General features: G+C 38.1%; 1 long non-coding RNA gene and 1 pseudogene across 1 annotated transcript; both read left to right on the top strand.

Annotated features, from left to right (window-relative positions):
- Window positions 1-9600: 9600 nt before the first annotated feature.
- On the top strand, window positions 9601-10370 carry LOC102762619 (annotated as a pseudogene).
- Window positions 10371-18715: 8345 nt separating this feature from the next.
- LOC107181689 lies at window positions 18716-29640 on the top strand. The gene is made up of 3 exons (XR_001512375.1): window positions 18716-18809; window positions 19626-19628; window positions 29631-29640. It is a non-coding gene; the product is annotated as an uncharacterized LOC107181689 (long non-coding RNA).
- Window positions 29641-57759: the final 28119 nt, after the last annotated feature.

The following is a 57759-nucleotide window of genomic DNA, read 5'->3' as shown; positions in this document are numbered from 1 at the left end:
GCAGGTCAGGCGGCCGGGGACCACCCCCCCGGGCAGTAGCTGACTCTCCCGCCCTGCTGGTCTCCCCTCCAGACGTTGCCGGCCCGCACGGCCAAGGCATCCTGGGGAGATGTATGCGCTCGTTTCTCGGTCGGCGATAACCCGTCAGAGCCACCCAACGGCTCGTTAACGTGCAGATGGCTGGGCCTGGCCCCCGAGTTTCCGCTCAAGTCGGTCCGGGGTGGGAGCCGGTCCTTTGCGTCTCTGACTCGTGCCCACGCGGTGCCGAGGCTGCCGGGGCGGGGACCGCACCTCGGAGTCGTGGCTCCCCCGCCCTTCGCTCCCTGACTGTGGGGAGAGGGTCGCACTCACTGCCAAGGTGGTGTTACCTCTTTGGAAGGTCACCTCTCTGGGGAATACCGACTGTATTTTCTGGGCGGAAGCTCCCAGTGTGAGACTGACCCCCGGCTGGCGTGTGATTCCCGGGCCCGTGGTGCTTGGGAAGGCGAGGCCGGATAGACGTGGACCCGAGAAAGCCCTCGCCTCTCATTCAGAGCCGACCTGGGCAGGTGGGTCTCGCTGCTCCCGCCCAAATTCAAAAGGGAATCAATGATACAATGACCGTTTCCTGTCTTATAGGGTTTTAGGTACTTTTTTGTTCAATTCAATTCTCTGAATATTTTTGCATGTTTTATATTTTACTGAGGGTTGTAAATCATTTTAAAGCAGTGCAAAACAAACAAACAAACGAACACCTAGGTTTCAGGGAAGATATTCGAATGAAACTATTTTTAAAAGTCACATACTGTTGAAAAAGTCTCTCTCTCTCTCTCTCTCTCTCTCTCTCTCTCTCTCTCAAAGCATATCTATGTATTTAAAGGGAACTTAATTAATTTTAACACTTTAAACATCTCCCCCGTCCTCTCAAATCTGGTTCATCAAAAAAAAAAATTTTTTTTTTTAAATTCTAGTGTGAAATATATTTTCACATTTCAATCCAGTTAGTTGAGGAAAGTTGAGAGTTAGTTGAGGAAAACTACCCAAAAAGAGACCCATTAAACTTTTCTTATTCCCAGTGGGCGGTGTTAATCATCTGGTTTGAACCTTGTAGTTTCCATTGTCAAATACTTGGGTTCTCTCAAAGGGAAGAAAGTTGGGGACTTGCATTCACTGTTTTTCAAGAGGAGATTAAACACAAAATCGATTTAATGGAGCATCTGTAATCTTAAATACAAGAAGTCAAGAGCGAAGGCTATAATAGAAAGGTTAGCTTTCCTCCATTGTTCACACAATCTAACTCATATTTTTGGAACTTAATTATCAATGAAAGCTACTGCATCAATGCAATACCGTATAGGCAAATTACAAGAACCTTTCACTTTTCCCAATTGGGTTTAAATTGCAAATCTTAACACTGAACAGTGTGCTTCTGGCACTGAATATTCAATACAGTGAAATGTGTTTTAAGTGAACCACCCAAGGGCCCAGGAACATTTGCTTAATAATGATACTTTGCAATTCTATAGGGCCTTTCAGGCAAGGATCTCAAGTGGAATGCTCTTTAACTATACCCTGCATGGGAAACCTTGGGAATATTTTAAAGTGCTCACTTAAGGCCTACTGGAAAGAATCTTTAGTATAGATTTCACAGTATGGTTTTAAGAAATGAGGTACCACAGAATTTTCAGTCTCAGGGGTATCAAATTCATGGGTGTTTGCTGGGTACTGAATATTTATTAGTTATTCTATGTAAAGCTGAAAATGTGTATTTCCCCCTATTTATTTTGAAAATTTTCAACTTTTAGAAAAGTTGAAATAATACTACAACGACACATTTAATTTCAGTGAACACGTACATTCCTTTCATTTATGTTAACATTGTTACCATTTTGTGCTTAGGTTCTCTAACTGTAGATAGATAAATAGATAGATATTGACATAGTATATCTAAATAGATGGGTAGATATAGGATATAATTGTTTGCTTGTTTGTTTAGTCATGCACATACATATACTTCTCTCCCCACTCATTTAGTAAATTATGAACATCATTGCACTTCTAAATTGCTTCAGCTCACTTCTCCTGGTTGAAGGGCATTCCTCTACCCAACTATAATGCCAATAAAAAGAATATATTCTCATCATTTAAAAAAAATTCAGTGACTCTTTTTTAATTCAGAATGTCCATAAAACTTTAAAAAAATATTTTATTGATTTTTTACAGAGAGGAAGGGACAGGGATAGAGAGTTAGAAACATCGATAAGAGAGAAACATCGATCAGCTGCCTCCTGCACACCCCCACTGGGAATGTGCCGGCAACCAAGGTACATGCCCTTGACTGGAATCGAACCTGGGACCCTTCAGTCCGCAGGCCAACGCTCTGTCCGCTGAGCCAAACCGGTCAGGGCATGTCCATAAATCTTATGAGTATTGTCTGTGAACTTAGAAAATGAGATCTAAGTCAATGCTAGTATAAACAATTCTAAAATGCTATTCTATTACCTAGGCAACTTGGAAATTTGAAGATCCTGAGGTTCTGATTAAGGAATTGCTATAGAAATAACATATATTAAGTGTTTTGAAATCAGATTTCAAAAACAATACAAGAAACCGAAAATCTTTTTTTAAAATATATTTTATTGATTTTTTACAGAGAGGAAGGGAGAGGGATAGAAAGTCAAAAACATCAATGAGAGAGAAGCATCAATCAGCTGCCTCCTGCACATCCCCTACTGGGGATGGGCCTGCAACCAAGGTACATGCCCTTGTCCGGAATCAAACCTGGGACCCTTCAGTCCCCAGGCTGACGCTCTATCCAGTGAGCCAAACCAGCCAGGACCAGAAAATCTTTTTGACATGCTTATGGAACACAAAAGAAACATTTATATTCCAATTCAAGTTCCCCTCCCCCCATTAATCTGCTTTTACCTTAATTAATGTTTGATCTAAATTATCAGAATAGTTGTCTTAATTATCCACTTCATTTTGGTAGCCAGTGTAGACTTGACCAAAGTGAAATAGCATTGGCAGTTATGTACTTTGAGAAGTGTATATAGACAATTTACATAATTTAGCTAAAATGGCCAATGAATGGGTATCATTATGAATGTCTAGACTTAGCTTTTATGGGTAGGCAGAAGAACTAAACCTCTCCTTTTTCCAGTGGTTGCCCTCCTCCAGCTTTAAAGATTCGTATTTTTCCTGTATTGAATAAAATAGTCTCATATTTTTAATAATATAGGCATCTTAATTAAAAGTAATTATCCAAAGACTGTCAAGTATATCTAATTGCTTCTTATAAGTCCTTGAATTATGACATAACTTAATGTGTGATTTATCCCACTTTTAGAAATATATATAATTACATATTTACCTCTGTAGTGTTAGCAGTGCCTTATACTTAACATTTACTCATTAGCCTTATTCTCTCTTCTATAGAAAGTCAACTTCTAGCTGCATGAAATTCCTGGGGCTTAAAGCCATCTTTCAAATAAATGTGGGTAGGGTTTTAGGTGTGATATTCACACAGCTTTATGTAATAATGAGTGGGGACATTAAATTTGATGCATACATTTACCTCCTTGGGTCAGAATCACTGTTACTTTGACTATTTAAATGTAATTTTATGTTTTATTTTACCCTTAAATAGTTCACATTTTTAAGCATGTTTTTCTATACTCTTTCAATAAAGTCTTCATCTTCTAAAGCTTTTTGTCAAGGCAAAGCAAATGTGTTGATGGTTGAGTCCATTCTATTAAAGAACTGCGATATGAATAGTCATCAGAACTTAACCTTCAGAAATGTATGGCTTAGATATAATACCAAGTTTTTGACAACTACTTACAGTTATTGTCTTTGTCCCTGGGACATTTGTTTCTACTGATCTCTGAAAGAAATTGAGAATAAAAATACTTCTATAATTGATATGCCTTTCCATACATTTGGAGAAGCTGTAAATATAATGACTGAACTACAAATCAGGAAAACTGATTTCTGTTTTCAATTTGACTGATTCTCTGTATGAGGTTAGATAACATATCACTTACGCTGCTGGAGCCTCAGTTTGTTCATTAATAAAATAGGGATATTACTTGCCCTGTCAACTCCATAAGATAGCTCTGAGGATCCAGTGAGATAAGATTTGCGAATTATCCTCTTTATCAAGTACCTACTCCAGACAAACATAAGCAGTAGATGCCTATTTCAAGATATTTGTAGTCCCTGAGTAGGAGAGCAAAAGTGCAGGGTGTCACCAACACAACATATGGTTGAGAATTGAATATGTGTTTAATGAGTTGTACAAATCATTACTTTGGATCCATTGGGAGTTGCATGAGCACACAACTAGGGGTCTTTGGTGGGTTATAAGAAGATACATGTAACAGAGGTGGAACGTTTTGAGGATTACAATTTTTACTTTTCAGATTTTTGATGGGTAAACCTATGCCACACACAGAGCAGCCCTTATTATTAGACACAATTGATAAGGCTAAAAATGGAGCAGTAGCATACAATACATTTCCAGTAAAATATAGGTGGAAGTAAAAGGTAATACTAATGAGTTAAGGAAAAACGAATTGTAGGTGTTTTGCTTGGATTATCAGGTAAAATGATGTCCTGAGACCTAATCAGTAAATACTGCCTTGTACCAGTATCTTATATATAAAGACAGCTGGCTTCAATTTTTTTTTTAATTGAAGTAAATGGGGCTCCACGTCTGTCATCCTCTTTTGTTTGTCAGGGATGAGGTCCTGCCCACTTTGGGGCTCTGGCTCTACATCTGTCATTCCATTCACCAATGAGTCTCAAAGTCGGGACACTACAGCTGTCCTATTCTTTTCAGCCTTTTCTGGGATGGAAGAGATGAGACAACTGGCTGGCTGGTCAAGGCCTCATCACATATTCAGCAAGTCTGTACGAGCACTCTCGTGTAATTGCATTGTTCTTCCCTTTATTTGTAGAGCAGAACTTTTCGATTTAAAAGGTCATTGGAATGTTTATTTTACTGTGTGTCCCTTTTTAATTATTTTGCTATGAATTGCATTTGTTAATAAAACAATGGTGTCAAACGGTTAGCCATAATTTATGTTCTGCCATGCTCATGTGAGCATTTGCACAGGCAGAAGTAGTGAGTGAATGGAAGAGGAAAGGAGGATCCAGTTGGAAGGTTCTGGTTAGGTTTCTTTCCAAATAAGGACTATGCTTTTGACTTTCCAAAAAAAAAAAAAAAAAGACATGTAGCAAATAGTCTTTTGTGTTTGGAAGTAGCATATTCTATTAATTTGGTATTAAAGGCTTGGATCTGTCGCAGGAACTAGAATATACTAGTAGAGAAGCAAATGGTTTACCTATTGGTTGGTGACTGGGCTGGTTCTGGCTAAACTCTGCAGCTTTCAGTTGGATGGAGTCGGCGGAGACAAGATTAAAGTTCACGTGGGCTTTCTTTTCACTGCCTTTTGAGTGTGCGTGTGTTTGAATTAATCTTTAATCATCCCAATAATCCTGATGGAAAAGTGCTAATTCTAAGGTCACTCCACAGGTGGGTTTGAGCAGTCCCGTAGGAACAACCTTTAGAGCCAACAACAGCAAACCAAGTTTCAAGGAAGATACTCCAAACACAAATTATGGGAGCGACAGATTAATTCTGACGATAGTTTCTATTTGGAAATTCAAGTTTATTTTCTATAAGAGTATTTTGCCAAAGAATTCCATGCCCAACTAAACTTACCATTGGAAACTTAATGGCATAAATAATCAAGAATATAAGCTTTCTGCACATACTAATACATTAATACATAGAAGTTGAGCAGAGTAGCTGGTATTAAAGCTAAATCAGAAAAAAATTGAAGATTTTTCTTTTTAATTACTGGGGGGTTAGAAGTCCTTTTGTCATTTGGAAGATTAGTCAACTATGAGTGCTGTACTGTAGATTTTAGCAAGATGGGAGTCATTACATCTAAATCTGGCTGTGTCTGCATCAGAACTTGAGCTTTGTATAATTCTTAGGTTTGCCCATTCTTTTTCTTTCAACTTTGTTCCCATTTTAAACTATTAAATGTTCAACAGCAGAAAAAAAAAATCAGAAAAATGCCTTACTCCATTATGTTCTACCCAAATACCCAGGAAGCATTGTACTGAGGCATCTCTAAGGGTGCTGTCTTGCTCAGCTGCCATGAAGTTAAATGCATCATCTTGACACACGGTCATTACATCCTTTGGCTTCTCCCTTGAGTCTCATTCGTTTTTAACCCTGGCTATGCTTTTCACATTCTCTTGAGAAGGTCTCAGAAATCCTGTTATCTGGGCCCAACAGTCAGAGATTGATTTCATTGGTCTGGGATGTGGCCTGGGCATTCGGATTTTGAAAGTTCCCCAAAAGACTTTGGAGAAGTGATTCTAACCTGCAGCTGTGGTTAAAGAACCATTGACTCAAGGGTGCGCTATTTTGAGTGTGCTCAGATTTCACAGTTTAGCAGTTCCTCTCCAGGTCTTCCCTGCATGTCTTCAGGGGCGGAGCAGGTAGGGTAGGTTACAGGAATCCTGAATGGGACCAAAGTAAATAGGATTCAGAGCCCTGTAGTATAGAATATCTTTTCTCATTTAATGACTTCAATATCCTATACTAAATGCCACCATTGCTGTCAGAGATTTTTAAACTCTTTTAAAGGGCATTATTATTTCCTAATGTAATGCCATGTACCTAGAAGCACTTAGTAGATTTATTTAAATAATAGCTAATTTATCATTCTTTCTTTACACCCATCCCTCATGTACAGTACACTCAACTTAATTTTATTATTAAGAGGAAAAGGCATAAGTTCACATTTTTTCACTAATAGTTATAGGGAATCTTCTCTCAAACTTTTACCTGCAGAAACTAAAAGCCTCCTCGTGTATTGGTGATTCTTATATTTTGCTTTATCTTTTTTTAAAAAAGTAACTTTCCTTCTATAACTTCCTGGTCAATTCTCTGAGGTTTTCTAGGCAGACAATCTACAGGTAATCATAATTTGATCTTTTCTGTAATTATAGTTCACAATCTCTTACCTGCAATCCAGTTTGAAAATGGAAAGTGTAAGATTGGCACTAAAACCTGACTTGAATAAATGTGAGGCTGTTTACAGTCTTTATGCTTCCATTTTGTGTTAATGTTCATACATTTTAATGTAGAAATATTATGAAGTATAGAATGCTGAATCAGTTTCTGTTATTACATGATATACAGTAAATTAACTTTTCTAAAATATGAAAACTTCTAAATTCTGTAACACATCTAATTCCAGAGGAATGTGGAATGCTTTATCTTGATATGTTCAATTTTTGACCTCTGTATCTAGTCATATTTAATGTCTAACTCCCTATTTGATTTTTTGATCAAACATATAATGTAAAATTATAACTATTTTGTGAGTGCATACATCATTAAGTTCTTTTTTAGTAATGATGAGGTTGATTCTGCCATATTTCTTGAGCAAAAGAAACAGCCATTGATTGCAACAAAAGTTTTATGTGTTGAAGGGAAAAAATTGTATTGGAATGAAGTTGACTAGAGCTTGGTTTTACTCAACCATATTTAAAAAGCTGACACAGATTCTGAAAAGTAGATTGGAATACTTTGTCTTCATTTCACCTAACTGCAGGCCACTGGGAAGTTATATAACTGAATATCCGGGTAGACATAATGATCAGATTATATACATAAGCTATTCAGTTACATATTAACTGCTGGTGGTGATTATTTTAAATTGCAATATACTCACTATGATGTTTGTGTGTGTGTGTGTGTGTGTTTAATAAAGACAACTCTATTGTCAAAAGCTACATTAATGTAAGTAGTCTCTGAAGAAAATATGATTTGGAAACTTCTAGTTAAATATAGCAGATTGAACATGCATACTTTTCTGTCCTCTTGCCAGAAACTTATCAAAATCATAATGAAAGGATATAAGAGAGCAAAGTAGAACCAGAAAGTAAACTAAGAAACAAGTATTCATGGAGTCCAGGAAACAATGCAACCAAAGAGAGAAGAAGTGAAGGTATTTGGTTTAGAGAGAGCAATCAATCCAGATTGAAACAAGAAGCTCTGGGAGGGAGGAGAAAAAGAACTAAATGAAATGGAGGTAAGCAAGCTACCAGATACAGAGTTCAAAACAATTGTTATAAGGATGATCAAGGAAATTAGAACTTCAACCAAGAGAAAGCAACCATAAAAAAAGGACAGAGACCATACAAAGAACTAGTCAGAAATGAAGAATATCTGAAATGAAGAATACACCAGAAGTAATCAACATTAGGCTAGGATGAAGCAGAGGACTGGATCAGAGATTTGGAAGAGAAGGTAACAGAAAACACCCAATCAGAGAAGCAAAATGAAAAAATAATTTTTAAAATGAGGAGAGCCTAAGGGACCTCTGGGACAACATCAAGCGTAGCAATATCCAAATCATAAGGGGTACCTGAAGGAGAAGAGAGAGAGCAGGGACTTGAGAACCTATTTCAAGAAATAATGACTGAAAGAAACTTTGGAGGGAGGACTTCAAGAGAAAAAAACAAAACACTCAAAAGTAATAGATTATTTGATGCCCATAAAAATTGATGAGTTTTGACAAGTCTGTTATAGCATTTGGAGAAAAAATAGCCAGAAGTATATAAACCAGTGTTAAATCAATGAAATTAACAACTTTAGGGAAAACAAAAAGGTTAGTGAGAGGGGAAACATAATCAGAATATAACTGTTGCCCAGCCAGCGTGGCTCAGTGATTGCGTGTTGACCTATGAACCTGGAGATCACATTTTGATTCCTGATCAGGGCATATGCCTGGGTTGCAGGCTCAATCCCCATTGGGGGCATGCAGGAGGCAGCTGATCAATGATTCTCTCTCATCAGTGATGTTTCTGACTCTCCCTCTTCCTCTCTGAAATCAATGAAATAATAATTTTTTAAAAAGAATATAACTGTTGTCTTAATAGTAAAAAATATTTACTAATTATTGCTCTAAGTAAAAATTTTGATATACTATATTGGTAAATGAGGAAGATATATGTGTACTTTTTTTGAAAGAGATGAGATGGTATAAGATAGCTCAATCGTTATTCATATCGTCCATAATAGGAAATCAATAGGTAACATTAAAAATATGTATTTATAATTTGAAAATATGTACTTAATTACTGAAAAGTGGTTACTTTGAGCTGCAGGATTTGGTGTGGGGGGTGGAGAGACATGGGAATGGAATGGGGAGCCCTTTAATAGTGTTCAATTTTTATATCATTTGCATGTATTACATAGATAAACATTAAAATTAATTTTAATAGATACCTTAAAAGAAAACAACATGTGGTTTGAGGAAATACTCTCAAATTGTTATTTCACATCCAAAACAGTTAACAGATACATGTGTGATTTTTTTTAAAAGACTTCTCAAATCTAAATATTCTTGTTAAGTTGTTACTTTTGGGAATGCTAAAGCTAACGTTCTCAAAAACTCAGTTCTATGCGATCAATTCCAATCAAACCATGAAAAAACAAAACAAAACGAAACGAAACAAAACAGGGGTTGCCGCCACCGCTGCCGCCATGGGGCCAGCCCCTCGGGTTTCAGCGCGGCTGGGTGATCTAGAATGGGAGACAAGCCAATTTGGGAGCAGACTGGATCCAGCTTCATGCAACACGACTACCAGTTATTTGATAACGACAGAACCCAACGAGGCACAGTTTACATGGACGCATCATGGCGCACGCGGGAGGGACAGCAGTTCCAAGGGAAGGCTGCCACTGTGGAGAAGCGGTCTAGCCTTCCGTTCCAGAAATCCAGCCCAGCACCGGGGCACAGGCCCACCAGCCCGCGCCAGGTGGCTGCATCCTCAGCATGGCTGTGGGCCAGCTCAAGGCCGATGAAGACCCCATCATGGGGTTCCACCAGCTGTTCCTATTGAAGAACATCAATGATGCTTGGGTTTGCACCAATGACATGTTCAGGCTTGCCCTGCACAACTTCGGCTGACCTCCTCCCAGCCAGGCACTCCTGCTGTTTCCTCCTCCCTCCGCTTCCAGATACACACTCCTCCCGATGCTCCAAATAGCATACACAAGTGAGCAGGACCGGGGTGGGGGTGGGCGCAGTGCGCTGCTGCTACCTAGGTTCTGTGCATGATGTTTGGACGCTAGACTAGTTACAGCTGACAGAAGTTTGTGTTGTACCAGCGCATGCCTTTCCAAGACTTAAGTAATGCAAAAGCTTGTCTTTTTTTTTTTTTTTTAAATCTACTAACAAGTTGCTCTAGTAACCCAAAAAAGTGAAGGAGAAAGCAGCTGCCTCACCGTCCAGATATTGATTTGTTCAGATGTTTCAATGCCTCATGATACAATAAAACCACAAAAATTTTCTTAAAAGTAAACAAAAAAACAGGTTATAACAATGGAGGAAATAACTTACATATTTCGGCTTTTATTCCACCTCTTTGATTTCTTAGTGGCAAAGTACAGTAGAGGCAATATTCCTGGGTTTGAATAATATGATATGTGATCTTGGGCTAGTAGCTTAACTTCTCTAAGCACTGGTCTCTTCTCTAAAATCAGGTAAGAGTCTCCATCTCTTAGGGTAGTTGTGAGAATGAAATGAAATGAAATATATTACTTAGCAAAATGTTTACAATGTCACAAGCATTTATTAAATTTACTACTGTTACTCTTTATTTCCCCTTTTCATTTTCCCTAGAAAAAAAGGGGGGGGGCAGTATTTAGCTCTGTTAATATGTTGCCTTCTACCACTGGGTAATTAGCCTATTTTTTTAACTTGTTCCATTAAATAATTATCTTGTTATCTCTAGCTACATTCATTTATATAAACAAATGATTTATGGGCCATTATATGCTCTACAACTGAACTAATTTCTTAATGTGTCTTTATTATATATTATGCAATAACTGGTTACTAGTTTCTAATGTTCTGAGGGAGTAAATTTAGTAGTAATTATAATCATGTCAGACTTTCTTTTGTCAAGTTTAAATTGGCATATATATAAAATCTGATTAAACCTTTGATGAAGTGTGGCTAATTTATTACCCCCATTTGGCAGATGAGCAAACTGAGGTTTGAAGACAGTATATAATTAGTTACAGGCTATGTAGTTTATGTCTTTAAGAGGTATTTCATTCTGTTCTAAGTATAATACATTATATGCCTCAGTTCATTGTAACTTTATTTTAGCACTGTCATAGGTACTGATGAATAAGTAGTGAAACAAAGTTTCAAAACTTGAATATATAGTCAGTAATAACTTTATGCCACAAATTGGATGGCATTTTTAAATCCTAAATAACAGCGGGGCTACCCTTGGTTGCTTCCAGGTCAGTAAAGCTTTTCCCCAAGGATTGCTCTGATTGGTTTATTTATGTATTTATTAATTCAATAACTACCAAGTGCTGTCTGTGTGTTAGGCACATGGCTTGGTGCTGGATATCCATAGATGGAAAGGTATGGATATATTCCCAGAAATTGAATTGCTGGACCATATTGTAGTTCTGTTTTTAATTTTGAGTAACCTCCACACTGTTTTCCATAATGCCTGTACCAATTTAAAATCCCACCAACAATGCAAAAGGGTTCCCTTTTCTCCACATCCATGCCAGCATTTATTATCTCTTGGCTTTATGATGATGGGAATTTTAACAGGCATGAGGTGATATCTCATGATGGCTTTAAGAATTTTTAAAACAGAATTAAGAAAGAATATTTGATGGAAATTTGAAATATTTGCTTCACTTGGAAGTAGATCAGAAATCAACTTGAGGTCTAAATGACATACAAGTACGAGACAAAGATGGTGTTTGCAGGATTACTAGGAGGCTAAAGTTAATCACCTCTTAGAACTTTATCTGTGTACCCCATTGGTTTGAAACTTCTTTGAGAGTAATCTTAGGCCTCTTTATTTTCCTTCCATAGAAAACACTAAATGAATACTCAAATGAATTAAATGAACACCAAACATGATGAATTTGAGGTCTGAAATTCTTGGAATGAACTCTAATTTAAATTTTTATTGGGGTCTAATAATTCTTATTCATACCACTTTAAAAGAATATACTTTATTGTTTTTTTAGAGAGAGAGAGAGAGAGAGATCAAGAGGAGAGGAGAAGAGAGGGGAAAGGGGGGGAGAGAGAGAGAGACAGACAGACATTGATAGGCTGCCTCCTGCACATACCCTGACTGGGGATTCCACCAGAAATCTGAGTATGTGCCCTGACCAGGAATGAAACCCAACACCTTTTGCTGTACAGGATGACAATCCAACCAGTACAGCTATACCTGCTAGGGTTCCATGCCACTTTTAACTATCACTTCTGGGTAGTTTGTTAGAAGATCAGACTTTAAATTAATTTGCAACATTCGATAGGGTTTATCATGTTCTTTAGAAAACAACTTAATAAAACAATGGAATTGTGAATAAGATATGCTGGGTGAACTATGATGATATATTTTTAAAAATAATCATTCATTGTAAAATAATGGGTTGGAGGAACACATGGAATCGTTTTTGTAAGGCAGACTGTAATTACTGTGTTTCTTTTGGAGTACTAAATATTGGACATAAAATAGGAAGAAATTAATATTCAAAATACATAGTGTCTTTGGTTCTTTTAAAATTATGATTTTTTGTGTGTGTATGTGTGGCTCCTATAGCACTTGGAAATCATATACATTTCAATCCCAGGAATAGTGGTATTGCCAAAGCAAAACATCTATTTACATATAAATATCTTCATTCAGGATGACTGAATATCTTCCTCATTTATAATGAAGTGGCAACAACTACAACAATCAAATTCTAAGACATAGATACTAGATTAAGGTGACTGGGCATATCTCAGGATCAAGAAGCAATATTTCAAAAAATTCAGCCTGGTCCCAATGGATAATCCTTCTTAAAGCTATTTTGAATTACTGCCAGGTCTCTGGCTATGATTTTGCAATCCCAGCCAAATAACTCAGAAGACCTTTGGAGGAGACTATCGGAACTTTCTGCCTCATCCAATGACGCAGAGGGAGTGTTGATCTGTTTTCACTACACCATCCATCTTTTGTTGAGAGACCAATAGTTTGAACTTATAAAGTGACCCATAGAAGTCAATGAACGTTGTGGTTTCACATTAACCACAATATTGTCATTTCACATGGAATGCACAATTTCATCACAATCCACTTTAACCCTTTTATGTTCTCAAAGCAGCAGGAAGCCAGCTTATGTGGGCAGGTAACTGGCTGTTGACTTTGACTTATGTACATTGTGTCATGCTCTTCTCATTAAACTTGAAATATCTTGAAAAGCCAAATTAGACCATTTAAAAACTGAGCATGATTTATTCTGGAGACGTTTATTTTAAAATTTAAAGTAATTTATTAATTTATCTTTTGACAAACATCATTTAAAAATCATTCTCACTACCAGTTTGGCACAATATGTTATTTTCCTCCTCACATGAATTTTTTTTAAAAAAATATTTTTATTGATTTCAGAGAGGAATGGAGAGGGAGAGAGATAGAAACATCAATGATGAGAGAGAATCATTGATCGGCTGCCTCCTGCATGCCCCCTACTGGAACTCGAGCCCACAACCTGGGCATGTGCCCTTGGCTGGATTAGAACCAGGACCCTTCAGTCCACAGCTCAATGCTCTATCTACTGAGCCAAACCGGCTAGGGCCTCACATGCATTTTTGTATCCTCCATTTTTGACCCTTTACCTGCCCCATCGATGAAGAAGCAAGATTCCATAAAACTTAAAGGACTAAAAGCATCTCAAATCATATAAGCAAGAGGAAGTATTAGTACAGCTGATTTTCATGAAGTTTACAATAGTTCAATTAATGCATGCAATTAATTACTAATTTTTTAAAAGACTCCATAAATCTTTGATTTCTATACGTGATGCTGTAGAAGGAATGGTAAATAGCCTGATTGGAAAAAGAATTTTTTTCACGTTGAATTAAGTTCATTTTTACAGAGTATAAGAAAAAATAATAAATTGAAGAATCTATCAAGATTGTCCATTTAGTATTAATGCTTATTAGTATTGGTTTTGTATTATATTCAATCACTGTTACATGTTAAGAGTCTAAAACATCTGAGGTTAATTACTAGTTAAGGATCTACCATCTGATCCATTAGTGTAGCTGATAAGAAGGTGATCAGATACAGGGTTTAAATTAGGCATCCCTAGCATCACCAAAGTGATCAGGAACGTGGATTTTCTTAAGCGAGGATGAAGATCTTTTGGGGACTGTAAGTGCAATTAGTGTCAGCAAGTTCACCAAAGAACCAAAAATAATGTAGTCTCATCCCCCTGAGGATGTAGAGGGATGTTTGTGGAGAGCATGGTCACTGTAGAATTGAGGCCACAAATATCATCACTATATAGTACATTAGGGTGTAAGCAAAGGCAGTGGCCCTATTCCACTAACTCCAGCCTGACGTTAGAGCTGCATTCAGCCAATAAATTTTTATTCAATCCCTACTATGTGCTATGTGTGGGAAATGCAAGAGGAAATAACAGCAAAAACAACTAGTTGTTATCAGACCTGGCTTATATTTTTGACAAATAAAATTCTGATTACTTGTTGAAATGAAAGACAACGCACTAGGATTAGAAAATTCAGATTCAAATTCTATGCCCTTAGTCTGCAATCTCTTGTTATGTAACATTGGGTAAGTGATGAAATTCTTCAAATGTTTTGAATCTGTGAAACAGACATAATATTTTCTACCTCATAAGGCTGTGAGGATTCAGTTTAATAATACACATGAAAATGTTCCATATTATATAACCAGTTACTAATTATTGTTCTTTTAGTATTGCTGGTTCCTATGAGACAGAGCAGGATTGTGGTTAAGAGGGCAGGGCTGCCTGGCCGGTGTTGCTCAGTGGTTGAGTGTTGATCCATGAACCAGGAGGTCATGGTTTGATTCCCACTCAGGGCACATGCCCAGGTTTTGGGTTCGATCGCCAGTAGGGGCCATGCAAGAGAAACATTATTGATGTCTTTATCCCTCTCGCCCTCTCCCTCTTTCTGAAATTAGTACAAACATATTTTGTAAAAAAAAAAAAAAAAAGGGGCAGGACTTTCTCAGCTGGATTTTTACTCTGCCACTCACAAATCTGTTGTGAGGATAAAATGAGTTAATATATGTAAAATATTTAGAATAGTGTCTTGCACATAATTAGCACTCAATAAATATTAGTCATTATTATTTATGAAGGAGACTTATATAGTAGAATCTTTCTCTTTTAAATTTCTATTACTTTTTTACACAGACCCTTTATTGCTTAACCAATTCACAGTATTTACTAACCTCTCCCCAGTAACCAGAAGCAGATTTCACAACTAAATATAAACATTTCTAGTAGACAAGACTTGCGTTGTCACAAAAATCAGGGTTGTTATTTGTTGCAGACCTGTTAATAAATGAATAAGGTTGAAAATGACCTCAATAAGTGCATAACTGTCAGACATGAAATGTGAAATATGTTTTACATCTTTCAAAGCTACTTTCTGGATAAACAAATTTGTAAAAATCCTAAGAATGAATATTTAACTCTGACAACTCTTATCAAATGTTAACAATTTCCAGATAAGGTCCAAATCTCTTCAATATATGAAACACTGATGGTATTTTATTCCTTTTGTTTCTTAGTTTCCTTTAATAAACTGTGTATTTAATTGCTCATGATGACTGAAATTCATTTATTAATATTACTAAAATTTATTAGCATTCATGGATGGTTAACTTAATTGGTTCACATTAATCATGATTGGATGCCATTATGGATGTGTGAACTTTGCCCCATTTAACAGTTATGACCTATATTCCCTATCAATTATCTATGTCCTCACAAATACATCACATTCATTACCCTGAGAAAAAGCTATATCTTCAAGGGAAAGGTATTATTTACAGTAAAGATAAAGTGACATAATTAACAGTTGCTACATACGATGGCTTGAAGAACATAGAGGGTTTTTTTTTCTCTTACAACAAGGGCAGCTTGGCTCCCTGAGATCATTCAAAGATCCATCAGTGTTTTCCTTCAGTTTGCACAAGCACCCTGAGAGCATTATTGCCATCGGTCAAAGTTGCCCCCTATCAAGTTTCCTCCCACTGGAACGAGAAAAGAAGACATGAAGCCTGCCCAGTGTCCTAAGGCTGAGGCCAAGTAGTGGCATTTCTCACTTCTCACATTCTATGGCTGCACCTAACCCCAAAGGACACTGGGAAATTTGGTCTAGCTGTGCCCAGAAAAAGAAGGAAAATGGATTTTGCAGTTTCCACTAAATATATTATTTTGTTGATTTGCAGAACTATATCACCAAGATAATCTATTTCAATAAACTTTTTCTTTCATGGATTCACAGCAACTTAAACCTGCTTTCCTATTCTGTTGGATTGCTATTTTGTCATGCTGCGTGCCAAGCAAAACTCGTGGTTGGGAGTGAAGTACTCAATGATTTGGGCTAAGCCTTTTACAAACTACCTATCCTGATTCACCAAACATTAGCCTATCATACTTGGGTTAATTTTATACACCACTCCTATTGTTTTGGGAATGTTTGTCCTGTAGGAGAGCCTCTTCTTTCAAAAGTAAGCCCACCTGGGGATTATGGTAATCTTTGTTCATGATTAAAATTTCTCTGTCCTTGTTGCTTTGTATTTTACCTTTCCCAGTAGCTTAATCCACATGCCATGGTTTTGTGATGAACTCTGAATATGGAATCTGAGAGTCAGTTTCATGAGCCTCATCTGAACGTAAGGCACGTCTCTTTGTTTCACTTAAAATTTCTGCAGTAGCAGTGATTACCTCGCCTTTGGTTTTGTTCACTGAGCAAAGAATTTTCTTTTGAGTTTTTTTCTCCCCTTTCTTTCTTAATTGGTGTGCTCTGGTGGTTGATTTTGTGGATTTTTTTGGGGGGGGGTGGGAGGTGGGGATTGGGAGGTTCAAAGTATTGACCAGTGATTCATAAAACTGATTTTCTTTTTTCCTTGCAATTAAAATAAGCAGTGACATTTAGCTATCTACAAACACTGGCCCTACTGTCCTGAGTGTTAAGATAACTGATTAGTTCCGCAGTCATGGCGAACACCTCCCAGCATTCACCTATAATGGGCCATAAACTTGAAAGCCTTCGAGGCCTCTTTCCTGGTGCCCGGGTGAGGCTTGCAGAGTGGAGGAGGGGCACCAAGCCCAGCGGAGAATGAGTGAGAAACACGGACAGAATCACAGGGGGATGGGGAAAAAAGAACTTAAGAGGATTATGACAAGAAAGGAAGCATTTGGAGTCCTGGGAGGTGATGCCAGTCAGGATCTCTGAGTTGCTAAGAAAAGAGAAAATTTCCCCATCCACATGTAGGCCTTGGGCAAGGAATTTGCGTCCTTCTCAGATCCCTTTCCACCGCCCTCCCTGAGAAGTGATGGCCCTGGGCGGCCAACCCCTCCAAAGAAGGAAGCGTCCTGGGAAAGGTGGCTTTCACTCCATTTTCATGGGGTAGGAAAAGATGATCAGGATACATCTGAGAAGGCAGACCAACATGACTCGGAGTGGAATGTAGAAAATTGCTATTGAACAGTGGCTATTCAATTTAGCGCCTTCTAAGAAGGGCTTTTCCACAAAAAGCCTTGGACTTTCTGAAGGAAGGTCAGGCAACATAGATCATTTAAATGAAGATTTTAATCTTGAAGTGTGTTTTGATCATATTAGATTGTATAGGTCTCTCTCTCCTCCTCCCCATGAACATGTTGCAAATATTCAGTGCTAGACAATTTTGAATTTTTTAAAATTACTAGGCTTGTTGCTGATCACATAATTTTCTCTCATGAGTCTATTTCCAATGCCTATAATTTAAACAAATTGGCAAATATATTTAAAATTCTAAATATATATAGATGCTCTTTGTAGACGTGGGAACTCTATTCTTTTCTTAAATAACGGGAAATTTGCAGATAATTTATTTAAGAATAATGCCAAATGCTTTAATGGAAGCCAATTCATAAATAGTCATGGTATTTTAATGTCCTACAAAATTATTTTGAAGGCCTGAGACAGCAGCAAAGAGATAACTGTTAAACACATCCTTTGATAACAGCAGAGCTTTGCGGTACAGAGAATTCCACAAGTAGCCAACAACTAAAGGAATCCGCAGGGAAAAAAAATCCTTGTTTGTGACCATCACACCAACAGACATGTGTCTGTATGAATGACCATCTTTTCTAGGGTGTTTTTGTTTTGTTTTGTTTTTTTAAATTAGGACTTTATTTTTTTAGAGCAGTGTTTTTTAGGTTCACAGAAAAATTGAGACAAAGGTACAGAGATTTCTCATATACCCCGTGCCCCCACACATGCATATTTTCTCTATTATCAGCATCTCCCACTAGTGTGGCACCTTTGTTAGAATTGATGAACCTGCATTAACACATCATAATCACCCAAAGCCCATAGTTTACATTTACAATTCACTCTTCCAGTCATATAATCTATGAGTTTTGACAAATATATGCACATACAGCAATCACTGTGATATCCTACAAAATATTTTCGTTGTGTAAAAATTCTCTGTGTTAAGACCATTCATCCTTCCTTCCCTTTCCCTCCCCCCTCCCCCTGGAAACCACTGAACTTCTGTCTCCATAGTTTTGGCTTTTCAATAATGCCCTGTTGTTGGGATTATACAATATGTAGCCCTTTCAGGCTGGCTTCTTTCACGTAGTAATATGCATTTACAGTTTCTCCATGTCTTTTCAAGGCTTGATAGCTCATTTCTTTTTAGTGTTGAATAATGTTCCATTGTTTGGATGTACCACAGTGTAGTTATCCATTCACCTACTGAAGGACATCTTGATTGCTTCTAAGTTTTGGCAATTATGAATAAAGCTGCTATAAGCATTCATGTGCAGATTGTTATTGGACATAAGTTTTTAACTCCTTTGGGTAAATCCAAGGAGCATGATGGCTGGATTGTATGGTAACAGTATGGTTAGTTTGTAAGCAACCACCAAACTGTCTTCCAAAGTAGCTGTACATTTCATATTCCTACCAACAATGAGAGTTCTTGTTGCTTTACATCTCATTAGCATTCGGTGTTGTCAGTTTTCTGAATTTCGGCCGTTTAAATAGGTATGTAGTGGTATCTCATTGATGTTTTAATTTGCATTTACCTGATGACATGGAGCATTTTTCATATGCTTCTTTGCCATGTGTATATCTTCTTTGGTTAGGTGTCTGTTAAGGTCCTTGGCCCATTTATTAATTGGGTTGTTCGTTTTCTTATTGTGGAGTTTGAAGAGTTCTGTATATTTTTTGGATAACAGTTCCTTTATCAGTTGTGTCTTTTGCAAATATTTCTTCTTGTCTGTGCTTGTGTTCTCTCAGCATTGTCTCCTGCAGAGAAGTTTTAATTTTAATGACGTTTGTTTATCGATTATTTCTTTCATGGATTGTTCTTTTGGTAGTGTATATAAAAAGTCATCACCATACCCGAAGTCATCTAAGTTTTCTCCTATGTTATCTTCTAGGAGTTTTATAGTTTTGTCTCTTTCTATTTTTTTTAAAATATATTTTATTGATTTTTTTACAGAGAGGAAGGGAGAGCGATAGAGAGTTAGAAACATTGATGAGCGAGAAACATCAATGAGCTGCCTCCTGCGCGCCCCCTACTGGGGATGTGCCTGCAGCCAAGGTACATGCCCTTGACCGGAATCGAGCCTGGGACCCTTGAGTCCGCAGGCTGACGCTCAATCCACTGAGCCAAACCGGTTAGGGCTTGTCTCTTTCTATTGGTTGTAGTATTGGAGTTTATAGTTTTAGGTCTGTAGTCCACTACCAGTGTCTTATGTCCATTGGTTATGCTTATATGCATGCATACAAGTCCTTTGGTTGATCTCTTACCCTCCTACCTCCCGCCCCCGAACCCTCCCCGGCCTTCCCGCTGCAGTTTGACACTCTGTTTGAGGCAGCTCTGCCTCTGTATCTATTATTGGTCAAAAGTTTATAATGGTCTCAATTATCCATGAATGAGTGAGATCATGTGGTATTTTTCCTTCATTGACTGGCTTATTTCACTTAGCATATTTTTTTATTTTTCTCTAATTTATTTCACTTAGCATATGCCCTCAAGGTCTATCCATGTTGTCACCAGTGGTAAAATTTCTTTTTTTCCTCCCCAGTTTCTTTTTTTTAAAAAAAAATCTTTATTGTTGAGATTATTACAGATGTCCCTCTCTCCCCTCCCCCAACCCCCCATTGCCTCCAGTGGGGACCCGCACCCTGATCCAGGACCCCCTTCAGGGCAAACCAGCCGGCTCCCACCCTTGCACCAGGCCTCTATCCTATATAATAAAAGGGTAATATGCAAATTGACCCTAACAGCAGAGCAACTGGGAATCACTGGTCACTAGGACACACGCTGACCACCAGGGGGCAGATGCTCAATGCAGGAGATGCCCTCTGGTGGTCAGTGTGCTCCCACATGGGGGAGCTCTGCTCAGCCACAAGCCAGGCTGATGGCTGCCAGCACAGGGGTGATGGTGGGAGGCTCTCCTGCCTCCTCAGCAGTGCTAAGGATGTCCAACTGCAGCTTAGGTCTGCTCCCCGCTGGCAAGTGGGCTTCCTCCAAGGGCTGCTGGGCTGCGAGAGGGATGTCTGATTGCCAGCTTAGGCCCAATACCCTGGAGAGCAGGCCTAAGCCAGCAGGTGGTCATCTCCTGAGTGGTCCCAGACTGCGAGAGGGCACAGGCTGGGGTGAGGGACCCCCCCCACCCCAAGTGCACAAATATTTGTGCACCGGGCTTCTAGTATGCATATAATATCTTTGTTTAATCTTTTCCCACCCCCTACCCACTTCCCTCTGACAATCGTCAGTCTGTTCCATTTCCATGCCTCTGATTCTGTTTTATTCACCAGTTTATTCTGTTCATTAGATTTCTTATTCATTTATTTTGATTTTTAGATTCAGTTGTTGATAGGTGTGTATTTGTTGCCATTTTGTTGAGTGGTCATCTATCAAATCCCTGTTGGCACCTACTTAATGGTCTGCACTACACTTGTATACTAATAACATGCGGGTAATAAGGCATGACAGTGCTGGTTCAGGGAGGCCCTTGATTACAAATTTATCAACTTGGTTGCAGTAGTTGTAGCCACAGGACATTGTCATCAGTGCATTGTACTTGATCAGCACTGAGGCTGAGGGTTTCAGCTGAGGTTGGAGATGGAACAAGGAGCACTTCTAGCTCTTCCCATGGTGGGATCTGGCCCCAGCCTCTCACTTTTCTCATTTTATCTTGTATAATTTCGTCCTGGCTCACTCTGCTCTCGCCTCACCACCTTACTTCTGCTCCTTAAATGGGCAAGCTACTTTGCACTAGCTGTTTGCAGTAATCTCAGATTTTCCAGTGCAGAACTCACTTCAGCCCATCAAGAAATCCAACTCTAAAGTCACCTTCTCAGAAAGGTCTTCTGTAACTAGTGTGGCAGTTCCATCTCTCATCCCCAGTTATGATAAAATTACTCTTTTATTTTTTTCATAACATTAGTCACTCTCTAGAAAGTATCTCTATTATCCTTTTTTTCCTTTGATGGCATCCCCTATGAGATGTAAGCGTCAAGAGAGCTGGAACTTAGTAGGAACCTGATAAGTGTCTGTTTAATGAATGAATGAAAAGAATTCCCATCCAGAGCAAACCTTTTTAACCCTATCCTTGCTTTTCTCAGCCATCACATTGGACCTTCCATGCCCAATAATTCATTGGACCTTCCATGCCCTTCCATTCATTTTTCAGACACAAATCTAAATTTAAACAGGTGTAATGTAAACAGACTCTGATCCTTCTTCAGATGAGGAGTCACAAGTCCAGCCCTGGGTTCTGTAGACCCTTCTCCTCATCAGGATAGAGTCTTGTAGGCTGTTCTGAGATCTGAGATTCTGTATTCCCAATTGACCTTGAGACTCTTCACTGGTCCTAGGTCACAGTTATGCCCTCCTCTATTGGTCCTAGGTGTCAGGACTTTTTGCTGCTTGTTTTCTAACCACTTCTCTCTCTCTCCCAATCTCTCTGAAGCCCTGCCCTTTGCAAGGATGTCCAGTTCCACATGAACAAAATGCCTAGATGACAACCATCTGCCATCCACTGGCTCTCTCTCCTTCCTAACAATCTCTGCTCCCCTTCCCCATCCCTACCCAGTTTAATTATGCTTAGCAGTCCAGAAAGTGCCCATAGGCTGGGGAAAAGCAATGCTATTACTCAAGGCTGCTCAGGATTGCTTGCCCTTTGGAGAGAAGAAAAACAGCAAAGCTTGAAGTTCTTGCTTTACTTTCAGAGTAAGCATTTCTTGTGTTGTATATATTTTATTTTATGAGCAGTGAATACATGCAGCATTGATATGATCAGAAAAGTCTAACAAATTGACATTGGGATTTCTGATGTCTCTCCCTCTCGCTTCCTTTTTGTTTATGCTTGTACCTTAAGAATCTAAATGTAGGAATTCTGATAACTTTCCTAAAATCCAACTGGTCTTGATAATCATGCCCTTTGTGGACTACATGCTCTATGGCATCTGGTGCCAGCAGGTGGGAGGGAAGAAGGTAAATTTAAGGTATATATTCTATCTCCCTTGCTGCTGAGTTTCCATCCAGGCCACAGCTCTTGCCTCAAGGATTTCCACAACTACAGCTGCTCCTTCTGGGCCCTAGTACCTGCTCTCCCTCTTTCCCCATCAGGTCTAAAGGAGGGCATAGTACTCCACTGTTACTACCCTGCCTCATCCATTGGTTCCTCTTTTCCTGCACCACTATAAATGGTCACTTTATAAGCCTTTTCCAGTGATCTTTACAAATGAGTCAGTTGTTCTGCTGAGACCCTGATTACATGGGATATGAATTAGGATAAAAGTATTAGTGTATTGGGCATTATATATGTGTAAACATTTATAAGACAATAGGACTAGATGAAGTGTTCTTAGACATGACACCAAAAGCACAATCCATATAAGAAAAAAAGTAATAAATTGGGCTTCCTCAAAAACTTTTGCTCAATGAAATACCCTGTTGAGAGGATAAACAGACAAACTTCAAGTGCAACAAAGACATTAGTAGACTATTTGTTAACCATACCCAAGGGCAAAGCCACAACACCACTTTACTATTAGTCATATGTCATTGCTAAGCTGTGTCAATAATTGTTAAATTGGCAAAATAGCTAAAATCAAGATCCCAATATTCTCTATGGGAATAGTTTATTTTCAATTGTTGTTTAACTTAAAAACTTAAACTTTTACAAAATGGGTTTTTCATATATTATCTCTTTGTGGAAGCATTTCTAAGAAAGAATATGAAATCTATAGAAAAATTTCTTACTCTACAAATGTAAAATTTCTACTTTAAAATGCTAGTTATTTGCTCCTTCAGAATATTCAAACTTGTACAGAGACTTCACCTATCATCCAGGAGCCCTGAGCACACTTTCAGAGAGTTACTAAAGAGATGTCACCGTTCAGTTTAACGCCCCTCTGCATGGTGAAATCAGGGTTCTCTACACCCCGAGAAACTAACTCTCCACCCAGCTGTAATCTTCTCTTGGGTCATAGCTGTTGTGGTTGCCAGCTTTGATACTTCTCTTCTGTGATGGTCAAAACCACAGCTCTTACAAATATGCTATGAAGAGTTGTACACAGGAGTGGCAGATACACCAACTGAGCAGTGTGGGGTATGAGAGAGGCTCTAGCTGGTACCAATTCGTTCTCATTCAAGGTGACAAGCTTCTCGCATTGGTTACTAATCCAGGGAACTTGATGTTTGAACAAGGTAGAAGATGGGCAACATTTCAGATATCTCATCAATTCAACTAAAAAGGGGAGACACCAGTCTGATTTCATTAAACCTTAGAAATATATGCAGTACTTCTTCAAAAGCTAATGTAATATTTCAATATAACTTTTCAAAAACTCATAGGAAAATATGAATAGCATTTCAGGCACTTTTATATGCTACTTTCATGTAAAAAATTCCTTGAAAATTTTTAGAAAGACCAAAAAAAATGTTCTCAAAGACTGGGGTGCAAGGTTTGCCTGCACTGCCATGTTCAGGAATGCTCCTTCAGTGTTTTATGCTAATGTGCTTTCCAAAATATGTTAAATATTTCCTTTGCAATCTTTATCTTGTCTTCTGGAGACACATGAATTCCTCTTTTTTATATACTCATGTTTTAAATAACATCCAAGTTATAAATAACATAGTTTATAAGTGAACAAACAACCCAAAACTTAATAAGAGTTGCTATCTTCTCATTTTATAGATTAAAGAGATGACATAGTGGAAGGATACCTGGATTTGGATAGAGGCATCTTTGTCACCTGTGTGACTCAGTAAGTCTTGGTTTTCTTACTAGTAAAATCTACCAGGTTATAGATTTCTGGAAGAATGAATGAAATCTTAACTGTGGAAGTGATTTGCAATGTAAAAGACTTACATTAGGACTAACTCAATGATCGAAGTTAGTGGTACTAACAGAGATTGGATTTAGGTCTTCCCAAATGTGGTTCATTGATTTATCCTGTAGATTTGTTCCATATTTAATTTTCTTGCTCATCTTTTAACATTTTCTAAAGCTGGTTTGAGGATAGCGAGTATAGTTTTCTACAACGTGACATAAAGAGTACCAGAGCAAGATTATATCTGTCACAGATGAAAATACTCTATTTATGTGTCAGAGTAATCTTTCATTGGTTTATGGACCCAAAATTCTCCAGGGGGACTCACAAATCCCCATAATGTCTCTAGGTGCCAGGTTTTTCATTTGGAGCTCTGATTTAGTTGACAGATGTGTAAAAGCCTCATGTAGCCAAATGACTCTACAGTCAGTACAAAGTTGACAATACTGAAGACTGGTATCCCAGCTAAGATTCACTGGGACCTCCAGCCAGACTATGGTTTTCAAATCTCATACTAGAGATTAATGTTATTTTATGCTAATGCCAATGCTTTGCTCCCCAATGCTGTATCTTTAAAATATCACATGTCTTCCCAATGTAACAGGAAATCAGAAGAGATCAATAACTGCATTGAGTTCATTAGAGGGGACAACTGTGTGGGGAAAACTGTTTTTTGAAGAGTCACACACAAATTAGACCGGGGAAAAGTTTTTATTTATAATAATAAAAATATAAACTCTTAAAAGATAAAAATTTGTTGGCTGTTAAATACTGAATCTCCAGTTGTGCCCTGTCACTAATAAATAGATTTGCCTACAGTCTTGCAGACAGTAATGGGTAGAGCTAGAATTAAAATCCAGGTCTTCTGGTGAACCCAGTTTGAGTACTCTTTCTACTATTACTATCCCTTAGATAAAAATGTTAATTGCATGTTAGTAAGATAGATTTGGTAAGCACAGAGATTATAATAATGCCCATAGGAGGATATTAAATATTAAGAAGTCGTGTTAGTAAGAATCAATAGGAGACAGACACTATATATATGAGAGAGAGATTATAAAGAATTGGCTCACACAGCCATGGAGGCTGCGAAGGCACAGGGTCTGCAGTCAGCAAGCTGTAGAACCAGGAGAGCTGAAGGTGTAGTTTCAGTCCAAGTCCAAGAGCCTGACAACCAGGTGAACCAGCCCAAGTCTGAGTCTGAAGGCAGGAAAAGACCCCAAAGTCCCAGTTTGAAGACAGTAGGGCAGAAAGAGCAAATTCTCTCTGCCTCCTCCTCCTGGTCTATTGAGGCCTTCAGTGGATTGGCTAAGGCCGGCCCACATCCGGGAGGGCAATCTGCTTAACTCGGTCTACCGATTCAAATGCTAAAATCAGACATTCTCACAGTCACACTCAGAATAATGTTCAATCAAATATTTGGGCACCCAGATGTATTTAAATTAACCACCATCAAAGTGGGAAAATTCCTGAGTTTTTGTTTTAGATTTCATAATGTTGATAATGACCTCCACATATTTTGCATTCCTATCTTTTGCTCTTTGCATAATTTCAGGTTATTATAAAATTCTATTATTTTTAATAAATGATATTAGCTATTTTTTTGGTGACAAGAACAAATAAAAAGTTTCAATTTGTAGTGCACACACTCTGTATCAAACATATGTGAGGATGTAGAGCAAAGACATCTGACCTTACATAGAGTAGACGTTTTCTATTTATAAATTTTTAAATGGTATCTCCCAGTCACTTTCAAATCCCTGAGTTTTAATAAACCCCTCTGAGGTAAAAAATTACCTCCAAAGGCCAAGTAGATAATGTAAATGAGGTAAGCATTTTGGAGTGAGTAACAGAGCAGCGGGGACTATGGTAAACTGGAAAAGAGAGCATGTGCCCTGTCTGTAGGGGGTGGTCTACAATCAATCCAGTCCCGTGTTGCCATATGAGAATGCAAGTCCAGGATTGCAAGTTCATGATTTTTTTAAAAAAGAATTTGAAGTGCTGTGTTTTTATTTTTAAATTTAAAGTCGTAACTAGTTCTAGTTTAAAAAGAAAATGCTCAAACTAAACTAAACATGCCTGCCATTGTATCTGACCTGTGGGTCTTCAGTTTTTGAGATCCAATCTGAAGCATTTCATTTCCTCCTATAAAATTATTTCATGACAAGTAGAAGGCAACAGAACACACTTGAGAGAGCAGATGCTTCAATCAGCCAGGCTCAGTCTTTAATGCTCCTCTCCATAAGCATGGGTCTCAAGATCTCTAAAGCAAACTTTGGATGAAAATTCTAAGTGTCTCCTCTATTTGGAATATGCTGAGTTAACCCTTGTTGATTTGGAGGATCCTTTTCTGTTTTTTTTTCTATTATCGCCCAGTGCCCCAGGGTCACTCTCTGAAAAAACAACCAAAGAGGTTGATTCTTTAATGGTAGAATTTCAGTTGCTATTTGGCCATAAATGGAAGGGTTTTGCACAGAGGGCAGGCAGGCACTGCCAACTGCAGCAATACATATGGCTGATTTGGTTAAGGTAAAAGCATGGCCTTGAAATAGTTTGTATTTCATTAACAAACAGGTGGGTTTTTTGTTTGTTTGTTTTTACCAAAATACTCTATTTACAATTTATTTTTTGCAAGGATAAAACCAATGTCTTAGGAAAGGATGGTAAAAAATTTACAATATAATTTAGCATCATAGGAAATTCTGCTTCTAGAATATTCTATCATGTTGTGTGTGTGTGTGCGCTTGCGCCCGCGCGCCTACATATATTTCTATCTAGGGTTATTACTCTTCCCCTTAATAGCTAGTTTGATGCAAAAACTATGTAACAATTTATCATGAATGCTGAAAACTGTTCTTAGGTTAAATCCAACAGTCTCTACTGTATTTATGACTTTATAAAAGCTATTGTGTAATTTTACTGTGAGATCATTTGTGTAAAAGCTTGTCTCCAATGGTGGCTGCCAGCAGTCCTATCACTGTACATGCATGCTGTTCCTTCCATCCAAGGGTGGAGTCTTGTTTCCATTCCTCTTGGATATGGGCAGTCCATGTGATTTGCATTGACCAACAGAATATAGCAGAAGAGTCTGAGCCAGTTTTGGGAGTAGCTCATTAGAGACCCAACAATTTCTGCTTCGGTCGTCTTGGAAACCAGATGCCATGTCGAGTAGCTCAGGCTAGCTTACTGAATGGGGAGGGACCACGAAAGAGTGAGATGCCCATGGGGGAAGACTGGGATGCAGACCTTGGTGGATAATTCAGCCTCATAGGGCTCCCAGCTGAATGCAGCGATGTAAGTCAAATCTGCTGACAACATGTGGAGCACAAGTCCAGCCAATCCACAGAATTGTAAGAAAAAAGTCAATCATTTTTTCTTAAGTCACGATGTTTTGGGATGGCAGGTTATCGAGATAAATAACCCAAACAACCTGCTTGTTACTAATGCTCATGTCTTGGCATCTTCCACAGACTTTCTGAGTCAGTGGGTTTAGATGAGGCCCAAGGATCTGCTGTTTTAACAAGATCCTGGAGTAATTCACATGCCAGGTAGTATTTCCAGAACCACTGCTCAGGACCATTACTTTGAAGCACACCCAGTGGGTGCTCAAGAAATTTGTTGTCAAGTATTAAGACAATTTTAGAATTTTTGTTTATAGATTTTCTTAGTCTAAAAATTATAAAGACATTAAGCTTGACTATTCATAGCCTGTATATTAAGTGGTCACTTGATTCACAGGGCATACTATTTTTCTAATAAAGGGGACCTTCTAACACAAGGAGGAGTTACCATTATCTTCTTTCATTTTTTTCAGAGCACCGCAGTTTACATGTATGCCTCTTAAGCAGACTTAGAGTGTCCTATCCTAAATAGTAGGATCTTCACAATGTTTAGCGCTAAGATGGGGACTGACCATGGCCATCTCACGCCTTACGGAAGTTCAGTAGTTATTCTGAGACAAAACACTTGGAGGAGTTGTCAAACTAAAGATAAACTGCATTTTTCTTTCACAAATACAAGGTTCCAAGTTTGCTGACCTTTCTGTGAGAGGTAACTATAACTAGATGCTATCTGTAGAAAATGAACACACACACACACACACACACACACACACACACACACAGCCATTTATTCTGTGCCAACAAAAAAAGAAGCAGTTTTCACAGTTAGTGAACAATTTCTTTCTTTCTTTTTTTGAAGGAGTATCTATAAAACAGACACTGGGACATGTTTTCACTGTTACTGCATAAAATGTGTGTTACATAAGAAAATTCTTATCTTGGCATACTTAAAAAAATTAAAAACCAAATTTGAAAATCTGTTTTAAAATCAACTTGAGAGTTTCCATGTCTGTGAACACATTTGTGATTGGTTTGCAACAACTGATGGAAATTAGAGATGATGGGAATTTACTGGCTGAATTTTGCCGAAATCTTCGTATGATTTTTGAGTGGGATTGAAAAGTGAGCATCATGATTTAGTAAGCGCTGCCAAATGATGCACTTCTCCCCTTTGGGATCTACATATGTTTCTGAGAAGTCTTTTATTATAAAAACTATGCAGCGAAAGAAACTGAATTTAGAAGCAGACTTTCAAATCCTGTCACAAGACTTTGAAAAGTTGAAGCATATTATTATGTTAATAATTTAATTGTTATGCCTTCAGTGAGAATCATGTTTTAAAAAATACTATTGACTGCCCTAGCCAGTTTGGCTCAGTGAATAGAGAGTCAGCCTGCGGACTGAAGGGTCCTGGGTTCAATTCCAGTCAAGGGCACATGCTGGGGTTGCAGGCTTGATCCCCAGTGTGGGCATGCAGGAGGCAGCCAATCAATGATTCTCTCTCATCACTGATGTTTCTATCTCTCTTCCTCTCTGAAATCAATAAAAATATATTTTAAAAATTCTACTGACCAATAAAATATTTTATTCTTCATTATCTTAGTCTATAAAATTTCCTGATTTTGTTTTAAATGTATATAATATGATAGTATGTGTATGAAATTTAAAAGTAAATATAAGACTATTGGCAGTTCACACTTGAACGTTTTTTATTGATGGAATGTGCAATCCAAAAAATATTGGAACCCAAAGTTCTGGAATATCAAGGATATTCTATAGTATCTCCCAGGCATTCTATTGTGTGGGAACTAGTGTATTTCTGATTAATGAAAAGTCTGAAGAGCTGGAACATAATTTTAGGCCTTTCATAGGTAAGAGAGTAGGGTCCTGGCTTAGACTTATCTTCTGGCAGACCACTTGCACTTACCACTTCTAGAGTCTACTTTAAAATAACACAGATATGCATATATGGTACTGCATGAGAATTCTATTTAGCATATACTGCAAGTAATGACACATTTCTGAGTAGGTCAGCTACTTCTATGGTTTAGAATTGATGTTCCATTCTCTATCTTGAAAGTAGAATTAAGGGACAATAAAAATTGACAAAACTGACTTTTTATTCTCTCTCTCTCTCTCATTGCCTGGGTTGCAGGCTTGATCCTTAATAGGGAGTGTGCAGGATGCAGCCAGATAATGTTTCGCCTCCCTCTCCCTCTCCCTCTCCCTCTCTCCCTCTCTCTCTCTCCCTCTCTCCTGATGTTGGGGAAAGCATTATCTGGGAGAAGCTAAACTTCCTCCTGCAGAGTTTCCCAGTCATTTGAGCCTTCAGGAAGGAAGCCCACTTTTGTTTCGTATTCTTGCTCTTCGGGGAGTGGCGAGGAAGCATTTCAGTCTCAGCACCTTTCTGCACGCGGTGTGTGGTAAGTGCTTCACTTAGCGGTGGCGCAGGCTCGCAGGTAAAGTGTACTTCAGTAAGTGGAAGGAAACCTTGCTGAATTGGGCTGAAGCAATTTAGGCCTTTTACTCCACTTCACCATCGGAGAAGTTCACTATAAGCAACTTTACAAAGAGGGTTACCATTGAAAAACACACTCTGCGGTAAGCACTTTAGATGGCTTATGTAGTCTCAAGTGCAAGCCTTTCAAAATTTATCAGGAATTTCCACTTGATATAATAGATATTATAAAATTGAAAACCACAAATGCCAAACGAACAGAAGTGAAATGTTATTTTTATAGTAGAAGGTATAATGTCAATAAAAAGAAATACCCATAGAAAATACTTCCCACTTTATTACTTTTATGTTTTTTATAATATATTTAAACAGGTGTTACAGCTCACCCTACCCATATTTTATAATGTAGCCCCTCCCACATTATTATAATTTTTATCAGCCACATGTGTTAAACTAGTATTAGTTATTTACACCCTCCTCCTACCTCATGCCTTTTTAGGTACATGTTTATTATCTGTTTTGTGGTGGGGCTAGTGGGTAAGGAGACAAATTGGAGAAATTTCTTCAAATAAGAAAGGGACAGAGACATGGAATGAAAGGGATGAGAAGGAAGACTTAGGTGACAGGGAGAGGGAAGAGAATGTGGGGGGGTTTCAAAGAAAGAGAAAAGGGATCAAGGATGGGAAGGAAAGAGTTTTAAAGATTTGTCGTGTCATCTCCTATGTAACTCCTCCCTCAGCCACCCCACAAAATCACAAATAAAATTAATTTGTTGGTCCATACTTTTGAAGTATTCATATTTGTATATGATTCTGGCTGTATGTGTGAAGTTGGCTTTATTTTCTTTAAAAATGTCAATTTATTGATTAATTTTAGAGAGAAAGGAAGGAAGAGAGAAACATTGATTGGTGGTGACACTTATTTATGCATTTATTGGTTGATTCTTTTATGTGTCCTGATTGTGGATCAAACCCGCAACCTTGGTGTCTAGGGATGATGCTCTAACCCAGCCAGGCTGTGAGGTTGGCTTTAAAGTATCAGTGAATATGAAAAGAGTGGACTATGGAAAACAGTCTGGCAATTCCTCAGAAAAATTAAGAGCTATGATACAACCCAGCAATCCCTCTCCTGGGTATATACTCAAAAACATGTATTCACAAAGATATATGCACCCCTATGTTCATTGCAGCATTATTCACGGTAGCCTAGACATGGAAACAACCAAAGTGTTCTGCACTAGAGGACTGGATAAAGAAGATGTGGTACATACACACAATAGGATATCACTCAGCCATAAGAAGGGACAACATACTGCCATTTGCAACAACATGGATGGACCTTGAAAATATTATGCTAAGTGAAATCAGTCAGTCAGAAAAAGCTAAGGACCATATGATTCCACTCACATGTTGGATATAAAACTGAAATTTGTGGACACGAACAGCAGTGTGGTGGTAGCTAGAGCGAAGCGGGTGGGAGGTAAAGGGGGCCTAATATATGGAGGTGGGCGAATATCTGACTTTGAGTGGTGGGGACACAGTGCAATATACAGATTTTGTAACAGAAATCCATACCTGAAACCTATGGGATCGTATTAACCAATGTCAGACCCCAATGTCACAGATTGGAGGCAGTTCCCAAAATGGGGAATATGAGAATGACATTCCTGCCCTCCCTCACAGTGCTGAAATTCCTTTATACAATTTCTGGTCATATGTAAAAAGGTAAGAATAGATGATTTTGTTGTTGTTTTCTAGTTTTTGTTCTTTTTTTTCACATCTCCCTCCTCTTTTTCTTTCTCTTGTTTTATGTCTACCTGTCCTTTCTCGCTGTTTCTCATTTTTTATGCCTAAAATTGTGGATTGTAGAGGCCAGTGAAAGTAGGAAGTAAACATTCAAGTAAACATTCTGGTTTCTTTCTTCTTCGTCTCTGGTCAAACTCAAATTTAATGAGTTTCAATCATATGTTTTGTTTTCTTGGGACAATCAAAAGGGAGAGTCAGGGGGAAAGAGAACATAAGAGAAAATGAGTCAGCAAAGACACTACTATGGAAATAATGAGAGGAAGGCCATAAAAATTACATTAGTCATTTGTTTCTGATTCACGGTCTTCTCTTTCCCCATGCCTGTGCTTGCAGCATGTTTATGATGGGTTGCTTGCTTGTTTGGATGTCAGCTTAGGTTTCCTCTTGCAGGAGGTAACTGTTGAGTTGCTGAAGGTGGAGTTCTGCTGATACTTGAGTTGCTTCAGCTACAATGTTGTAAAGAGGGGAAAAGAGCAAGTGACAGCAAACAGATTTTCCCACGGACGCCTGGATCACTGTGCCTTGTTCCGTCTCTCCACTTTCTCACTCACTGCTGCAGGGTTCTGTCATTCACAGTGTGTCCTTGCTCTTCCTTTTTTTTAAGACAGGTTTTTTTTTTCAATTACAGTTTCATTCAATATTATTCTGTATTGGTTTCAGATATACAGCATAGTGGTCACCCTTGCTCTTCTGATAGGATTTTACTGAACTCCATCAATGGGTGGCTGCACATGGGTGTGGACGGCAGCCCAAAGCTTATGCCTGGCCTGCCAACACATGGAACACCCACTTTCTTTCTTTCTTTTCTTTTTTTTTAAAAATTTTTTATTACAAAGGGTATTACATATCCACTTTCTTTCTTAATGCCAAACGTTGGCTGTGCTATTTTTTAAAAAATCCTCACCCAAGGATATGTTTATTGATTTTTTTTTTTTTTTTTTTTAGAGAGAGAAAGGGGTAGAGAGAGACATTGACTTGAGAGAAACATCAGTCAGTTGCTTCCTGTATGCATCCGACCGGGAATTGAACCCGTAACCTTTTGGATACGCCAACCAACTGAGCCCCCCACTAGGGCTTGGCTGCGATATTTTTGACCACATCTAAACAACTGTGAACTAGAGTTACAACAGAGGTCATCAGACTTTTTCTGCAAAGGGCCAGATAGTAAGGAATTTAGGCTTTCCAGGCAATTTAGTCTCTGTCCTCACTATTCCACTTTGCCATTGAAGTGCAAAATAGGTAAACAAGTGGGTGTAGTTGTGTTCCAATAAAATTTATGTAGGGACACTGTAATTTGAATGTCACATAACTTTCTTATCTCATAAAATATCGTTGTTCTTGTTTTTAACCATTTAAAAATGTAAAAACCATTCTTAGTTTGTAAGCTGTCCAAAAACAGGGGGTAACTTGAATTTGGCCTGCAGGCTATAATTTGCTGGATGTGACTTAGAACATTGTTCTTTGCTACTTTATTATGCACAACACAGTGGTTTAGAACAACGGCGATTTATCTCGCTTGTCATTTGCTGGTTGGCAGTTGGAATGAGCTCAACTGATTGGTTCTTGACTAGTTTCACTCATTTATCTATGGTCAGCTGTTGGTCATCTAGTTGGCTCTGCTTCTAGGGGTTACTGGCTATTGGCTGGGGTAGTTGGGGTGATTGGGTCATGTGCCTGTCATCATGCAGCAGACTAGTCTGTGCCTGTTCAGATGGTGGTTCTAGGAGCAGCCGGAATAGGCAAGCTCCCATGTGTGAGTACTTTCAAGGTTCTGTTGGTCCCAAGTTGCCAATGTCTCATTGGCTGGAATAAGTCACACAGCCAAGCCAGAGTGCGGGCGGATTAACTAAGGCTTGAATACAGGCAAGTGTGAACAATTAAAGACTGTTACTGACACAACTTACCACAGAAGGTCTTTGCCCTGATTATTATATCCCTCCCATGTGCAAAATGCATTTCCTCCTTTTTTTTCTTTTTCCCTTATTTTTTTCTCCTTTCTAAGACACCCTGAATTTCATCCTGTCACAACATCGGCCTCAAAGTCCAGGATTTCTTGACATATAACCATATCTGGAAGTGATTTTTTGGATGCAGCTCCTCTTGATCCAGTTGCACTAAAAAGATAAGTTATACAGTGATGAGACAAGACCATGAGAACTGCAATAGAGAGAACCATTTGAAAGGGGGTTCTTGGGGGACACATAGCAGTCCACAGGAATTCTGAAATCTTGCCAGGCACATGTTGCCTGATCCCCATACCCCAGGGTCAGGACATCTCCCTCAAATTAGGCTGGGACTCAGCTTCCTGGGAGTGTTGCTTCAGTCTGTTGTTGTCTGCAGCTCTCTGGGAGTGGTACCCTAGTCCATTGTTCTTCATAGTTCTTGGCTCTGTCCTCCGAGATGTCATTCCTTATTTATAAGAAATGGCTTGTAAATGCAGATGAGTATCTTTCTCAATTCATTCCTTTAGAGGGTTGGGGCCCAGAAGGCTCTTTGTGTTTTGAGCTGACCTGCCCTCTTTCAGTCCAAGATGGTGGTGCTTTTCACAGGATGCAGAGTTGACTTCAACATTCTGAGAGCTTCCTATGAATCTGATTTAGGTCCAGAAGCAACGTCCACAGCTCTTATTGAGAAAGGCTTCTTTTTACTTGTGTGTTCAAGCTGCTAAGGAAAAACACCCTTACGAATTTTAAAAGCCATCTTTTTTTTTTTTTTTTTTTTTTTTTTGTCTAACAGAGTGTCTCCTATGCATGTCCCTAACATTTTTAGAATTCTTAACAAAGGGACTTATAGTTACACTTTGATGTGATCTTTACCCTGAAGCTGTTTATCAATTTGTCAATTTTCCCTGACTGGGAAGACTGGAGAGAAGGACAACTTTGCTTTCTTACCAGTATGTCCTGGCCCCTCTTAATTCCCCCTAAGTTTTGCTTACAGACAGAATTTTCTTGGATTCATCTCTTCTTTCCAGTACCTTACCATAAGCAGCTAAAAGAAGTCAACTGACAAATTTAACTTTCTGTGAGACAATCTCCCTGGCTAAATCCAGAAGTTTACCAGTTACCACAGGCAACATTTTTACTGTTTATTCCACAATGACCAAACTCAGGTCTCTATTTTCTTAACCTGCTATAGGAGTTTTCTTATCACTTTCATAGCGTCTGCTAACAGTGTGCTCACCATTTCTCCAGTTTTCATGAAGTTTTTATTGCAGCTCTTTCAGCCTCTCATCAGCCACCTAGTCCAAAGCCACTGCCACATGTTTTTGGGTTTTGTTACAGAAGACCCCCACTTCTAGGTACCAATTTCTTTATTAGTGTTTAAAAACAGAACATCCCAAAATTCAGTGGCTTAAAACAATCATTTGTGTCACTCATGACACGTGTGTATTGGAAAATGTGAGCTGGGCTCAGTAGGACAGAACTTTGCTGGTCTTGGCTGGGCTCACTCATGCATCTGTGGTCTTGGACAATTAGAGGCTCAACCTCAGGTGTTGGCTCGCCGCCGAGAGGGGCCACAAGGGTTCTGGGCACATGCCTTTCATTATCAAGCTGGCTAGCCTGAGCTTGCTCACACAGCAATGATGGCAGGGTTCCGAGATCAGCCAGAGAGGGCAAGCCTTAATGTGCAAGCACTTTTCAAGTCTCTGCCATGTCACATTTATTATTGTTATATTGGTTAGAGCCAATCACATGGCCAAGTCCAGACCAGAGTGAGTGGGAAGGAATTATCCTAAGGGCTTATATTGAGGGAGGTGATGAATTCAGAAAGGTGTGAACATATTGGGGCTGTTATCACAACAATCTATTAGTCCTATGCTAAGTAGAATAGGCTATCATCTGACACGTAGAAGGCCTGCCAGGTTTCTAGAGGAGTTATACTAGCAAAAGAGCTGCCAGCTTGCCAAAAAGGTCACTGTTTGCTGAAATTGCAAGTTTTGAGTGATTGGTTATGCAGCTAGCTTATACATAACTTGGGAAATCCAAGTTATGATTCTAAATTTGGTAAATGGAACTTGCTGAATATCAGAGTTACCTAAATTTCTGCAGTGTGCATTTGGAACTTGAACTATCAAAACTGAAGGGGATGGAAAGAAAAATACTTCTGAGGGTGGGAAAATATATAGAGAAAAATAACAAAAATTAATATCTAACATCAATAAGGATCATATGCCAGACACTATGCGAATAGGTTTTCTTGGATTTACCATTATCTCTTTTACAAACAGAAAAATTAGCATTAAGCTAACTCAAAGCACTGTGTTTTGTTTTTGTTTTGTTTTAAGATCTGTAGGGCATGGACTACTTAGTGTAACTGTAGTGTTGCTGATGATTAGGGGATCTCTTCAAGCACTGGTTGTTGGAAGTTGAAGTTTATGGAAAAGTATAGGTTACTTTGGGGTCTACTGGTCATTTCTGAGTCTCCTTATTGTCATGACTATTATGTTTGGGGTAGTTTTCATCTTTATAATGAAACTAGAGGCCCGGTGCATGGGATTCATGCACTGGTGGGGGGTGTGGCCTATGGGGATCTGCCTGCTGTGGGAGCGCAGTCATCCTGGTCAGCCCAGTAGCTGTGGACCTGCCCTCTGAGCAGCTGCTCCCTGGTCCAGCATCTTCTGTGGAGCCAGAGCACTTGCCTCTCCAGAGGACCCAGTCGGGGCCAGGCCCAGGGACAGTAGCACTGAGAGGCAGCGGAGCAGGCCTCAGATCCTCAGTGGCCACAAACCCACATCCCAGCCTCCTGCGGGTGTCCAGAGGAGGCAGCAGGGAGCAAGGAGGAGGAGGAGCCTGGGGCGAGGAGGCAATGATTGCAGCCCGGGTTCCTGCCCATCAGCCTAGGGTTCACAGCGGGAGCAGCCACTTATCCCTGTCAGCCAACCAGTGCTCCCACTGTGGTAACCCACTGGCCACCAGGGGGCAGCTCCTGCATTGAGCGTCTGCCTCTTGGTGGTCAGTGCATGTCATAGCAACTGGTCAGCTGGTCATTCTGGTCGTTATGCCGTTTGGTCGCTGGGCTTTTATTATATAGGATAGGATTAGCTCAAACTGAAATCTTTTTTCCTTGCCTTTGCCAAGTAAAATATCCTAGTATAATAATTGGCTCTTGGCAAGAGAGAACATATTGTAATTTCCTTTGCATATTTCTCATCTATTCTTTATTGGCCCTAAAATGCAAAAGAAGAAATAGCAGAGATTAAAATGCTTGCTGTTCATAATTAGAGCAAATTATAGAAATTTACAGGAAAGTTAGCAAAGAAATACTGTAGTTAGACTTGAGGAAAAGAGTGAAGAAGTAGAATTGTTAAAGGTGTTTTTCTTCAGAATCTTATGTCAAGGTCAAGATTAAGGATGGAAGAGTGAAAAAGACCAAGAGTAGTCATAGACTTCCTTCTAAATGGGTAGAATATAATCACGTTAAACCCTGAAACACACACAATTGAGATTGAGAGGTGGGTAGGCGGGGGTGAAAGAAGATTCTATAAAGATATAAAATTGATAGTCAAGCTGTATTTTTATATTTAAATTCCTTATTTTGGAAGTGATACCTCTGTGAAAGAAAAAAGTGCTTTTTGTTGTTCTTGTTAATCCTCACTCAGGGATATTTTTTTTATTTTTAGAGAGAATGGAGGGGAGACACACACACACACACACACAGAGAGAGAAACATCCATGTGAGACACATTAATTGGCTGCCTCCTGCAAGTGCCCTGACCAGGGCCGGGGATCAAGCCTGCAACCAAGGTACATGCCCTTGACCAGTTTGGCCAGGGTGAAAAAGGTTTTTTAAATGTTTAAACTGAGTTATAAGTGAGAAAAGAAATTTTGAGAAGTGTCTCATGTTCAGATTTGTGACTCTAAAGTACAACATATAACTGGCTAACTATGGCAAAAATAAATGAGACACATCAGCAGTTAAGAAGGTACCTTAATTTAGGCTGGTAGACATATACACCATACTGAACAAATGGGAAATTCTGAATCCCTTACAGAAAAGAAAATACATAAAAAAATTCGATTGACCATATAGTACAATGTTGTAGAAAGCGTAATAAGTTCAATCAATTGTAGAGTACTTAAATTTTTTAACCTTGATTTTCTCCTTTTTTTTTTCAAGAGTATTGATGCATTTGTCACTGTGAGGTTATTTGCAGAAATTCTTCTGTTTAACTCTTAAATTTGAAAAATTTTAAACCTCATAAAGTTATTGAAAACTTTACAGAATTTTAGGACATCTGTGTATATTTCACCTAGAGTCTTCATTAATCAATATTTTTCCATATTTGTTTTATCTCTTCATGATACTATACACAATCATTTATCTATTACCGATCTATCATCTATCTATTTATCTCTCATGCTGAGTTCTTCGAGAATATATTGCAGATGTCATGACTCTTCACCCCTGAATACTTATAGTATATATGTCCTTACAGTCTTAAGCATTAATTTAGTTTAATACAGTTTAATGATCAAATTCAGGAAACTTAACATTAATACAACACAAATTACCTAATGTACAGGTCATTCAGATTTTTCCAATTGTCCTAATCATATCCGTTAGAGAAAAACAAAACATAAAACCTTTTTTTTTCTTTATCTAAAGCATCAGTCCAGAATTACATATTCTGCTACAATATTGTGTAGCACAGTATTGGTCTTTTAATCTGGATCAACCCATCAATCTTTATGTTTTTTAAAGATATTTTGAAAAGAACAGGCCAGTTATTTTGTGTAACATCCTTAAGTTTGTGTGTTTCCTTATGATTAGATTCAGGTTGTGCATTTTTGTCAAGGGTACTATCTATGTGGTGTTGTGTCCTTCCTTTTAAAGCAGATTACTCCCTGTCACATGATTGTTTATCTCATTATTGGTGATGCTAACTTGACTAGTTTCTTAAGGAATTATCTGCTACTTTCTCTATTAAAGATTCCTTTGGTAATTAATATGTAAACCAAGAGGAGATACTTAGATTCTGTTCCCCAACTAATTTTTACCTGGAGGTTGTAACGTTTCCTGTTAATTTTTGCCTAAATCAGTTATTACTGTTACCTACCAAATATATTTTTAAAATTTTGATCAAGCAGAAAATTTTTACCAGTGATTGTTTTAAGAGGGTAAAACAGGTTATCATAGAGACATATGTAGACAACCAGAAAGGCACAATATTGTTCCATGTAATTAATCTGGAAAGGCAAAAGTAATAACCCCATTGAAGAACAAAGCTATTGCAACAAATACTCTGAATTTTTCATCAAGCAGCAGGATGGTAATAAGTTAGGTTTATGAAGTGAAATTCATGCATTTCCCCCTGCATAATCTTAAACTGCTTTGCATTTATACACAATCAGGCACAGTAATAATCAGGAAAATGTTTGTACTATATTAAAAAAAAGAGAGCTTCACACCAAGTATAATAGAAGAGAGATATGAAAACAAGGGAGCCAGGTAAAGGATTTAAGATTGGAAAATGTTTAGGTAAACTTTCTAAAGCAATTGATAAATTATACTACTTATGTTACTAGTTTTTCTTTTGCTATTTCTGGCTAATTTTATCAATATACTATGGCTTTAGATTATTCTCAGTTGCATCTAGTGAATTTAAAAAAGAACGACCCTGCAATAAAGTATCTATCATGTCTTGCTGAATAAAATGTGTATTTCATGCAACCTAAGATTGAAGGCGTTCTAAGCGTCTCGGGCTTTAAATCAGACTGCCCCCACTTCTCGCAGACATAGTTGCTTATTTGTCAGTTTGAGTTTGATTTATCTCAAGCAGGAGCTAAAACTGTATTAAAATCTCCTGTTAAGCATGTAAAACTCCACATATAGAGAGTCAGTAAGTTAAACATCTCTAATAAAAGACAGCTGCGTTCTCATTGGAAGCAAAAATAGGATAGAAAGAGATTTGTTTCTGTGAAGGATGATATGAAAAGTATGAGAACCCAGGTGTCTTCTCTTTACTCTCCAAAATGGTGCTGATATATAAGGCAATAAAAATATTTTTAATGATTTTTTTAAAGTGCACATAAAGTAACCGGTGAATCTGTGTGTTCAGCTATTGATCAGTTTAGCGATGGGCTGAAAAATCAGTGAATTAATGAGTGCCTTCTGCTTTATTCATCATTTCACTGTTATATTTTTTTTTGTTTGCATCTACGTGAGAATAAACCCAGAATATAAAGTTATGTAATGTTTATGGTTTTATAGTAATTGTCTCATATAGTTTATGACATTATTTTTGGCCTTATGACATTTTTGGTTTGCTCATTATGAGTACATTGTGCATATTTTAAAAATTATTAAATTTAAAATCTTATTTAAAGATTTTTTTTCTACTTAAAAATATGCAACCAAAGAGAATGGTCCATTTATACTGCAGTCAATATAAGATATCTAATTAGGTATCTTGTAAATTTTTGTTCATATTTATATAGTATTGTGCATGAAAAAAAAAACAAAGATAATAATTGATGGATTTGTGCTAAGAAACTTAAGCTTAAATTAAGGCAACATTATTTGATTACAGTTTAGTCTTTGGAATTCTGTTTTGGTTCACCTGATTAAGGTTGTGTAATGAAATTCTAGGCATCATTCGTTCATTTATTCAGAACATTTATTTAGTGCTGACACATAATAATTGTTCAGTAAATAGTGAATATAATGATCTTAATATTTTATACATATCCCATATGCAACCACACATACATATTGCTGATACAGACTCCTCATAGATTGAGATTTAAATTTTTTTAAAAAATATATTGTATTGATTTTTTACAGAGAGGAAGGGAGAGGGATAGAGAGTTAGAAACATCAATGAGAGAGAAACATCGATCAGCTGCCTCCTGCACGCTCCCCACTGGGGATGTGCCTGCAACCAAGGCACATGCCCTTAACCAGAATCAAACCTGGGACCCTTGAGTCCGCAGGCCAATGCTCTATCCACTGAGCCAAACCGGTTAGGGCTAAATTTTGTTTTTATAATATATGCAGTATCATGTTTATTTCACGTGTCTAATAAAGATTTGAGGGCCTTTCATGAGCCAGGCATTGTATCAGCAATACATCTGTTGATAAGATAGGTGGATTCTCAGCCTTCAGGAAGCTTATATGTTTATAGGTGGGACAGAAAAGAAATAAGTAAACAGGTAAGCAACATAATTAGATATTTTGATGAGTGTCATGAAGAAAAAGTGCCGAGAGTAATTGGTGTTGGCAATTAAATGTGTGTGTGTCCATGTGCACCCCTGAGTATATATGTATATACATTTTCAGTGTTTCTGTGTGTATGTATTTATGTATGTGATACTACTGATTGGTAGTCATGGAAGACCTCTCTGGAAGGCATGATACAGACCTTAAGAATGAGAAGATGTCAATCACATGAAAAAGGCATGGAATGTTCCAGAAACAATCTCAGATTTTAAGATGACTTTTATGATAATTTTAAAATAAAAAATAATCAAATACCTCATCTAGTATGCCCATGGCCCCCAAAGCTCAAGTTATTTGGTTAAAGTTGTATTAGTTAAGAACGACACTCAGCAATGGCTGCTGCTCCTAAAAATAGAGTCCATTAAATACATAAAAGCAGAAAATTATCATGTGGGACGTGAAGAGAATGGAGTTGGAAGCTTAGAAAAACAGATCTCTTCTGTCTTTACATTTTGCATTTTATCTAAACTCAGTGAAGAGTTTAAAATTGAATATAGGTAAGTTGGCCAAAAAACTATAATTCTGAGCATCAACAGCATATCTGAAGGGAGCAACACAGCCATGCCTGTCAGCTCCTATTTTTCAGATTAGAAATGAATTGCTATTTTGTCAGGATGAAATGGTAGTTTTATTATTGGAAAGGCAGTTCTATTAGCATATTTTTGGGCCACAAGGGCCATTTATTTAATTACTTCTTACAGGACATTAAGTGAATCCCTAGTGACCAGGCCACATTATTGCACCTTAAAAGGTGAGTGACACATTCACTTGGATGGATAGTAGTTTTTCTTTCCTTTCATTTTATTTATTATATTTTCCACTAAATATATAATTAATTGGAGGAATCCAGTTTCTTTACACCTCTGCTGAAAATAGTGTAGGACCAGAACAATTTTTTATTTACTTTTTTGGGGGGGAGAGGGTGTTTTTTGTTGTTGTTGTTAATCCTCACTGGAGGATATTTTTCCATTGATTTTTAGGGAAAGTAGAAGAGAGAGGGAAAGACAGAAAGAGTCGGGGTGTGGGTACGACAGGAGCCTACAAACAAGGTATGTGCCCTTGACCGGAATCAAACCTGGGACTGTTTGGTCCGCAGGCAGACACTCTATCCACTGAGCCAAACCAGCTAGGGCTGATTCACTTTAAATAAAAAATATGATCGCTATGGAGGTGAAAAGTAAGATAAATCCTCTAAACAAGGAGTAGAAGGCTTGTTTTAGATTCCTCAACATTTTTAAAATCAAATTTATTGGGGTGACATTGGTTAATAAAATTATATAGGTTTTAGGTGTACAATTCTACAATGTATCAACTGTATGTTGTGTGTTCATCACCTCAAGTCGTTTCCTTCCATCACGATTTATCCCCCCTTTACCCTCTTCTACCTCCCATGACCCCTTGAAATTAAAAAAAAAAGGACTTTATAGAGCAGTTTTAAGTTTGCAGCAAAATCGAAGAAAAGTACAGAGATTTCCCATATACCCCTTTGCTGCCTTCCCACAGACTCCCCCACCGTTGTGGTCCATTTATAATCCACATTGACACGTCATTATCACTAAGTTCAGAGTTTACATTAAGGTTCACTGTAGGTATTGCACATTCGATAGGTTTGGCAAATGTATAATGATACGTATCTATCATAATAGCATATAGAGTAGTTTCACTGCCCTAAAAATCTTCTGTCCTCTGCCTATTCATCCCTTCCTCTCCTGTAATCTCTGGCACTGTCTGATTTTGCCTTTTCTAGAATGGAGCCATATAGGGAGCGGCTGTAGAGTTAAGCCTGGGATTGACCTGTGGCAGAGCCACAAACAAGTCCCAGCTTAGAGGGCAGAGCCCTCTTAGCATAATTAAGCTTGACCTTATGGCTCCTCCCTAGTTCCTTCCTGGGTAGCTAATGGGCTGTGGGAGATGCAGCAAGTGCTGCCAAAACAAGTGAAACTCACAAGAACATTGTAACTATGGAGACCACTACCTTGTTTTTCTCTGACTATAAAATAAAGCCTCAGCTTCCTGGCTGGATCCTTCTCTGTGGCCTCATCCAGGCACAGGAGATCCACCAAGCCCCAGCTATATTCTTTGTCTTTTCTTTAATCCGTTGCTGTTATCCACTGAGCCAAACCAGCCAGGGCAGATTCCTTTTTTAGAACTCTTCATTTATTAGAGATTTTAAATGAGAAGATTTAAAACCAGAAAAGGAAAACTAAGTTAAAATTATTATTTTCAAATTATTTTTACAATAAAGCATGAAAGACTATAAATATGAGTACACTACAAAGAATGTTTTCCCTTTGTTAGCAAAGTCAAGGCAATGCTAACATCTCAGTAGCATCAACAGTAAGAAAGGACAGAATAAAAGCGAAGACATTTAATAAAGTAAATATAGGTCTTGGATAAATACCATAGTAGGAAAAAGTTGTGTCTTGCCCAGCTGGTGTGGTTCAGTGGTTGAGCATTGACCTATGAACCAGGAGGTCATGGTTGGATTCGTAGTCAGAGCACATACTCTGGGTGCAGCTCCATCCCCAGTGAGAAGCATGCAGGAGGCAGCCTATCAATGATTCTCTCTCATCATTGTTGTTTCTATCTCCCCTCTCCCTGAAATCAATAAAAAATATATTTTTAAAAATGTTTAAAAAGTTGTGTCTTGAAGATATTTCATTGCCTGCAGCCAGCTTTTCAAGCAGATTTTCTTTCAGGTTTTTTTATGGGTGTGGTTGACATTTAAACTTTTCTAGCCTGCACTGAATACCTCTTACTGATAGGCTGTGAACTTCATCCTCTAATGTTTAATTGCTATTTTAACATTTAAAGCAGTGACAATTCTAGTACTTTAAAATGAGCTTCCATTGGTACTCACTTTAGTTGTTGGGGATTTTTAAAAAGTAAAGTTTTTCATAGCATATTTCTCAAGAGTATTGAAAGATTTTCAGACATTACTAATTCCCAGAACTTCCTTGTAAGGCAAGTGGGAGATATTGTTCACAGTACCTATTAGATGAATGCAAAAACATATGCATAGACTGAGAGCCAAGCTCTTTCGAGGTTAACTCATAAATCAGTAGGGAGGGATAAGTGAGAACAGAGATGGTATTTTGACTTTGAGTATCTGCTGTTTTGCCTTCTAAACTCTGCCTTGTTGATTTTAGTTATGTATCAAATTGGCATAATTTGTACTTCATTAAATCATAATGTATGACAACTTAGGTAGCCCTCAAATTCTATTTGATTTTCTTTACTTATCCCCCACCCCAATGGTGAGATGGAGGTGATTTGGTAGTACTGCTTATGATTAAGAGGCCTGGTTTTGGAGACACAGGCTGAAACTTATTAAGAGTATGATCTTGAGAAGGTTACTTAATCTGTGAAATCTGTATAAATAAAAAGAAAGAGAGCACTGTCTACATCATATAATACCTACATAATAGAGTTTTTATAAAGATAAGCCCAACTATTAACTATTAAATATCTGTAGAGTACAGTGCCTAACACATTGAAAATGCCCAGTAAAGATCAATTCTTATTAAAACTAGATGGTAGTTTTATTGTTTTATAGATGGAGGTTTCTCCAGCAACAGGGATTTAAACTTTAGCTTCAATAATTTAAACATATGCTTTACTGTTATTTTTAGAGTCAAAAAGATAGAAAAAGAATTTTTAAATTTCTTTGTAATTAATACAGATTTAATCTTGGTCTAAGTGACAAACATTGATGTGTAATTTAACCCCCATTTGTGTTTTGTTTTTTAAGTTGGGAACAAAGCACACCCCAAAACATATTAATGTTCTGCTAAAGGCAGGACTAAGTCATATGTTCCACTGACTGCAAACTCAGTGGATATTTGTTGAGCTGGTTTAATATCATTCCTTTGTAACTGATTGACCTTATTTTACAGATACTAGTCTTTACTACCCTGTTCAAATATTTATATGAGCTCTAGGAAGACACTTCACTGGTTTGTTTCTTTAAAATGCATCTTATTTGTTTGGTAACTTAATTCGGATTTGATTGGTGGGGGGAAAGGAGAGGCTGTCAGCAGGAGGCCTCTTTGGAGACATGCCATTGAAGCTGAGATGTGAAAGTTGAGAAGGAATTGGTTAAGTTAGGAGGAAGAAAAGACCAATTCAGGGAGAGAGAATAGCGTGTGCAGTGACCTTTGAGGCAGGAATAGGTTGGCATATTCAGGGCATGGATGCAGACTCGGAGCACTGGAGTCTTTGACCAGGTCAATGCATGAACCTGCCTGCTTCATGAGAGACTATTTGCCGGTTCTCTGAAAAGCCATGATTTGTCTTATGTGCAGTCCTGATGGTCTTCCAAGCACACAACCTTCTGACAATTTTCATAGGTCCTGTTCCATAGCATTTGGCTCAGGAATTTCTGCTCTTAGGGAACGTCTGATGGGAGTACGACTGCCTCATGTGCTTGTCACACTGCGGCAGAAGGACTTCGTTATCCTAATATAAACTCCCTGGGATCCGCCAGTGCTGCATTTTCTCTGTAGCAGCACAGGAATTTGAGGCATAGAATGAAAAATTAGCAAAAGAACTGGAAGAGGCCATTGATACAGTTCTAGGCTTCCTTCCCTTTGAACAAAGAATGACAGGAAACAAACAAACAAAAACTCTCCTTAGGATAGCAGTTGAGCTTTAGATGAAATGTATATTAAATTCAGTTCTTTGCATTCTTCTAAGTATGGCCAACCAATCAGTGATAGCCTTAAGCAGAGGCACAAACGACCTCGGTTCTGAGCATGTGTGAAATCAAACACTACACAGGAATTCACTCATACCCCAATGGAAGTTACAACTCTATTATAAAGCCTTTATCTCTTTCACAATAAAGAAATCCAACTCTGAACTAAAAAATCAAACACGTCCCTAGAAATTAGTCATACATCATAGACCATGAATCCCAGAAGAAAGCTCAAAGATAAAATCAAATTCCTTCATTTTCGAGATTAGGAGTCTCAAAGAGGTCAAGTGAGTATCCATGGATAGAGATAAAATGACTTCCTTAAGGTCACACCGATAGTTAGAGGTGACCTAGGTCTAGAACCAAGTGCTCTAATTTCTAATGCAATGCCTTTTCTACTAGGTCTTATTGATCCCCAAATAACCAAATTCTTATATCAAATTAAAAAACAAAAACGTTTAATCTCAAAATAATTCATAAAATGATATGTAATCTGGGATACCTTATTAAAAACTTATCATTGTAAACATCTGCAATGCAGTTTGTAGACACTGATGCCGATTTTTCCAAATTTTGAAAATACCACAGCATACTGATTCCCTTGAGTATTTTCTAATAAAACAGGATTGCATGTGACCGGATCTGTTATACCTATTGGCTTATTAATTTTCTCCTTTTAGAGGGAAAGACATTCTGGCATTGTTTATTCTGTGACAAACCTTGACCTCTTACTCTCAATTCAATGCTCTACTGATGTTAGAGATGTTCTGCATTTTAAAAATGAAACCTACATCTGAAAACTCCATATAATCTGATTTTAAGAGAATTAGCTGGGTAGAAGTGTCTTAGCATTATGGATCATTATGGGTAAAGAAAATGGCCAAATCATATTTTCCATCCTGCTGTTGTCTTTAAAATTTAGGAAACAGATCAGCCATCAGATATGATTAGCAAACAAATACATTTAAGATCAAGGAAGGACGTTGAAACTGGATGGTTTTGCTTTATCTAGTAATTCATCTTTAGTCAGATTTTGTCATATTATGAGTCCATTGTATGTACAGTTTTAATGAAGGGAAGGCATCACTTACTTCCCAATTGGACCTGGTGGGAAGTTGTGTTCATTTGTTCCTCGGTACCTGGAGGGTGTATCCTGGGACATGCAGTAGACAAGTGAGGGGGATTGGCTTCAAAGTTAATTTTGACTCTGAATTTCTTCTTCCTGTTGCTTCTTTCCAGGGCACAAAGAAGTAAAACAAACATACCAGTAAACATGCTTATGAATATGATATTAATTAATATTTTATAACATAGTATGGCAGAGCTAGACTTCAGATAAATGCAAATCTTTACACACCTCAGTGTCTTCAGCATATTTTATGCAAATAGTTGTTAAGAATAAAAATTCTAATTTCAAATGAAGAAAATTCATGACATGCATCTTAGGTTGCAGTTTAATCACTGTATACCCAGGAAGGTATCGACAGTTGTCCCGTGGAAGCTATTAAAGTTGCTGTCCAAGGTTAAATGAAATTGCAGTTTATCAGAGCAGCATTGAGAAAATAAGGGAATCTGTTCATGGCTCTTGATTAATGCCAAGCGTGATCAACACAAGGGGGTTCATTAAGCTATACATCATGTGGGTAATTTCACATGTCATCGTGCCTGCTGTCTGCTTTGACTGTGCACAGCCCTGAGTTTCAAAGTCGCACCTCTGACACCACAGAGTTTCTACACAGAAGCTTCCCTCTTACTTCTTTTGCTGTCCATTTTCCATTGTGCATACTTAGTTTTTAGACATGTTAAGCATTTCATATAAATTATTTTATGTGTTTTGGGACAAAAATATAAATATATCTTGACTTTTTTTTAATCCTCACCCAAGGATATGTTTCCATTGCTTTTTAAATAGGTTTGGAAGGAAGGAAGGGAGGGAGGGAGTAAAGGAGGAAGAGAGAGAGACAGAGAGAGAGAGATAGAGGGAGAGAGAGAAGGAGACATATTGATTGGTTGCCTCCTGCACATGCCCTGACTGGGACTGGGGAATGAGCCTGCAACCCAGGTACCTGCCCTTGACCAGGAATGAACCCTTGACCCTTTGGTGTGCAGACCAATGATCTAACCACTGACCCACACTGGCCAGGGCTATCTTTACTTTTTAATGGGTTTTCTCCTCATACTATAATAAAACTTTTTAGGAAACTTCTTTTTTGGGGGGAATATTTCCCCCTAATCATATATATGTTTTAAAATTTGATGTGACATCAAAATACTATTGAAATCATTAACTCAATCCATGTTAATTTAAAAAAATTTTAATTTCTTGTTGACAGTATTATAGATGTTCCCCATTCCTCTCCCTTTGGCTCCCTCCACCAATCCCTTCCCCACTCACACTGTTGTCTATGTCCATGGGTTATGCATATATGCATATATGTTCTTCCATTAATCTCTTCCCATCTCCTCCATCCCTCTCCCCACTAAGAGCTGTCAGTCTGTCCCATGCATCCACACCTCTGGACCTATTTTATTCGTCACTGGGGCTGACCAGCAGACCCTGAGCAATGGGTGAATGATTATTCTGACACAACCTTTGCTGTGAAAGAGAGGGCTAAGGGACTGCCTGGCTAAAGGAACCAGACAGCCTTGACTGCCTGCCTCATTAGGTTTTTATTATAACAGCAGTTTGAGATAAAGTTTATCTTTTAGATACTATCAGTAGGATAAGTAATCTTGGGAGGGCACATGTGTTTGCAGTGTCCTTTAAGCAAGGACACCCAAAGATTAAGCATAAGGATTCCAGTTAACACCCTGGGGGTCTGCTCGTGCTCATGCTTGTTTGGAAAGTTTAAGGAATAATTAGGGGCACCGCCTTTGGCACTCCCCTAAGTCAGAATTCTGATAAACAGGGTGGGCTGCCTTCAGCACTCTTCCCTTTTCTCAAAATGTCCTCCTTGCAAACTTTCCAACCAAGTCTCATGCTTCCCCACAGTTCATCTATTTTGCTCATTAGTCCACATATAAGTGAGATCATATGATATTTGTCTCTGTCTAACTGGATTTTTTTGTGTTGTTGTTTTTTTAACTTAGCATTATAATATCCAGGTCCATCCATGCTGTCCCAAAGGGCAAGAGCTTCTTTTTTTATAGAGCTGCATAGTATTCCATTATGTAAATGTACCACATCTATTTTACCCATGGGTTCCCTTTTCTCCACATTCTCATCAGCACTCGTTGTTTGTTGATTTACTGATAGAGGCCATGCTGGCAGGTGTGAGGTGATACCTCATTGTTGTTTTAATTTGCATCTCCCCCATGATTAGTGACCTTGAGCATCTTTTCACATGTCGGCCATCTGTATGTCCTCTTTGGAGAAGTGTCTATTCAGGTTCTGTGTTCATTTTTAAAATTGAATTGTTTGTCTTCCTTTTGTTGAGTTGTATGAATTCTTTGTATATTTTGGAAATTAATGGGGTTACTTTTTAATCCACTATTTTTTTATGTGTTGTAGTTAAACTATCACTTATATGTCTCATTTATTTTTCAATGATCTTAATTTTTCTAAACATGATTAAGCCTTTATCTAAAAGTATAGACACTATTATTTTGGCTTCTAGTTTTACTTATTTTTTTCAATAATTTAATTTTTGTCATAAATTAAATTTGCTAATGTTATTATTAGTACTGAATGGAATTTGATAGCTTATTTAAAAATAAAATATTTTTATGTAAAAAACTGATTTATCATTTCACATTATTTATTTGTTATCTAATATGTGGAATTCAATATAATCATGCTTTATCACTCTCACTTAGAAGTAAACTCTCCCAGTCATTGAGGGTTTATGGGATGCAATGAACTAGAGGCCAAAATCTCAGCTATAACATCAGTGGTTGTTGCAAGGAAGGACATGGCAAGGGAAATATGGCTATGTTGAATGCATCTTAATATTAAATTTTTTGGCTGTAGGAATTCAGAGTTGGTTCCATGTGGTGCTTGTGAGTGCATATGCCAGGCAGTAATATAGGCAGAACCCTAAAACTTCCTAAAATATTCCAGTATGACAGTCGTATACTGATGACCATGGTCTGGAATTTCCCAATATTTGGATTTGTATGCTTACTGTCCTATTAAGTTGAAAGTTTTACGGGTTCTTTTAAAAATGAACTCCCATATGATGTTATACTGCTTTTAAGGACAAAATAAATAACCACATAAATAATTTATGGGACCTAAATATACACGTGAAAGAAACCGATGTGCAAAATATTGAGCTTTTTTGTTGGGTGTGATAACCTTGTTGGCATCTACCATTCTTGAGAGGAGATTATAATGTCATTTAAGAGCTGGCAAAACCAGGTGCTAGCTTTTAAAGGCACACCTTTTAAAGGAATAATGGAATGCTATTTTCATTTGTATTTTTTTTTGTATGTGTTTGTGGGTTGTAAATACACTAGCTACAGTACCCTAAACAAACAAACAAAAAACAACAAACCTGTTTGATTATTTAAATTGGGTGTTTGAAAATGTGTTTTAATTAGGTCTGAGACCAAATTAGAATGGTGTCTAATTTGGTCTTACATTTTCAAAAGCAACACAATAGAAAGTGTTTTCTTTCCTGATAATGTAAAGTAGAAAGGATACCTTTTCATTTGTCAGCTTTCAGTCATACATTGTAAATGTATGATGCTTCTCCCCTGAAAATTATTGCAAAGGTTATTTACATAGTTAAGGTTCTCTCCATGAATACTTTTTTTTTTAAAAGGTACTGATTGTTTTCTGCCTCCATTAATTGCCAAGGGTTTATTTACAAGACAATAATTAATTATACCTCTGGGAAGCTCAAGAGTCAACATGAATCAAAACAGGCTTGGTAAGGAACATGGAAGTCTCACGTAATTAAGCAGGGCGCTGGAGACCAATTGTTTATAGAATGATTTTGCTGGAGCTAATTGACACTAATTATTTAATCTGAATTTTTCTTCCTAGTTATTCTTCTACAGAGTGCTGCTTCCTGCTAATGATGCACAGGGAACTACCAAGGTGCTATGTGCCTGCATGCAGGGTAGCCAGCCTTCCCTGCAGGAAATTGATATTGCTTAGATCATTTCCTAACATGCTACAGTGTTATATAAAACAAACCACAGAGGAAATCAACAGTGATCAATGGTAAAATATGTACCAGGTGATCACTTGTATTAACGGCTATTACCTTTTTCTCATATAAGAATAACCCAGCTTTCATTCAGATTTAAGTTAAATGTATTTAAATAAAAATATGTGGCATATGCAGTGGGCTCATGGTTTTCATATACTATTTTCATGCATAAGATGAGGGGAGGACTAAAGTATGATTGAAAAGAAAAATAGAAAGTTTATGCAGCTGCCTAAATAAAAAGAAGTATTCTGTTTGAACATCTAGTGAAATTAGCACATGCAAACATGCTACTTTCTATACAGGATCTATGCTGATGGGCAAATAGAAGCTTTGGAAATATGCTGTAGCTCGTTAAGAAGCGTGCGATATGAACTGCATTTTATGGGACCGAGTGTCTCTGTGGTGTCTGCTTATGGACTGCTCCTTCCTCTGCACATCACTGTGCAATGACAGTCTGCATAGTGAAGACAATCAAAGATGGCTCCTTATTGACTGGTTGAGTGTTTTATTGCATCGCTTTAATATATTCAGGCTGCTGTATTTTGTGTAAGATTTGAGTTTTCAGTAACCTTCTGGCTGGGAATGAGAAGGAATGGAATCTCTGCCCCCTTTGTAGCGCCGTGGAGAATCATGGGCTTATTTTTGGATGCCTGTCACCCACTTCATCTGTTCTGTGCCCATCTGCTCTCCCCACGCACACCTTTCTGGCGATGTCCCAATCTAGTCTGTACTAGTGTTTTTTCTAAATCATGCTCTCCTCCCACTTAACTTTCTTTCTCTGCCATTAAAAGTTCCATGTTCTATAATTTATCCCCCAATCTCTCATTCTGTTTTCCAGAGTGACAGGTAGCTAAGGAATCTGTGGTTGATTTTAAGCTGCTCATTTTCCCACATCACTGCCTGTTCTGGATTTTACCAATAATTTTGTTCACTGTTGAGTGCCCTAAGAACTTAGAGTAGTGAGAGGATTTAGACATGAACACAAATATTTGGGGATATTGTGCAAAATGTAAATGGCAGATTGCAGAGTTCAGAGAGCAAGGACTTTTACCCAATCTGAGGACCAGGTAAAACACTCCTAGAAAGTGGAGGAGTAGTTTCCCTGCTTGCATCAGAGAATTCAATAAGCATGATTAAAATTCACCCCTGAGTTTAGAACCTAAATATCTCAGAGACCTCAAAGGCAGTTCTCTTTTAGAAGATACTGTGAGATACGATAACTGCCCTTATTTTATACCAGGCACCGTTCTAAATGCTTTACATGCTTAAAGCAATTAATCTTCCCCTAAAGCATTAATCAGAAGAGCAACAAAAATTTATTTACCCCCATTGACAGATGAGGAAGCTGAGACTTTGAGACTGTGTAACTTGCCCAAGGTTTAGATAACTGTTCAGCAGTGGAGCTGGGGGTTCAGGCTGAAACTGCCTGGCTGCAAAGTGGAACTCTCAACCGTGTCTGAAGGGGACTGGCTGATCTGTTTATTCCCATGTCCTTGTTCAGTGTGGTTCTCAATCCTGGCTTCTCATGAGAATCACTTGGGATCTTAAAAAACAACCATGGTCTCTGGGGGGTGGGACGCAGGCATGGACACTTTCAAAGGCAGCCTCTGTGATTCTGATGTGGAGCCAAGGTTAAAGGTCCCGCTCCGGGCCCTGAAGTGGGGAGCTGCTCTCTACCTGTCTCCTGTCTCGCCCATTGCCCACAGTTTCCAAAGGTTGTGAAATAATGTCAACAGCCCTTGGCCAGGAAGCAGTTCCTCAGGGGCTGATTCTCAGTGTCCAAGAGTCAAACGCAATAGATCCCAGGTGTCTATATTTGTGAACAGATCAAAATTGTGATAATGGTTGGCTCAGGACAGACCCAGACAGAGGCTTCCTGGATGCATAGCCTGATTCACCTCTGGTGTAATTTTAACAACCTGGTGACCTTGGGATCTCTGGGCCCTTCTTTCTCCCTTCCATACCCAATCGTTTTCTGGTGCATCCCACTTAATATGCAAATGTACTTTGCCAGTCTATGAAGAAACCTCCCAATTAGACCTTTCTAGGTAGGCAAATTTAATTACAACCTCATAACTTGACTTATTAATTTTACAAGACTCTTTAAAAATAAAACCCCACAAACCATTATCACATCCAATATAATTTTAAAGATTCTTTATTAACAAGAGTATCAATATGTATTAAAAATGTAGTTTTAGAGTTAGTATGTTAGAATCAGAATCCAAATAGGGTCTGTGCGTTACATTTGGTTACATCAGGCACTAATCCCTTTTCATTACATGAGGCTATCTGAAGAAAAAGGTGTTTTTTTTTAAAATGGGGGAAGGTCTCTTTTAAAAATATATATATATTTATTGATTTCAGAGAGGAAGGGAGAGGGAGCAAGAGATAGAAACATCAATGATGAGAGAGAATCATTGATTGGCTGTCCTCTGCATGCCCCACACTAGGGATTGAGCCCTCAACCTGGGCATGTGCCCTGACCAGGAATCAAACAAGACCTCCTGGTTCATAGACTGATGTTCAACCCTGAGTCATGCTGGCCAGTGAAGAAAAAGTTTTTTGTTATTTATTTATACTTTATTTAATTCCAAAGGTGATTTTAGACACTTAACCTTAACTATATTATAGTTACTTAGTGACCAGTCAGAATATTGGAGGAGGGTTTTAAATTATAAAAACAAAATACTCAGATATAGGGTTGGGCAAAAGTGGGTTTACAATTGTTTGTATAGAAACTACTACAATAATTAATAAATAATAATACAGGAATAAACTTCCGAGAATTAGCAACTGTAAGCTTACTTTCGCCACATCCTGTATATACTCCAGACAAGCCTATCAACAGAATTTTGATATTGAGATGACTACTAAAATACTGTGGGTGTTATTACTAAATTAAAAAGTCATGTTGAACAAAAAGTATAGATAATCACAGTGTGTGGCTTCTAAAATTTTACATGCCTCTTTAGAGGCACGTAATTCCTAACGTTAATCAGAAGCTCCTTGGGCCTATCTTCATCTTATCATAGTTACTCATCCATCTGAGTCTGGAATGTGAGTTATCTCAAAGCTAAACTTTAACTAAATTCTTCAGCAGACTTACAAAAGACATCCTTGAAAGTAATTTAATTTTTCAAAAGATGCTGCTATCATGGTGGATATATAGACATGAAAGTTGAAAATATATTTGTTTTATTTCCCTATAAGGAACTTTAAGAAAACTCCAATGTAAGAATAATTACTTATATTTTCTTTCTCCCAAGTTTTTTATTCTAAATATAAATATAATACATGCTCAGATTATAAAATATAGGTCATACATACATGTAGTAAAAAGAAAAAAATCCTTCTCTTCCTAAACAATCATGGAAAACACTATTAATATTTTCATTTTTTCTAGGATTTTTCTAAATATAAAATAGAAATTTATCTAATTTAAAATATAGTTGGGAATGTATTTCAGGCTCTAACCAGTTTGGTTCAACGGATAGAGAATCGACCTGTGGACCAAAGGATCCCAGGTTTGATTCTGGTCAAGGGCACGCACCTTGGTTGCAGGCTCCTCCCTAGTTGGGGCCCTGGTCAGGGCTCATGCAGGAGACAACCAATCAATGTGTTTCTCTCACATCAATGTTTCTCTCTGTCTTTCCCTCTCTCTTTCACTCTCCCTAAAAATCAGTGGAAAAATATCCTCAGTTGAGGCTTAACAACAACAAAAAAACAACAACAAAATTAAAAAAAAAATGTATTTCAGTCTTTATATCCTACTTTTTTCACTTGTCATTAAGTTTACTTAAGCCATGTCACTAGAATTCTTTATAATTTTAGTACTTTCCTAACATTTTATCATACAGAAATTGAAAAATTTATTCAATCATTTATCTGTTGTCTAACAATTGTGCTCTTTACAATTTTTAAAAGTATTAACAATTGTTCACATTTTGGATAATTCCCTCAGATTCAACTCCAAAGTGAAATGACTAAGGCCCAATTGGCTCAGTATTCGGTCTGTCACCCTCACTCTCTTCAAAACGGTCAAGTCAATCAGGAAATGTAGGAGACAGAACTTTTGTCCTAATTTCAATCATGATACACAGGCTGCCTGCAAGAACAGTAGACATTAGTCAATAGGAGAACCCCTCAGCAGAGCAGATTTGAGTCCTGGCAGGTCTCAGATGGCTCGGCACGGGGCAGTGCAAGGACACTGAGTGGAAGACAGGATTTCCACATCTGCTCATAAGACCTCAGCAACATTAACATCTCTGTGCCTTAATTTCCTAGTCTCTAATATAAGGGAAGTATATTATATTTACTATGATTCCTTCTACTTTCAAAGTTCTCTGATTATTATGTTTGGAAGCTTTAGGTGGCCGCAGGTCCAAAGGCTGCTGTCTAAAGATGTGGCTGGTTGGATTTCTGTTGTCAGCATTTCATTAACGTCAAGATTTATTTGCAGATAAGGAGAGCACAGCTTTACTTGTTTTCAGGCTCAGCCCTGGTTATTCTAGTTTATATAGCTTGTATTTGAGGAAGTACAGACTTACCTGAAAGTCTTGTTTAAGTCCCACTCCCATCCTCTGGTGAACTCTTTCAGCTTTACATATATATTGCACTCTTCAAGGTAAGTTATAGGGCCCAGCTGGTTGGGGCTTCATCCTCAGGGTGGGAGTGTGCAGGAGGCAGCCAGTCAATCAATTCATGTTTCTCTCTCATCAATGTTTCTATCTCTCTCCCTTTCCCTTCCTTTCTCTCTAAATGTCCATAAAAACATATTTTAAAAAAGAAAAATTATAGGGACAATTATCTGAAAGCTTCTGCTCACTAATAACCCAAACTCTCCATATGCCTATATAGGAGACATGCCAATCAAATTCATGAAATATCAGCTCTCCACTAGGGCCAACTCATCAACCACTTGTCGTCCATCCTGTGACAAATGATACTTAATAGTCAAAGACAGACCTGCATCAAGAAGTTCCAAATGTTGCTTGGAGCATGAGGCAGAGGAATGTAGTATTAATTTGCCATTGATCTTTAGTTTAAGGTAAAGGTTTGCTGAGTTGCAATTGTGGCCAAATTACCATGTGGCTGTGACTGTGGGGAACTGCCAACAACATCTCTCCTAAGAACAAGAGCAGTGATTACCAGGCCATCCACACGCACCCCCCGAGTGGGAGGGGATGGCCACTGACAGATCTCACAGCAACGTTTGTTGTACTGCAGCCCATCTCAAATCTTAGCATGCGCCAGAACCATGTATTAAAACTCAGTTTCTGAGCCCTAACCAGTTTGGCTCAGTGGATAGAGCGTCAGCCTGCGGACTGAAAGGTCCCACGTTCGATTCCGGTCAAGGGCTGTACCTTGGTTGCAGGCACATCCCCAGTGAGGGTTGTGCAGGAGGCAGCTGATCGATGTTTCTCTCTCGTTGATGTTTCTAACTCTCTATCCCTCTCCCTTCCTCTCTGTAAAAAATCAATAAAAATATATTTAAACACACACACACACACACACACACACACACATTGCTGGGCCTATCCTTAGTGTTTCTGATTCAGTAGGTCTAGGATGGGCCACAAAAATTGCATTTCTATCAAATTCCCAGGTAAGCTGGTAATGCTCGTCCAAAGACCACACTTTGAGAATCACTGGCCAGCTAGGTTTGAGGCACTCTTCACTGAAATCACACGGATGCCTTCTGTTTGAATGGTTAGTGAGCTGTCAACAAGATGTTAAGTAGCTTTTATAAGGAGAAGTGAAGGGTGGTGGCTGTAGGTAGGGCCTTCGATAAATATTCTATAGAGACCAACTCAGGGAGAGTCAAAGGAGTGCAACAGGGAATGTGGTAGTTCAAGCAAATATGTGAAAGTGGCCCTCGTGGAATTCGGCCATCAGGTATGAAAGAGCTAAGCCTGAGGGAAGCCATCAGAGTAAAGGGCTAAAGGGGCAACAACAATGGACTCTCTACAGAAAAAACATCTGTATGTCAGTTATACATTAATCCAGTCAAATACTCACTCCTATCAATTTACACCTTTCTCAACCAGTAATACTACCTCTAGCTTTCTCTGAAAATGTGAATAATAGTGACAGATGACTAATAGAGTGGACCATTGTGGAATATTGGCTCACAGGAAACATCGTTTTTTTTTCTTGCTTTTTTTCCCCACACAAGATTTTTTTTTTCACATTTAAATGATCTGCATCTTGAAATACCTGCCACTTACAAAGGGAGTTCAATATACCGCAGCACCCAGGAATATGGACAGTAGGACCTCTACTTTATAGTTATTGTCTCCTAGAGGCACTCCCTCTCGTCCAAGTTTCAGCCAGAGAATCAATGGAGAGCAAACCAGGATCAATTTTAATTGATTGCTCAGGTTTTTTAAATAATTGGCATTCTTCCCTAATGCTTGACAGAATAACAACTAGAGTCGGATGCCCTGCAATTTTAACTCTCATTCTAAATGCATATTACTCTATAGCAACTATTGCACCCACAAGCAGTACACTTCTCCTATTGTCAGAGGAAATATGAGAGCAGAATAAAGATGAAATGTGACAAAATTGTGCTCATATGTGTTTACTTACACACATGCACACAAACACATGGGCTCCCAGCT

The sequence above is a fragment of the Myotis davidii genome, unplaced genomic scaffold, assembly GCF_000327345.1.
Source record: "Myotis davidii unplaced genomic scaffold, ASM32734v1 scaffold168, whole genome shotgun sequence".
Lineage (NCBI taxonomy): Eukaryota > Metazoa > Chordata > Mammalia > Chiroptera > Vespertilionidae > Myotis > Myotis davidii.
The sequence above is the reverse complement of the archived record's forward strand: the minus strand, read 5'-3'. Positions and strand labels throughout refer to the sequence as shown.